This window comes from Triticum dicoccoides, chromosome 2A, assembly GCF_002162155.2.
Source record: "Triticum dicoccoides isolate Atlit2015 ecotype Zavitan chromosome 2A, WEW_v2.0, whole genome shotgun sequence".
NCBI lineage: Eukaryota > Viridiplantae > Streptophyta > Magnoliopsida > Poales > Poaceae > Triticum > Triticum dicoccoides.
In genome coordinates this window covers 70,141,588-70,207,232 of record NC_041382.1, presented here as the reverse complement: position 1 = coordinate 70,207,232, position 65,645 = coordinate 70,141,588, and the positions used below count along the sequence as shown (strand labels likewise).

The 65,645-nt window shown below is 44.8% G+C and overlaps 2 protein-coding genes, 1 long non-coding RNA gene and 1 pseudogene across 5 annotated transcripts; 1 reads left to right on the top strand and 3 right to left on the bottom strand.

The window, feature by feature from the left end:
- Positions 1-7,021: 7,021 nt before the first annotated feature.
- LOC119353333 lies at positions 7,022-9,190 on the bottom strand. Its single transcript, XM_037619931.1, is given in 2 exon segments — positions 7,022-8,362; positions 8,364-9,190. Coding segments are annotated over 2 exon segments (1,908 nt in total). The 5' UTR covers positions 9,102-9,190; the 3' UTR covers positions 7,022-7,192.
- Positions 9,191-10,633: 1,443 nt separating this feature from the next.
- LOC119353332 lies at positions 10,634-16,926 on the bottom strand. Its single transcript, XR_005170394.1, has 2 exons — positions 16,781-16,926; positions 10,634-14,899 (listed from the first exon to the last, which is right to left on the bottom strand). It is a non-coding gene; the product is annotated as an uncharacterized LOC119353332 (long non-coding RNA).
- An 11,983-nt stretch (positions 16,927-28,909) lies between these two features.
- On the top strand, positions 28,910-33,410 carry LOC119353331 (fructokinase-like 2, chloroplastic). 3 transcript variants are annotated; one of them, XM_037619929.1, is made up of 7 exons: positions 28,910-29,010; positions 29,230-29,272; positions 29,463-29,568; positions 30,007-30,305; positions 30,421-31,067; positions 31,623-32,091; positions 32,826-33,410. In XM_037619929.1, the coding sequence occupies exons 3-7, from the start codon at positions 29,510-29,512 to the stop codon at positions 33,086-33,088; spliced, it is 1,737 nt and encodes a 578-aa protein (XP_037475826.1). In that variant the 5' UTR covers positions 28,910-29,010; positions 29,230-29,272; positions 29,463-29,509; the 3' UTR covers positions 33,089-33,410. The 3 variants fall into 3 exon arrangements, with proteins under 3 accessions (XP_037475826.1, XP_037475825.1, XP_037475827.1); XM_037619928.1 differs by having other exon boundaries at positions 29,458-29,568; XM_037619930.1 differs by lacking the exon at positions 32,826-33,410 and adding an exon at positions 32,532-32,689 and having other exon boundaries at positions 29,458-29,568.
- A 377-nt stretch (positions 33,411-33,787) lies between these two features.
- On the bottom strand, positions 33,788-36,043 carry LOC119353330 (annotated as a pseudogene).
- Positions 36,044-65,645: the final 29,602 nt, after the last annotated feature.

Here is a 65,645-nt window from a genome sequence, read left to right as displayed (position 1 = left end):
CCTACTCCCAGAGGGAGTAGGACTCTCCTGCGCCCTCCTCCTTGGCCGGCCAGCCCTCCCCCTTGGATCCTTTATATACGGGGGCAGGGGGCACCTCTAGACACACAAGTTGATCCTTGAGATCGTTCCATAGCCGTGTGCGGTGCCCCCTGCCACCATATTCCACCTCGATCATATCGTTGTAGTGCTTAGGCGAAGCCCTGCGTCGGTAGTACATCAAGATCGTCACCACGCCGTCGTGCTGACGGAACTCTTCCCCGACGCTTTGCTGGATCGGAGCCCGAGGATCGTCATCGAGCTGAACGTGTGCTAAGAACTCGGAGGTGCCGGAGTAACGGTGCTTGGATCGGTCGGATCGGGAAGACGTATGACTACTTCCTCTACGTTGTGTGATCGCTTCCACAGTCGGTCTGTGTGGGTACGTAGACAACACTCTCCCCTCTCATTGTTGTGCATCACCATGATCTTGCGTGTGCGTAGGAATTTTTTTGAAATTACTACGTTCCTCATCAGTGGCATCCGAGCCTAGGTTTTATGGTTTGATGTTATATGCACGAGTAGAACACAAGTGAGTTGTGGGCGATATAAGTCATACTGCCTACCAGCATGTCATACTTTGGTTCGGCGGTATTGTTGGACGAGACGACCCGGACCAACATTACGCGTACGCTTACGCGAGACCGGTTCTCCCGACGTGTTTTGCACATAGGTGGCTTGCGGGCGACTGTCTCTCCAACTTTAGTTGAACCAAGTGTGGCTACGCCCGGTCCTTGCGAAGGTTAAAACGGAGTCTATTTGACAAACTATCGTTGTGGTTTTGATGCGTAGGTGAGATTGGTTCTTGCTTAAGCCCGTAGCAGCCACGTAAAACTTGCAACAACAAAGTAGAGGACGTCTAACTTGTTTTTGCAGGGCATGTTGTGATGTGATATGGTCAAGGCATGACGATGAATTTTATTGTATGAGATGATCATGTTTTGTAACCGAGTTATCGGCAACTGGCAGGAGCCATATGGTTGTCGCTTTATTGTATGCAATGCAATCGTGATGTAATGCTTTACTTTATCACTAAGCGGTAGCGATAGTCGTGGAAGCATAAGATTGGCGAGATGACAACGATGCTACGATGGAGATCAAGGTGTCGCGCCGGTGACGATGGTGATCATGACGGTGCTTCGGAGATGGAGATCACAAGCACAAGATGATGATGGTCATATCATATCACTTATATTGATTGCATGTGATGTTTATCTTTTTATGCATCTTATCTTGCTTTGATTGACAGTAGCATTATAAGATGATCTCTCACTGAATTATCAAGAAGTGTTCTCCCTGAGTATGCACCGTTGCCAAAGTTCGTCGTGCCCAGACACCACGTGATGATCGGGTGTGATAAGCTCTGCGTCCATCTACAACGGGTGCAAGCTAGTTTTTGCACACGCAGAATACTCAGGTTAAACTTGACGAGCCTAGCATATGCAGATATGGCCTCGGAACACGGAGACCGAAAGGTCGAGCGTGAATCATATAGTAGATATGATCAACATAACGATGTTCACCATTGAAAACTATTCCATCTCACGTGATGATCGGTTATGGTTTAGTTGATTTGGATCACGTGATCACTTAGAGGATTAGAGGGATGTCTATCTAAGTGGGAGTTCTTAAGTAATATGATTAATTGAACTTTAATTTATCATGAACTAAGTCCTGGTAGTATTAGCATATCTATGTTTTAGATCAATAGCTCGCGTTGTTGCTTTCATATGTTTATTTTGATATGTTCCTAGAGAAAATTGTGTTGAAAGATGTTAGTAGCAATGATGCGGATTGGATCCGTGATCTGAGGTTTATCCTCATTGCTGCACAGAAGAATTATGTCCTTGATGCACAGCTAAGTGACAGACCTATTGCAGGAGCAGATGCAGACGTTATGAATGTTTGGCTAGCTCAATATGATGACTACTTGATAGTTTAAGTGCACCATGCTTAACGGCTTAGAATCGGGACTTCAAAGACGTTTTGAACGTCATGGACCATATGAGATGTTCCAGGAGTTGAATTAATATTTCAAGCAAATACCCGAGTTGAGAGATATGAAGTCTCTCCGACAAGTTCTATAGCTAAAAGATGGAGGAGAATCGCTCAACTAGTGAGCATGTGCTCAGATTGTCTGGATACTACAATCGCTTGAATCAAGTGGGAGTTAATCTTCTAGATAAGATAGTGATTGACAGAATTCTCTAGTCACCATCACCAAGTTAGTAGAACTTCGTGATGAACTATAATATGCAAGGGATAACGGAAACAACTCCCAAGCTCTTCGTGATGCTGAAATCAACGAAGGTAGAAATCAAGAAAAAAAACATCAAGTGTTGATGGTTGACAAGATCACTAGTTTCAAGAAAAGGGCAGAGGGAAGAAGGAGAACTTCAAGAAGAACAGCAAGCAAGTTGCTGCTCAAGTGAAGAAGCCCAAGTCTGGTCCTAAGCCTAAGACTAAGTGCTTCTACTGCAAAGGGACTGATCACTGGAAGCGGAACTACCCCAAGTGATTGGCGGATAAGAAGGATGGCAAAGTGAACATAAGTATATTTGATATACATGTTATTGATGTGTACTTTACTAGTGTTTATAGCAAACCCTCAGTATTTGATACTAGTTCAGTTGCTAAGATTAGTAACTCGAAACGGGAGTTGCAGAATAAATAGAGACTAGTTAAGGGTGAAGTGACGATGTGTGTTGGAAGTGGTTCCAAGATTGATATGATCATCATCGCACACTCCCTATAATTTCAGGATTAGTGTTGAACCTAAATAAGTGTTATTTGGTGTTTGCGTTGAGCATGAATATGATTTGATCATATTTTTTGTAATACGGTTGTTCATTTAAGTAAGAGAATAAATTGTTGTTCTGTTTACATGAATAAAACCTTATATGGTTACACACCCAATGAAAATAGTTCGTTGGATCTCGATCGTAGTGATACACATAATCATAATATTGAAACCAAAAGATGCAAAGTTAATGATGATAGTGCAACTTATTTGTGGCACTACCGTTTAGGTCATATTGGTATAAAAGCGCATGAAGAAACTCCATACTGATGGGCTTTTAGAATCACTTGATTATGAATCAGTTGATGCTTGCGAACCATGCCTCATGGGCAAGATGACTAAGACTCCGTTCTCTGGAGCGAGCAACTGACTTATTGGAAATAATACATACTGATGTATGCGGTCCGATGAGTGTTAAGGCTCACGGCAAGTATCGTTATTTTCTGAACTTCGCAGATGATTTGAGCAGATATGGGTATATCTACTTGATGGAACATAAGTCTGAAACATTTGAAAAGTTCTAAGAATTTCAGAGTGAAGTGGAAAATCATCGTGACAAGAAAATAAAATTTTTACGATCTGATCGCGGAGACAAATATTTGAGTTACGAGTTTGGTCTTTAGTTAAAAACAAATGTGAAATAGTTTCACTACTCATGCCACCTGGAACACCACAATGTAATGGTGTGTCCGAACGTCATAACCGTACTTTATTGGATATAGTGCAATCTATGATGTCTCTTACTGACCTACCACTATCGTTTTGGGTTATGCATTAGAGACAGCTACATTCACGTTAAAAGGGCACCATCAAAATCCGTTGAGACGACACCTTATGAATTGTGGTTTGGCAAGAAACCAAAGTTGTCGTTTCTGAAAGTTTGGGGCTGCGATGCTTATGTGAAAAAACTTCAACCTGATAAGCTCGAACCCAAATCGGAGAAATGTGTCTTCATAAGATATCCAAAGGAAACTATTGGATACACCTTCTATCACAGATCCGAAGGCAAGACTTTTGTTGCTAAATTCGAAAACTTTCTGGAGAAGGAGTTTCTCTCGAAATAAATGTGAGTGGGAGGAAAGTAGAACTTGATGAGGTAACTGTACCTGCTCCCTTATTGGAAAGTAGTACATCACAGAAAATTGTTTCAGTGACACCTATACCAGTTAGTGAGGAAGCTAATGATGATGATCATGAAACTTCAGATCAAGATACTACTGAACCTCGTAGGTCAACCAGAGTGAGATCCACACCAGAGTGGTACGATAATCCTATTCTGGAGGTCATGTTACTTGACCATGACGAACCTACGAACTATGAGGAAGCGATGATGAGCCCAGATTCCGATAAATGGCTTGAGGCCATGAAATCTGAGATATGATCCATGTACGAGAACAAAGTATGAACTTTGGTTGACTTGTCCGGTGCTCAGCAAGCAATTGAGAATAAATGGATCTTCAAGAGGAAGACGGACGCTGATAATAGTGTTACTATCTACAAAGCTAGAATTGTCGCAAAACGTTTTCGACAAGTTCAAAGTATTGACTACGATGAGAGTTTCTCACTTGTATCTATGCTTAAGTATGTCCGAATCATGTTAGTAATTGCCGCGTTTTATGAAATCTGGCAAATGGATAAACAAAACTGCATTCCTTAATGGATTTATTAAAGAAGAGTTGTATATGATGCAACCAGAAGGTTTTGTCAATCCGAAAGGTGCTAACAAAATGTGCAAACTCCAGCGATCCATCTATGGACTGGTGCAAGCATCTCGGAGTTGGAATATACGCTTTGATGAGTTGATCAAAGCATATAGTTTTATACAGACTTGCGGTGAAGCCTGTATTTACAAGAAAGTGAGTGGGAGCACTATAGCATTTCTGATAAGTATATGTGAATGACATATTGTTGATCGGAAATAATGTAGAATTATTCTGTAAAGCATAAAGGAGTGTTTGAAATGAGTTTTTTCATGCACAACAAACATTTATTAAAGTTTGCCACAAAAAAATCAGAATTTTTTGAAATGTTTTTCTACTTTATTTATTTAACTGTTCGCACCAGGAGCATTTGAGCCCAGGTGTTGAAACTCCACTTCCAAAGCATCGAAAGGTTGTTAAATCCAAAAGCATCTACTATCTGCAACTCTAGCATCAAATGCCCTCCTAAGGATGACGGTAAAAATCTTGTCGTCTACCCATTCAGTTGGTTCATACCTTGCTGGAATACACTCTACCTTCCGAGTTTCGACACTACCATCAGTACAAGAATATCATTGACAATGCAGTTACTCTCCAGCAACAGGAAAAAGTGCGAGGAAATGACACTTGACAGATACTCCCTCCGTCCCAAAATAACTGTCGAAGATTCAGTACAACTTTAGTACAAAGCTGTATTCAGTCAGCAACACATATTTTGGGATGGAGGGAGTATAACATAAGGCTACGCAATTAGTGTAAGCTGAAAGAATACAGCAAAGTTTCAATTCATGTACTGTATAGATAAGTACAATCCATGGAAGGAAAAAAAATACAATCTATCCACACAGGCTCAAGATACTACAGGTATGTATACTACTTGCTACGGCCAAAGTAAAGGTAAGAATGCCTTAGAGTGAGGCCTCCCTATCAGTCTCTTTCTACAAACATTACAGGAAAAAAGAATAAGAGTATGATGGGAATAAACATGTCGAACCTTCAAAAATCACCAAAAATGTAGATACGTACAAATTGGAGATTGTAATTTCCTAGTTATTCGCACCTAAAAGACCTGCAAATATTCATCAGATATGCTGCCATATTTTTAAGTATATAAATAATTGGCACTTGAGCATGACGAAAACTGAAGAATAACTGCAGGTGATAATTACAGGAAATCAATATTATGAGCTAGCATTCAGCTAACACACGTGCAGTATAAGATTTCAGCTAAACGGAACCTATGAACCAGGAAGGAACCCATGCAGCAATGGAGATGAATTAACCCGAATGATGTGGGCATGCAGATAGAAATTCCTGAAATTTGGAGAGCATGGTGTGTACTTCATGATTCAAAAATAAGAGCCTTGCAAGTTTAAACTGCACAAAACAGATATCTAGCAGAGGACCCTTCCTAATTGATTCTGCTAAATATTACCAACAGCATAGCAGCCCGCCAGAGTGATAGAATATCATACTCCCTCCGACCCATATTAGTCGTCGCTAAAATGGATGTATTAGACATATTTCAGTGCTAGATACATCCGTTTGAGTGACAACTGACATGGGACGGAGGGAGTATTTGAGTTGGCACCACTGAATTGGTAAATTTTATTTTGAGCATACAATAAGTATAAGATAAGCACATCATCGTTGCTTAATGTCGATCATCCAAGGGAACCTAGAAAACCAGGCATCATACTGATACAATACAGAATTGATGAACTAAAATTTCGAAAAGGAATGTTTTTGTATAGATTGATTTCTTCCCCTTGCAGCTACGTAAGTATTTTCCCCCTTCATGCTTTTGAACCCAGGGGCAAAACCACTACCCAAAGACAGGGGATTTGTCAGATTCATACCCTTGGAGATCCCTATGAGCGAGAAATGGATTCGAGTTCAACCATCCTGATTACCATGTTTCCAGAAATAAAGTGTGTACTTGACTTGAATCTTTTCCCAGCATAGATGTGGATGTCTAATGTCTTACAGAAATGTGCTATCCTTATAGGACAACCTATGTGGAGGATGAAAAGAGTAACCTGTGTGTCATACAAGAATAAAAAGGTCAATGGTGCATCAAAGGAACACAAGGGGCAAAGCAATCACCTGCGAGCAATTACTCCATCACTCTTTTGGTTAAAGAACAGAAACTATGTTTGAATCTGTATAATAAAATACCATAACCAGATTCTCCGTGAACAATTTAGTTCACCTATCAACAGGAAGTAAAAAACCAAATATGTATTGTGCAGTTGGAAGGTAATGAGAAAAGGGATATACATTAAACATCTAGTCACCAAATTTGCAAGTTTCAACTTGAAAGCAAACAAATCATTTTCAATGCCAACTTGCAAAAGATTGTGTAGAGGCCAGGGGAGATCCTCTCCTTATTCTAGAAAACTAGACTGAAAAGGTAATGACAGCTTTCAATAGTGAATGAATTACTAAAGGTCAGTTCATCCATAATGAGCATTGAGCAGTACTATGAAACTTGCAAAAGATTGTGCAGCCTTGATGAATAATCACAACTCGAAAACATGGTTTAAATTCCAGCCTCACAAAACATATACGTACAAATATGAAATTCACACCCTGTTGTAGAAGCAAACTGAAAAGGGGGTAAAGTAAACAGCTACAGTACAAAGAAGGTACCAACTCAGATGCAACGGTAGCTCCCGCTGGAGAAAGTGTGGCCAACTTCGTTAAATTGGGCAGTGCTATTGATGGCTGGGCAGAGCTTGATGCCCGACAAAGTGAATGGCCCTTGGTAAGCAAACTTCACCATTCCAACAACCTCCAGTTCGCCATCTTTAGAGTCTTGATCCACAGGCATCCGTGCTCTCAACCGTCCAGCGGGGCCTTTCAGAGGAATGTCTGAGATGTGCCACCTGAGTTCCCTCTCAGCCCGGTTCAACACAGCCTTGGGCGAAACATTAAGCAGAGTTGGATCCACAGGAAGCTTAACAATGAATGTAACATTGCTCAGTGGCTGCGGCAACATCGGGTTCGACGCATAGTGTATCATCAGTGAGAGCAATGTACCACTGTGGCGCTTTACAAGACGCAACCTCAGGGGGAGAGGTGAGTGCTTGGGCAGGAAGCTGTATTTCATGATGGGGATAGGTTCCTCCTTCGATGGTGTCTTCACATGGAACAGGCCGTTCTCGAGGCTGCTCAACACGGTACTCTGCAAGGCAGCCCTCTTCATTCCAGAAGCACCCTCAAGCCGGAATGAGAACTCTGTCTCCCTCCCTGCTGCCTTCTTTGGTGGTAAGGTCCGCAAAATGATTGTACCCTTCAGACCAACCCGTGCAAGAACAGACTCGTTGAATTCAGCATTGATCTCCTCAACGATGCACAACTCAGGCACGGTCATCTCTTTGCTCGGGGTTACCAAGCTGTCAAGTGGCGAACCAGAAGGCGCATTTGGTGCCTGCCCACCACTCATGGCTAGAATCTCAAGACCAGTGAGGGTCTTGTCCTTGTGATCCTTCTTGGTTGTGGTAACAAACTCAGAAGCATCAAGCCCACCCCCAAATGGCGCATTGAAGCCCTCAAATGCCTCAGCCAGTGAAGCTTCCTCATTGCCAAACTCAATTCCACCGTAGTCACCCTCAAATCCCTCAACCCCAATGAATGTTGGTTTAGTGGCCTCGGCTGGCGGCAAAGTGGTGACCTCCAACCCAGCAAGCGCAGCAGCAGGATCAGCAACCACAAGGGCAGTCTCCTTGTTCTTCTTGAAGGCACCAACCAACGCCTCCTCTGGCTTGCTAGCAACCATGTCGCTGGCTGCAAAGGGGTCCTTCTCAACCGGGGCGCCTCCTCAGGCGCGGCTCATCCCCAGTAGCCGCAGCGGTCGCAGGCGCGAGGCTGGAAGCAGAGAACTCATCGCCAGCAGATAGGGTCTCCTGGGGGAGCTCGAAGGAGGCGGTGGCGAAGCCGTCGCGGGCGGCGTGGCGGTCCTGCGCGAGGTGCTCGACGACGGGCCAGGAGTCGGCGCCGCGGGCGCGGGCCTCGGCGTCGGGGGAGGAGTTGACCATGCGGGCGAGGTTGTCGCCATGGATGGTGGCGAGGATCTGGGAGAGACGCACGGACCCCACGCCGTGGAGGACGAGGTCGAGCGCGAGGTAGACCTCGGGGTACTTGCGGTGGACCTTCTCGGGGGTGGCGTCGACGCCGCGGCAGGCGGCGACGAGGACGGAGACGGCCTGGTTGACGGCGTCGGCGACGGCGAAGGCGTGGACGGCGGGGGCGGCGTGGTCGGAGGCGGTGGTGACGCCGAGCACGTAGATGGAGTTGACGAGGCGGTACACCACGCGGTACTGCGACTCGACGCCCACCACCAGCTGCCCCGACCCGGTGGCCAGCGGGTCGTCGCCGATGGCGTCGAGGGAGGCGGAGGAGGAGGAGGGGGAGGGGTGCTGCTTGCCGCGGGCGAGGCTGAGGCGCGCGAGGCGGAAGGCGGAGACGGCGGCGAGGGGGCGCGAGACCGGGAACCAGGAGCGCGTCTGGAGCAGGATGTCCGGGCCGTTCACCGGCTGCAGGGAGATGGCGAGGCACGCCATGGCGGCCGGCGCCGGCGGCCGGATCTGGGGCGGGGGTGGTTAGGGTTCGGATCTGGGTGTGGGGGGGTGTGCGCTGGCTGTGTGAGATGAGATCCGGGAGTGGGTGCGGGGAAGGAGTAAAGGAAGGAAGGAGACGGGTGCACGGGCCGATGTGTGGACTCAGTGTAGGGACTTGAGACGCTAGGGGTCGCCTTAAACTTGCTTTTCTTTTTTCTTTTTTTAACTCTTTTGAGCATCTCTAGCAGCTCCAAACCTCCCAAATCTAAAATAAACCTTCAACTTTCAATCCCTTAAATCAGCACATCAAACTCTCTGACCCCGACCTATTTTGAACCTTGAGGGGATTTAGCGTAGTTGCTCCCGCTGCTCAGGTTTTTCTTTATTTTTTATTTATTTAAGTTTTTCTTCTGTTTTTCTCTTCATTATACTTTATTTTTATTTGTTTTTTTCTTCGTTGCACTTTCGTTTTCTGATTTTCTTCACATTATTTTATTTTTCGTTTTTATATTGTTTCTTTGCCGGTAACTGGTTTTCTGTTTTACACAAGTGTGATTATTCTCAATACCCAATGTACATTTTTAGCGCAGACATGAAATATTTTTTGACGCACTTTCGACATTTTTTAAATACTTTACGTGTATTCTTTTAAATACATGTTTTCAATACTTTTTAAATACATAGTAATATTTTTCCAAATACATGTTTTACATTTTCTTAACGAAAATAAACATTTTATAGACTACACAAACAATTTTTACATTGTTACACATTCTTAAAATTGTGTACACTTTTTTCAAACACATGTCACACATAGTCTTTTAAGGGTATGACACATTTTTCTACATCACGCAAAACATTTTTTTTTACATTGTGTACCCTTTTTTTAAATGTCACAAGCACATTTTTTATTTTTTATTTTTTGAATCACACGAAGCTTGTCCAACATCGTTTGAGATGGTTTGCGCATATTCAGCGCAGGCCTCCAGAAGCTCCAGTGCATAGCGGACGGCTAAAGCGTGCGGAGAATATCAAGAGAGGGCGGGGTCGACCGATTTTGACATGGGAGGAGTCCGTTAAGAGAGACCTGAAGGATTGGAGTATCGACAAAGAGCTAGCTATGGACAGGGGTGCGTGGAAGCTTGCTATCCATGTGCCAGAGCCATGAGTTGGTTGCGAGATCTTATGGGTTTCACCTCTAGCCTACCCCAACTTGTTTGGGACTAAAGGCTTTGTTGTTGTTGTTGTACACGTATATTATTTTACATTGTACCTTTTTTTTAAATGCCACATACATTTATCTAAACTCATGATATTTTTTAGATGTCACAAACATTTTCTTTACACATTTGGTCAGGTTTCAAAATTTGTTGCCAGTTTTGAAATGCCACTCTCTTTTCATTCACACACACACAGACACATAACATTTTCATTACTCTCGTCAAAGTGGAATCAGACACGAGTTCAGATTGCGCACACATGCACAGACTATCTAAGGAAAAGATATGCACATTCTCCAATCTGCAAAGAAAATATGTCCACATTACTGCATGATGCTTTTCATTTCGTAGTTAATAAAAGGGGAAAAGGTGTACAGGCTAGGGAGATGGGGGAATACAACTACAACTAACTAGAGAGTGGCAAAAAAGAAGCAGAGAGCTACAGATGCAGAGATGAGCATTACATTTACATGGGCGAACTCAGTCACTCTACTCACACAACTGAATTCAGACGGTCGGTCGAGCATGCTAGTATTCTTCAAGCTTGAGCCAGCCCCAACGATCGAGTCAGTTTCTCTGCCAAATGGATTGCATTGATCATGATGCATGCCTCCGCCTCGCTCATATATATGCTCGAGCTTGCCCGCTCGCTGCAGCCAGCAGCAAGCAGCAAAAATGGCATCCCCTGTTTGCTTGATCATGCGCAATGCAGCCCCACCCGGCAAGCTGACTAGCTGCGTGGGTCGACATTGATTTCGGCCGGCCCTTTCCACTTGTCATTGCAAAAAATTCCCGCCACTCAGAGATATGCTTTGCTTTGTTTCCCTCCGTCCACCACAACCACGTGAAACAGACGGCCTTCAGTTTACTATCTTCAGGCATGGCAAAAATGTTTGAAAGCAGCTGACGCCACATCTTCTTCACCTCCTTGCAACTCTGGTAGCCTGTGGCACACAACACAGCTCGATCGTGTCCAACTCCACGCCAATTTGTTCAACATTCCTCGGCATAGGGTGGCTGTTGTGGGCACAAGAAATGGTCTACTTTCCCCGGGGACCGCACCTTCCAGAGATCGATCGGTCCACACTTTCCGGTCTTCCAGCACACCCTCAGAGCACTCGCCAAGGGGATCCATGGTTGCTCTGGCGCCGCTGCAACTCACAATAAATCCTGTAGGGTGTAGGCTGATTGAACCGAGAAGCAACCCTTGCTGTCAAACTGCCAAGCTATGAAATCCTCGTGCTGCTGCCTGCTGGTATATTGGAATCTTCAGGATCACCTCCGCTTCCTCATGGTTGAAAGTCTGTCTGACAAGTTGGGTATCCACGCATGATACAGAGGGTCAATCAGCTCAGACACACGCGTCAGCAGCGTATTACCTCTGCGCGATCTCGGAAAACCAACTGCACCGGTAGGGAGCCAGGAATCCTCCCAAATCCAGATCTGCTCGCCGCTACCGACTCGCCAAACCATGCCCTCCTTGATCACAGCCACCCTTGCAGATACTGCGCCATATATAGTTAATTCCCGGTGAGGCCGTAGCTGATGAGAGATCACCGTCGAGGTAGTACTTGGCACGCAGCACCCGGGCACACAACGAGTCAGGTGCTTGGAGCAGCCGCCAAACTCGCCGTGCTAACATCACGATGTTGAACACATGGAGGTCCCTGAACCCGAGGCCACCCTGTTCTTTCAGAAGTGTCCCTGAACCCGAGGCCACTCAGTATTTGTCTGCCTTGAAGAGTTAGCCTAGGCAGGAGAAGAAGAGTTTGTATCTGGAGATGATTTTTCATATCATATAGTAGCCGTGCAGTTAGATCTTCAAGTTGCAATCCAGAGCCAGCAAATACTGTTGCAGAGTAGTTATGTGGACATGGCTTGAACATATGTAGATCTTCATTTCCATTTCACCGTGTCTTGTTCTCCCGGGGTTAAGTTGACCCTCTAAATCATGGTGTCGCATGACTCTTTGACTGACCAGTGGACTTGGCTTCTCCTCTTCCATAAAAGATATTCGGTTCTGTCATTATTTGCGCCACTGGTTTCTTTTTAGTGCTGAATATGCTTCATAAGTTCTGCACATGCACTTTCAGATCATCTATCCTTCACCAGAACTTAACTGTATGAAGCCCTATCGTTGTCAATATCACGGAGCCCTATAGCATCACCGGAACCAAGCAGAGTGTCCTTATTTGTGTGTAGCTCCACTTGGCTTTTGTCTCGATGAGGACGGTGACAATGGCACCATCTTTTTGGATGGATCAGATAAACAGTATACTGTCTCATGAAGACGGTGAGAGATGAACTTCTTGGACAAGGGCAGCTAACTAATCAGCTGAAAGTACGAAGAGCAGCAGTAGAGATAACGGTTCTATTGAAAATCCCACTAGGTGAGGCAAGCAATCCAGTCGGTCCATTTCAGTCGAGAAGCGTCCTCCGACAGCAGCTCAAGTAACAAACACGGTAGACAGAATCAAATGCTTTTGTGATAGCTTCAAGAACATGGCTGGGATTATACTGCAGATATCATGCTACTGGATATGAACTGAAATATTGTGCTATCATACATGAATTAAGATACTGTGCTGCAGAGAGAACAGAAAAAAGAGAGGTCACGGATCATGATTAGCTCATAGAAGGAAACTGTTATCGAGTGCAACAGACAAGCAGTTGACAAATGACAGAGCAGTGTTCATATAGAAGATGCAACAGAATAGTTATCTTTCCTGGAAGACAGTATGCACAGACAAGATGGCATTCGATAGTACACCACAGAATGACAAATATAACGGAGCAGCAAAGGCAGTGGTAAAATTTTGTCAAAAACATGTGCCATGGTAATATTGAGCAATAGAGGGGATGAGAAAAGAAGAAAACTAGAAATCTTAGAAAGTACTGAGAAGTGAGAACCAAAATGATCAAGTGCTCTACACTAAAAGTACTGGCAAATAATATAAAGGAAATAAGATGGAATGTATTTCGAAAAATAGTAAAAAATTGTGTCAACATCAGTGCATATCATAGTTATTAGCAGCAGGAGAAGTTTTTGGTTAGCAAGTTTGTTTCATAGGCAGGAATAAGAATAAAACGAATAATGCTACAAAGGTAGGAACGCTCCAGAAAAATAAGTAATCCAGGGAGGAACTTACAAAATGTCAACAAAGTGTACATTTATGTTAACTGAATCCTCTTAGTGGCCCGGTAGACAAGCAGTGATAAGATCAAAAACTGTTTTACTGACACCATTGACATATGCAACATCATTTGTTTGCCATACAACAATTATTGGAATAGATTAGTGCATATGCTAAAAATATGGTGGATCAAATATCCCAACAAACTGACAGAAACAACACTAGAAATGAAACTAAAATAAAATCAAACATGTGAGTTTTATCAAATGGCATACATAGATGGAAATCTTCAACTGCCATCAGAAGTAAGGTTACTTTACAGATTACATCGATAATATATCATTGCCATACCTTTGCTATGCTCAGTTACTGGGCAGATTAATATGTCAGATCCAACAATCGAGGAAATCCGGAAATAAAGAATGCTGCTATCATCATAAGTTCTAGATTCAGGCAAATTCACCAATATTCAGACAATTACTGCTGCTGTTAGAGCGAGAACGCCTCTGTAATTAATGTCAAATTATCCAGAATCAAATTGCAATCATTCTAAGATTTCAGCAACAACCCTTGTATCAGGTACTCCAGGCCTCAATTGGCTAAAAAGACTAAGCAGACACCATCAGGTTAAAACAATTGTTGTAGCATCATACTCCGCAACTGATGGAGCTCAATTTTTAACGGCATAGCTATATTAACATAAATAGGTGTATTCATTCTTGTCAGCTACAGTATCATCCCAACAAGTTCCAAAAGCTCATCATAAGTCTGCATACCAAAGGCAAGAACAAACTGTGCTCTGCCTTTATGAATAAGCAAGCAATAGGATGACCAATTTGTAAAATGATCAAAAAACTCCTTAATGCTTCCTGGGGGAGAATTATATGCAGACATTCTGCTCAGCATGTACTGACGAAATCCCGGAAATCTAAGAGTCTCTGAGAAGGTAACACAACTCGTCACCAATGGACCTTTGATGAGCGACCCGGGATAACCTGCTAATTCTTTGTAAGCCTGAAAGAGAGCTTGAATCCCTAAATGGATGTTGTTGAAGTCGGGCACGTAACTTGTTATAGTTGCCAGAAAAAGTAAGAGGTGTCACATTAGTTCTTCGGAGAACATTCTGCATATCCTCATAATTATCGCTAAAGATATACCAATTAGCATTTCTACGAAACCCAATGCAATAAAGAGTGTCAAAACTAAAAAGTAACCTAACAGGGCCAAAATTATCCTGAACCCAACTGATCGGAGCAAGCAATTCAATCACATAGAATCCCGCGCCTTTCGGCAAAGTCTGAACCTGTTCAATAAGGCCATTTCCTTCAATGTGAAGGTTTTGCCAAATTTGTATGATATGATTGATAATAGTGTCGAGCAAATTGTCATAATTTTGGGCCATAATCTCAGGGTCCTCGTCTAATTGTAGCTGAAATACCGGACAATGCTGCAAGAAAATCACATGCTATAAGAGAAAAATAACACCTTGTACTTGGTTCTTAGATATTTAAATTGATAGGAGAGCATTTGAACTAAACTTGATAAATGTAAGTACTAAATTAAAAATTATGAATGCTATTCTCATAATATACTAGAGCAAATTAAACAAAGAGTTTGGTTGGGCTCAAGCATTAGGTATTGTTGGATACTAACTGGGCTTCCTGTGCCACATCTCCTGGCCTATGTGGCCCATGTGGCTCATCTGTCTAGTGGTCAACAGAATTAATAACCTGAGGGAGGGGCTCTCCCATGTAACCCTGGACATTACAACAACTAGTTGTTGTCTCTTAGGTTAGCCACTCCTTTCTTCTTTTCTACATGGTATCAAAGAGGCTGGTCGATCTGCTGTAGGTGGCATCAAATCCAAATGATGTTGAAGGCAGTGATGTATGTGGCAGCAGATCCAAAGGAGGTTCAAGGCAGAGTGTAGGTCGCAGCAGATCCAAGGAGATTGAAGGCACTGTTGCTTATGGTAGAGTTTGTGTTGCTGTGAGTGGAGATGGCGCAGGACCTGGCCAAGGTGCTCGACAGGTTGGCCAATGGGTCACTCTCTTCTGATACTTCTGGGGAGTATTGGATACTAATTGATTACATCAATATCAACTATGTGATTACAAGGCAGCAGGTTGCTGATACCTATCATTCCCATCTTGAGGGGGAGTATTGGATATTAACTCGGCTTCAGCATGTGCTACATTTCCTAGCTCATGTGGCCCATCTGTCTAATGGTGGATACTCCCTCTGTTCCTAAATATTTGTCTTTCTAGAGATTTCAACAAGTGACTGCTTAAGGAGCAAAATGAGTGAATCTACGTTTTAAAATATGTCTATATACATCCGTATCCAGTAGTCCATTTGAAATCTCTAAAAAGACAAATATTTAGGAACGGAGGGAGTAGAAAATATAACCTAGGGGAGCTGTTGTCTCTTAGGTTAGCACCTCTTTCTTTCTTTCTACAGGTATCTAGGGGTGGAGCCACAATATGATGTGTGTACAGATGTACACCCACAATATGATGTTTGTGTACAGATATATCTACGGCATGGGTGGAGCCATAGTATGATATCTAGGGCATGGCTGAGACACTGCTGCAAAAGCCTTGTCTGACCAATATACTACTGTCACAATTTCTTCTAATCAGGAACAAGCTATTGATCAAGTTCATCAGCAGGGAAATAGCTATGTTCTTCCTGTCCAAGGGCACACTCAGATCTGATCTCCTTATTTCAGGAGCAAAAATTTATTCTGATGCTGCTTTTAAATGTGCAAAGGCTCCATGATTACCACATGGCACAACAGCAAAAAAGAGTGGAAGTGTTTCTCAGTTTTTTGCAGGATCAAGCAGAAGTGAACGTGCAAATTCAAGCATCTACCCAGAACACCATCTCGCCACTTCAAGCGGAAGCTCTTGCTTTGCTTTTGGCAGATCAAGTCACTCATAAGCTTTAAATCACTAGGCATACTTTTCTTACTAATTGCCTCTCTTTGGCAAAGGCAATGGCAGCAAGAAGTGTATTGGCTGATTCCACCCCTTGGACCATCAGAAATTCTCTAGTTGATTTTTTTCCCTTTCAAATGATCTCCAAGCACAGGTGTATCACATATCAAGAGAGATCAATGGTCTTTATCACAATGTGGCTCATCAGGTTCTTAGAAGTTCACCTGAACCTGACATTAGTAGTTTTGCTATGCCCTATTGTGTATCTCCTCTCTAATTTCAATTTCAGGGGCTATGTAATTCACTAAGATGTTACTGAGCTGAATGGAATATTTGGCTCTTCGTGCGACTTTCTCTGTTAAGAAAAAGGAAATGGCTGAGACACGTACCTCCCATGGAGGTTCGGGTTGAGGCGGTGGCACTGGAGGCTCGTGTCCCCGACCACGACCTCGCCCTCGGCCTCGGCCGCGGCCACGTCGGGGCGGCATCGGAAGGAAGCCGGCAAGGCGGCGGCGGGGACGGGAAGAGGGCGTCGGCGGCGAGGACGGGAAGAGGGCGTCGGCGGCGGGGGCCCGAAGAGGGCGTCGGCGGCGGGGGCCCGAAGAGGGCGTCGGCGGCGGGGGCCCGAAGAGGGCGTCGGCGGCGGGTACCGGAAGAGGGCGTCGGCGGCGGGGACGGAAGAGAGCGTCGGCGGCGGGGAACGGAAGAGGGCGTCGGCGGCGGGGAACGGAAGAGGGCGTCGGCGGCGGTAGATCACGGGGAAGAACACGACAGCGAGGGTTTTGCAAGGAGGATTTTGCGAGGCTGCAGTTGCTTATCTATCCTCCGTTGGTTACCGCATCGAGATGCGTGCGTCGAGAGGAGGCAACGAAAGAAAAATCGGAATACGTTTTCAAAGCGGCCCACGGCCTCTCGGGCTCTTGTTCATGATATGTGGCCGATGGGAATATCCCCTTAAATGTGCAGAACTGAACAAATGTCCTCCCCCCTCGAAAAAAAAGAGAGAAAAGAACAAATGTCCTCCAGGATGGTTTTGCAACTTATTTAGGCCATGTTCGTTTAATCCTCTCGCCACGGGGATTGAAGGGGATTGGGGAGGTTTGAGGGAGATTTTGACTTGCAAGGGATTTAATCCCCTTCAATCTCTTTCAAACCTCTTCAAACCCTGTCAAACCGAACAAGGCCTTAGGTGGTTTTGAATTAATTGATGTTGACTGTAGGCGTGTTCTCTTTCTTTCTGTTGCGATCGTCCTCTTTCTCCTCTTCGCCTCCTCTGCCTGCCCTCCTCGCCACGTCCTTCGTCGTTGTTGTACCACTCCTTCGCTATCCCCCTTCACGGTTGTGCCCCTGTTCTCGACGGCGCCATGTGTGCAGGTGTGTCGCCGCCTCCTTCTTCCTGCTCTCCCCTCTCTCTTTAGTGCTCTTTTGGGTGGTTTAAAGGTGGGTTTTCAGGGTTTAGATAGTGCTACATTTGGGTAGGCTTTGGGCAAATATTGTTGATGATCGAGTTGAAGGAAATATGCCCTAGAGGCAATAATAAAATTATTATTTATTTCCTTATTTCATAATAAATGTTTATTATTCATGCTAGAATTGTATTTACCGGAAACATAATACATGTGTGAATATATAGACAAACAAAGTGTCACTAGTATGCCTCTACTTGACTAGCTCGTTAATCAAAGATGATTATGTTTCCTAACCATGAACAATGAGTTGTTATTTAATTAACGAGGTCACATCATTAGTTGAATGATCTGATTGACATGACCCATTCCATTAGCTTAGCACCCAATCGTTTAGTATGTTGCTATTGCTTTCTTCATAACTTATACATGTTCCTATGACTATGAGATTATGCAACTCCCGTTTACCGGAGGAACACTTTGGGTACTACCAAACGTCACAACGTAACTGGGTGATTATAAAGGAGTACTACAGGTGTCTCCAATGGTCGATGTTGGGTTGGCGTATTTCGAGATTAGGATTTGTCACTCCGATTGTCGGAGAGGTATCTCTGGGCCCTCTCGGTAATACACATCACATAAGCCTTGCAAGCATTACAACTAATATGTTAGTTGTGAGATGATGTATTACGGAACGAGTAAAGAGACTTGCCGGTAACGAGATTGAACTAGGTATTGGATACCGACGATCGAATCTCGGGCAAGTAACATACCGATGACAAAGGGAACAACGTATGTTGTTATGTGGTCTGACCGATAAAGATCTTCGTAGAATATGTAGGAGCCAATATGGGCATCCAGGTCCCGCTATTGGTTATTGACCAGAGACGTGTCTCGGTCATGTCTACATTGTTCTCGAACCCGTAGGGTCCGCACGCTTAAGGTTACGATGACAGTTATATTATGAGTTTATGCATTTTGATGTACCGAAGGTTGTTCGGAGTCCCGGATGTGATCACGGACATGACGAGGAGTCTCGAAATGGTCGAGACGTAAAGATTGATATATTGGAAGCCTATATTTGGATATCGGAAGTGTTCCGGGTGAAATCGGGATTTTACCGGAATACCGGGAGGGTTACCGGAACCCCCCGGGAGCTATTTGGGCCATAGTGGGCCTTAGTGGAAAAGAGAAGGGGCTGCCCTAGATGGGCTGCGCGCCCCCCCTTCCCCTAGTCCTATTAGGACTAGGAGAGGTGGCCGGTGAAGGAAATATGCCCTAGAGACAATAATAAAGTTATTATTTATTTCCTTATTTCATGATAAATGTTTATTATTCATGCTAGAATTGTATTAACCGGAAACATAATACATGTGTGAATACATAGACAAACAAAGTGTCACTAGTATGCCTCTACTTGACTAGCTCGTTAATCAAAGATGGTTATGTTTCCTAACCATGAACAATGAGTTGTTATTTGATTAACGAGGTCACATCATTAGTAGAATGATCTGATTGACATGACCCATTCCATTAGCTTAGCACCCGATCGTTTAGTATGTTGCTATTGCTTTCTTCATGACTTATACATGTTCCTATGACTATGAGATTATGCAACTCCCGTTTACCGGAGGAACACTTTGGGTACTACCAAGCGTCACAACGTAACTGGGTGATTATAAAGGAGTACTACAGGTGTCTCCAATGGTCGATGTTGGGTTGGCGTATTTCGAGATTAGGATTTGTCACTCCGATTGTCGGAGAGGTATCTCTGGGCCCTCTCGGTAATACACATCACATAAGCCTTGCAAGCATTACAACTAATATGTTAGCTGTGAGATGATGTATTACGGAACGAGTAAAGAGACTTGCCGGTAACGAGATTGAACTAGGTATTGGATACCGACGATCGAATCTCGGGCAAGTAACATACCGATGACAAAGGGAACAACGTATGTTGTTATGCGGTCTGACCGATAAAGATCTTCGTAGAATATGTAGGAGCCAATATGGGCATCCAGGTCCCGCTATTGGTTATTGACCGGAGACGTGTCTCGATCATGTCTACATTGTTCTCGAACCCGTAGGGTCCGCACGCTTAAGGTTACGATGACAGTTATATCATGAGTTTACATGTTTTGATGTACCGAAGGAGTTCGGAGTCCCGGATGAGATCGGGGACATGACGAGGAGTCTCGAAATGGTCGAGACGTAAAGATTCATATATTGGATGATATGGTTAGGCCAAGGGGTCAAGCCCATGAGGCTTTAGGTCGGTGCAAAAGGAGTTTTGTGGAGGCCAGGGGGCCAAACGCCGGAGATCCTGGCGTCTGGCCCTGGGCCAGACGCCGAGGCCCATGGCGTCTGGGCCAGACGCCAAGGATTGTGGCGTTTGGTCCTGGAGTCCGAGTGGGACTCTTGCCTTTCGGGCAAAACCGATTTTGAGGAGGCTTTTGCTCCAAGTTTCGACCCCGGGGCTCAACATATAAATAGAGGGGCAGGGCTAGCACCAAAGGGACAACAAGTTGATCCACGTGATCTATCCCTTAGCCGTGTGCGGCGCCCCCAGCCACCATATTCCTCGATAATACTGTAGCGGAGTTTAGGCGAAGCCCTGCTGCTGTAGTTCATCAAGATCGTCACCACGCCGTCGTGCTGACGGAACTCTTCCCCGACACTTTGCTGGATCGGAGTCCGGGGATCGTCATCGAGCTGAACGTGTGCTCGAACACGGAGGTGCCGTAGTTTCGGTGCTTGATCGGTTGGATCGAGAAGACGTACGACTACTTCCTCTACGTCGTGTCATCGCTTCCGCAGTCGGTCTGCGTTGGGTACGTAGACAATACTCTCCCCTCGTTGCTATGCATCACATGATCTTGCGTGTGCGTAGGAAAATTTTGAAATTACTACGAAACCCAACAGTGGTATCAGAGCCTAGGTTATTTATGTTGATGTTATATGCACGAGTAGAACACAAGTGAGTTGTGGACGATACAAGTCATACTGCCTACCAGCATGTCATACTTTGGTTCGGCGGTATTGTTGGACGAGACGACCCGGACCAACCTTACGCGTACGCTTACGCGAGACCGGTTCCCTCGACGTGCTTTGCACATAGATGGCTTGCGGGCATCTGTCTCTCCAACTTTAGTTGAACCGAGTGTGGCTACGCCCGGTCCTTGCGAAGGTTAAAACGGAGTCTATTTGACAAACTATCGTTGTGGTTTTGATGCGTAGGTGAGATTGGTTCTTACTTAAGCCCGTAGCAGCCACGTAAAACATGCAACAAGAAAATAGAGGACGTCTAACTTGTTTTTGCAGGGCATGTTGTGATGTGATATGGTCAAGGCATGATGCTGAATTTTATTGTATGAGATGATCATGTTTTGTAACCAAGTTATCGGCAACTGGCAGGAGCCATATGGTTGTCGCTTTATTGTATGCAATGCAATCGCGATGTAATGCTTTACTTTATCACTAAGCGGTAGCGATAGTCGTGGAAGCATAAGATTGGCGAGACGACAACGATGCTACGATGGAGATCAAGGTGTCGCGCCGGTGACGATGGTGATCATGACGGTGCTTCGGAGATGGAGATCACAAGCACAAGATGATGATGGCCATATCATATCACTTATATTGATTGCATGTGATGTTTATCTTTTTATGCATCTTATCTTGCTTTGATTGACGGTAGCATTATAAGATGATCTCTCACTAAATTATCAAGAAGTGTTCTCCCTGAGTATGCACCGTTGCGAAAGTTCTTCGTGCTGAGACACCACGTGATGATCGGGTGTGATAGGCTCTACATTCAAATACAACGGGTGCAAAACAGTTGCGCACGCAGAATACTCAGGTTAAACTTGACGAGCCTAGCATATGCAGATATGGCCTCGGAACACGGAGACCGAAAGGTCGAGCGTGAATCATATAGTAGATATGATCAACATAATGATGTTCACCGATGAAACTACTCCATCTCACGTGATGATCGGACATGGTTTAGTTGATTTGGATCACGTGATCACTTAGAGGATTAGAGGGATGTCTATCTAAGTGGGAGTTCTTTAATAATATGATTAATTGAACTTAAAATTTATCATGAACTTAGTCCCTGATAGTATCTTGCTTGTTTATGTTGATTGTAGATAGATGGCTCGTGCTGTTGTTCCGTTAAATTTTAATGCGTTCCTTGAGAAAGCAAAGTTAAAAGATGATGGTAGCAATTACACGGACTGGGTCCGTAACTTGAGGATTATCCTCATTGCTGCACAGAAGAATTACGTCCTGGAAGCACCGCTGGGTGCCAGGCCTGCTGCTGGAGCAACGCCAGATGTTATGAACGTCTGGCAGAGCAAAGCTGATGACTACTCGATAGTTCAGTGTGCCATGCTTTACGGCTTAGAATCGGGACTTCAACGACGTTTTGAACGTCATGGAGCATATGAGATGTTCCAGGAGTTGAAGTTAATATTTCAAGCAAATGCCCGGATTGAGAGATATGAAGTCTCCAATAAGTTCTATAGCTGCAAGATGGAAGAGAACAGTTCTGTCAGTGAGCATATACTCAAAATGTCTGGGTATAATAATCACTTGATTCAATTGGGAGTTAATCTTCCAGATGATTGCGTCATTGACAGAATTCTCCAATCACTGCCACAGGAGTCTCGAAATGGTCGAGACGTAAAGATTGATATATTGGAAGCCTATGTTTGGAAATCGGAAGTGTTCCGGGTGAAATCGGGATTTTACCGGGTTACCGGGAGGTTACCGGAACCCCCCGGGAGCCATATGGGCCATCATGGGCCTTAGTGGAAAGGAGAAAGGGGCAGCCCAAGGTGGCTGCGCCTCTTTCCCCTCCCCTAGTCCTATTAGGACTAGGAGAAGGTGGCCGGCCCCCCTCTCTCCCTTCCCCTCCGAGGAATCCTAGTTGGACTAGGATTGGGGGGAGGAATCCTACTCCCAGAGGGAGTAGGACTCTCCTGCGCCTCCCTCTTTGGCCGGCCAGCCTCCCCTCCTCTCCTCCTTTATATACGGAGGCAGGGGCACCTCTAAACACACAAGTTGACACAAGTTGATCCACGTGATCGATTCCTTAGCCATGTGCGGTGCCCCCTGCCACCATATTCCTCGATAATACTGTAGCGGAGTTTAGGCGAAGCCCTGCTGCTGTAGTTCATCAAGATCGTCACCACGCCGTCGTGCTGACGAAACTCTTCCCCGACACTTTGCTGGATCGGAGTCCGGGGATCGTCATCGAGCTGAACGTGTGCTCGAACTCGGAGGTGCCGTAGTTTCGGTGCTTGATCGGTTGGATCGTGAAGACGTACGACTACTTCCTCTACGTCGTGTCATTGCTTCCGCAGTCGGTCTGCGTTGGGTACGTAGACAACACTCTCCTCTCGTTGCTATGCATCACATGATCCTGTGTGCGCGTAGGAAAATTTTTGAAATTACTACGAAACCCAACAGTGGCATCCGAGCCTAGGTTAATGATGTTGATGTTATATGCATGAGTAGAACACAAGTGAGTTGTGGACGATACAAGTCATACTGCCTACCAGCATGTCATATTTTGGTTCAGCGGTATTGTTGGACGAGACGACCCGGACCAACCTTACGCGTACGCTTACGCGAGACCGGTTCCCTCGACGTGCTTTGCACAGAGATGGCTTGCGGGCGACTGCCTCTCCAACTTTAGTTGAACCAAGTATGGCTACGCCCGGTCCTTGCGAAGGTTAAAACGGAGTCTATTTGACAAACTATCGTTGTGGTTTTGATGCGTAGGTGAGATTGGTTCTTACTTAAGCCCGTAGCAGCCACGTAAAACATGCAACAACAAAGTAGAGGACGTCTAACTTGTTTTTGCAGGGCATGTTGTGATGTGATATGGTCAAGGCATGATGCTGAATTTAATTGTATGAGATGATCATGTTTTGTAACCAAGTTATCGGCAACTGGCAGGAGCCATATGGTTGTCGCTTTATTGTATGCAATGCAATCGCGATGTAATGCTTTACTTTATTACTACGGTAGTGATAGTCGTGGAAGCATAAGATTGGCAAGACGACAACGATGCTACGATGGAGATCAAGGTGTCGCGCCGGTGACGATGGTGATCATGACGGTGCTTCGGAGATGGAGATCACAAGCACAAGATGATGATGGCCATATCATATCACTTATATTGATTGCATGTGATGTTTATCTTTTTATGCATCTTATCTTGCTTTGATTGACGGTAGCATTATAAGATGATCTCTCACTAAATTATCAAGAAGTGTTCTCCCTGAGTATGCACCGTTGCGAAAGTTCTTCGTGCTGAGACACCACGTGATGATCGGGTGTGATAGGCTCTACGTTCAAATACAACGGGTGCAAAACAGTTGCGCACGCAGAATACTCAGGTTAAACTTGACGAGCCTAGCATATGCAGATATGGCCTCGGAACACGGAGACCAAAAGGTCGAGCGTGAATCATATAGTAGATATGATCAACATAGTGATGTTCACCATTGAAACTACTCCATCTCACGTGATGATTGGACATGGTTTAGTTGATTTGGATCACGTGATCACTTAGAGGATTAGAGGGATGTCTGTCTAAGTGGGAGTTCTTAAGTAATATGATTAATTGAACTTAAATTTATCATGAACTTAGTCCTGGTAGTATTTTGCAAATTATAGATCAATAGCTCGCGTTGTTGCTTCCCTGTGTTTATTTTGATATGTTCCTAGAGAAAATTATGTTGAAAGATGTTAGTAGCAATGATGCGAATTGGATCCGTGATCTGAGGATTATCCTCATTGCTGCACAGAAGAATTATGTCCTTGATGCACCGCTAGGTGACAGACCTATTGCAGGAGCAGATGCAAACGTTATGAACGTTTAGCTAGCTCAATATGATGACTACTTGATAGTTTAAGTGCACCATGCTTAACGGCTTAGAATCGGGACTTCAAAGACGTTTTGAACGTCATGGACCATATGAGATGTTCCAGGAGTTGAAGTTAATATTTCAAGCAAATACACGAGTTGTGAGATATGAAGTCTCCAACAAGTTCTATAGCTAAAAGATGGAGGAGAATCGCTCAACTAGTGAGCATGTGCTCAGATTGTCTGGGTACTACAATCGCTTGAATCAAGTGGGAGTTAATCTTCCAGATAAGATAGTGATTGACAGAATTCTCTAGTCACCATCACCAAGTTAGTAGAACTTCGTGATGAACTATAATATGCAAGGGATAACGGAAACAACTCCCAAGCTCTTCGTGATGATGAAATCAATGAAGGTAGAAATCAAGAAAAACATCAAGTGTTGATGGTTGATAAGACCACTAGTTTCAAGAAAAGGGCAAAGGGAAGAAGGGGAACTTCAAGAAGAACGGCAAGCAAGTTGCTGCTCAAGTAAAGAAGCCCAAGTCTGGTCCTAAGCCTGAGACTAAGTGCTTCTACTGCAAAGGGACTGGTCACCGGAAACGGAATCACCCCAAGTGATTGGCGGATAAGAAGGATGGCAAAGTGAACATAAGTATATTTGATATACATGTTATTGATGTGTACTTTACTAGTGTTTATAGCAAACCCTAAGTATTTGATACTAGTTCAGTTGCTAAGATTAGTAACTCGAAACGGGAGTTGCAGAATAAACAGAGACTAGTTAAGGGTGAAGTGACGATGTGTGTTGGAAGTGGTTCCAAGATTGATATGATCATCATCGCACACTCCCTATAATTTCGGGATTAGTGTTGAAACTAAATAAGTGTTATTTGGTGAGCATGAATATGATTTGATCATGTTTATTGTAATACGGTTATTCGTTTAAGTAAAAGAATAAATTGTTGTTCTGTTTACATGAATAAAACTTTATATGGTTACACACCCAATGAAAATAGTTCATTGGATCTCGATCTTAGTGATACACATATTCATAATATTGAAACCAAAAGATGTAAAGTTAATAATGATAGTGCAACTTATTTATGGCACTGCCATTTAGGTCATATTGGTGTAAAGCGCATGAAGAAACTCCATGCTGATGGGATTTTGGAATCACTTGATTATGAATCACTTGATGCTTGCGAACCATGCCTTATGGGCAAGATGACTAAAACGCCGTTCTCCGGAACAATGAAGCAAGCAACAGATTTGTTGGAAATCATACATACCGATGTATGTGGTCCGATGAAAGGCTTACAGTAGGTATCATTATTTTCTGACCTTCACAAGATGATTTGAGCAGATATGGGGATATCTACTTGATGAAACATAAGTCTGAAATAATTGAAAGGTTCAAAGAATTTCAGAGTGAAGTGGAAAAATCATCGTAACAAGAAAAATAAAGTTTCTGCGATGTGATCACGGAGACGAATATTTGAGTTAAGAGTTTGGTCTTCAATTAAAACAATGTGGAATAGTTTCATAGCTCACGCCACCTGGAACACCACAATGTTATGGTGTGTCCGAACGTCGTAACCGCGCTTTATTGGATATGGTGCGATCTATGATGTCTTTTATTGATTTACCATTGTCGTTTTGGGGTTATGCATTAGAGACAGCTGCATTCACGTTAAAAGGGCACCATCTAAATCCGTTGAGACGACACTATATGAACTGTGGTTTAGCAAGAAACCCAAGTTGTCGTTTCTTAAAGTTTGGGGCTGCGATGCTTATGTGAAAAAGTTTCATCTTGATAAGCTCGAACCCAAATCGGAGAAGTGCGTCTTCATAGAATACCCAAAGGAAATTGTTGGGTACACCTTCTATCACAGATCCGGAGGCAAGATATTCGTTGCTAAAAATGGATCCTTTCTGGAGAAGGAGTTTCTCTCGAAAGAAGTGAGTGGGAGGAAAGTAGAACTTGATGAGGTAACTGTACCTGTTCCCTTATTGGAAAGTAGTTCATCACAGAAATCAGTTCCTGTGACAAATACACCAATTAGTGAGGAAGCTAATGATATTGATCATAAAACTTCAGATCAAGTTACTACAGAACCTCGTAGGTCTTCCAGAGTAAGATCTGCACCAGAGTGGTGTAGTAATCATGTTCTGGAAGTCATGTTACTAGACCATGATGAACCTACGAACTATGAGGAAGCGATGATGAGCCCAGATTCCGCGAGATGGCTTGAGGCCATAAAATCTGAGATATGATCCATGTATGACAACAAAGTATGGACTTTGATTGACGGAAGAGGGCGTCGGCGGCGGTAGATCACGGGGAAGAACACGACAGCGAGGGTTTTGCAAGGAGGATTTTGCGAGGCTGCAGTTGCTTATCTATCCTCCGTTGGTTACCACAACTCACAGATAGGTTCTTTGACAATTTCTGAATAAGAAAAACATATCAATTAATAAAAAGCCTCGCACATACTCTTGCAAATATATTTCTATTAAGTATAGATTTCTACACTATCAAAAGACACAGTACTACGCATTTGTACTAATTAAGCATGAATTCTACTAATAAGTATATATGGATTATCTACACTATTAATAGTTCCTTGGATTCTACACTAATAAGCATGTGATCAGACTTTACACTAAAGCATATCATCGACTAGATTCCACAAAGCATGTCATTGGACTCTACACTAAGCATATCATCGGATAATTTGCATTTGTAAAGTATAACAATAAAGCATATATATATATATCATCAAATTACTACAGTCAGTATAACATACCATTTCATGCCGATCGACCATAGTACTTGTCAGGCGGGTCACGAATGGCACCCCGACAAAGTCTTCACGTGGCGGAATTATGTCCCATAGGTTGCACACCTCCTCCTCGCCCAGGCTCATTCTTTGAGCTATGATGGCTTCATGAAGTGGGTTCTCATCATCTTCATCGAGTGGGTCCTCATTATCTTCATCATCTTCGTCATCTTCATCATCTTCGTCATCTTCATCATCTTCCACCAGGTTGATATAAATGACAGCCAACTTGGGTCTTTCTTCTCTGAAGGAGAAGCTGATCAACTCACCACCAGTAAGACGCATGCGGGCGAGGAAACGGGCCCATCCACCACCTCCAATCTGCGACATATTGCGTCCTTTCTCGACCTCCATAGTGTATGGCCCCCAGGAGTCTCAAATGTCACAGTGTCTCCTGTCAGTTTGTTGAATTTCAACCTCACATTGCATGGGACGATCTGTGTAAAAAAAGCAAAATGACATAATGCAGTAATGCCAACACTAAAAATAAAATAGTTGTTACATTTCATCTAATTTCTTACCGCCGCATGACGAAAACTCGGCTGGAAGTAGATGCCGAACAGGTTGCCAGTTGCAAGGCTGCTGGTGCACATTGACTTGCACAGTCGACATGGTGGTGGTGGTGGCACCATTTTCCTAAAGCAATATGAGCAAAGGATTAACGATCCACTTCACAGGAAAGAAAAACAGTAGCACGTGATATTTTTGGTTCTTCCGCGAGAAGCAATTTGATGGACAATCATAATCCTAAGATCTAATAACATATTAGATGACAAGGTACCACCTACCAAAGCATTTCGGTGGCACCTATTGCCGAAAAAACTTTTCACAAATATCTACCAAATCAGGGTACCACCTACCAAGATATTTCATCTAATTTGGCCCCTATTGCCTAAAATAATTGATTAAGAAAACAAGTAGCAAATTTAACTAAATTGGCACCTGCATTTTGCCAAAGAATAACTTATTACAGAAAAACAAAAGCATCTAGCTATTCATGTACAGAAAAAATAACAATAAAATGATGGATACTAAATCAACTAGCCTACTAAATCAACTAAATCAACTAGCCTACTAAATCAACTAGCATACTCAATCAACTAAATCAAAATGTTCTAAATCAACTAAATCAACTAGCCTACTAAATCAAAATATAGCAGGAAGGAGGGGTTGTGGATGGAGGAGGGAGGAGGGAGAAGGAGGGGCGACTCGAGGCCAACAACAGGAAGTTGATGCACAAAAACCGTTTCTCCTTTGGACTGGCGTATTCTTGCGTAATGCGGTTTTAGCAGGAGTAAGCGCATTCCCGTGAGAATACGCTTCCTGCGCAGTGTTACGGCTCCGCACCTTATCCTCAGAGCGAGGGCAGGCGTGTAATTTTCAGCACCAAATCCCCGCGCTTCTTTCTCACCGAGCTGCTCACAGGGGAGAGAGCTCCACACCGGACGGCGGCGGCGGAGGAACCTCCTCGGCGACGGCAGGCGGCGCTGGTCAGTCCATTATCCTCTCCATGCTCTCACTTCTCCCCCTCTCCCCTCCATGTGCGGCGTCCTTCCCTTCCCATGGCGCCCCGACCCCTTCTCGTCTCCCACGGCGCCCCGTTCCGCCCTCCCTCTCCGCTCCGCCGCGGCGCCCCTCTGGCCCTCCTCTGCTCCAACCCCTCAGCACGAACAGGGTCTCAGACTCTAACCTTTTCTCTCCTTTTCCAGGTTCATTCGATTTCACTGCAGCAGCAAACCAAGCCAAGAGAAGGTAACGCCAGTACCATGCGTTCTTTTCTCCATTTCCGCCATGAATTCTCCGTGTGTAGGTGCAGCCCGAGTGCTGCCACTATGAGTTATTAGTTCCCTGTGTTAACCTGTTCCTGTGCAGGGTGTATCCTGTTCCTGTTCCTGTGCATTGCGACACCCATTACTGACATCCAAGCATTTCTTCAGTGCAGTGAGGATTCTTTGCTCAAACAGCGAATTATCCATCTAGCATCTATCCATGGCGTCTCTTCTTCTCCCTCCTCAGTTCGCTTGCTCCCTGCCATATTACTGCATCAGGTGATCCCTCACTTCCCCGCTGTACTCCCCGCTGCATCTCTTCATCAGGGAAGGAGGTGTTTTTCCTTCTGACGAATCTGAATATGTCGCCATGGAAGTGGCGAGTTGTGGAAACATGATTACGTGAACATTGCAGATTTCTTTCAATCTTGTCTTGCATATATGGTGCTTCACTGGGAGACTGGGATTGCTGCCAACTTGTCTGCTGCATTTTCGGTTTATATTTTCATTCTCATGGTCAGCTTGTTAATCTTAGAAAAAGTAAGACGTTAACATCATCCACAAGTGTGATGTGTCATTCACCGACGATATCTTACCAACGCTGCCTAATCTGAAAAGGCTCAATTGGGTCCGTGTGACCAACATATTCATCTGTTTTAAATGATAACTACTTTATCCCTTTAACCATGAACATTGTCTAATTTGGTCACTCATCAGGGGTCAATTACATTATAAGCCCACCATCTGGGGAAAGAATATGACGAAGACTAAAATGGGGTTGCTTCACCGGAACGTGAGTTTCGTGTCAAAGAAGAGTTCTCAAGATGTAGAGGAAGGCTCAAGTGGTGAAGACAGTGATGCTGAAACCCCAAAGACCAAGAAAAAACCTGCGAAACGTGGAAGAAAGAAAGCCACCGTAGATGCATCAGAAGGGGAAACACAAGAAGCCCAAAGTGATACTGAAGATGCGTCCCCTGAAGAGCCTAAGATAGTTAAAAAGAGAGGTCGAAAGAAAGGTAACGTGCATATATTGCAGTCAAGAGTGCACTTCTTATTGTATATTGGTCAATGGGCTTTATGATTTTGGTAGATCACATCCCTTAGCAATTCAACTTCTCTCCTGTGTCGCAGCTGCTACTACTGCATCCTCTCCGGAGGAGGCTGACAAGCCAAAAGAACCAAAGAAGAGAGGCAGAAGAAAAGTTAAGGTGGCTGAACAATTAAGTGACGATGAAGGGGAAGATCAGAGCAAAGATCTGATGCCCTCTACTGAAATGGAAGTTCACAGCTCAGCCAATGATCTTGAAAGTAAAGTAGAGGCATTGTTATCACAAGATATTGAAGAGGTTGACAAATTAGTGCCTCTTGTCTGCTGCTTTGGACCAGCTAAGTACTCATTTATTCCTTCTGGAAGACCTGCTAAAAGGTTGGTGGATCGTGAGATTCATAGTAGAATGAAGGATATGTTTTGGTCTCCTGATGAATTTGTGAGGGCACCGGGAGGGTCGTCATCCAATGTTGCCCTTGCTCTAGCAGCTCTTGGAGGCCGGGTTGTGTTCATGGGAAAATTAGGCGATGATGAGTATGGTCAAAGTATGCTGTATCACTTAAATGTCAACGGAGTTCAAACTAGAGCAGTTAGTTTGGATCCTTCAGCGCCAACTGCCATGTCCTTAATGAAGGTGACCAGCAGAGGTAGCTTGAACACAAGCTGTGTTAAACCATGTGCAGAGGATTGTTTTCTGCAATCTGATATCAACCCAGATGTTCTAAAAGAGGTAAAGACAAGCCCATCAAAATAAATTTCCAATGACACCATATCCTACATTCTTGTTACTACTCCCTCTTATATTTCTTTACGGAGGGAGTACTTAATATGGTAATTTCTGATTGATGCTTAGTTAATGATCATAAAAATAGTCTCTATGTAATTCACCCGAGGAAGACTTTGTACCTTTATTTTTTAGACAGAAGATGCAGAAATATTTCCAGTTTGTTGCTTTTCAGCAGAGACTTTTGCTATGTTTTTTTATATGACTTGATGAAAATTAGAATTGCATAAAAAGTTAAAAACCTATGTAATAGTGAAGTGCTGACTGTCGCTCCATATACTGAAAACCAAACAGTGAGCACCTAATTGTTTTCCCCCAAATTAAAAGAGCATATCAAAAATTTATAGGGAATAACTAGTTCAAACTTCAGAGGCTAAAGGTCTCTGTGTAATATCCACTCTGATTTTAGGTAAATCAAGTAGTTATTATTTGTTTATTTTTAAAGTGGACGGATGCAGTATGTCTTAACAGAGATATGACCTTCTTATGCTTTTAATGCAGGCTAAGATGTTTTACTATAATTCGTCAGCTTTGCTAGAGCCGACTACACGGACATCATTGTTAAAAGCAATCGAGGTCTCCAAGAAATTTAGCGGGATAACATTCTTTGATCTTAATCTTCCAATGCCACTATGGTCATCTAGTAAGGAGACCAAATCACTCATCAAGGAGGCGTGGGAAGCTGCTGATATCATCGAAGTCACGAAGCAGGAACTTGAGTTCCTCTGTGGTATTAAACCATCTGAGAATTCTGACACAAAAGACGAGAAATCTGAATTCGCACACTACAGCCCAGAAGTTGTTATGAAGTTATGGCATGGCAATCTGAAGGTCCTCTTTGTGACCAACGGGACCTCGAAGATACACTACTACACAGAAAAACACAATGGCTCGGTTCGTGGGACGGAAGATGCGCCGATTACTCCTTTCACCAGTGAAATGTCACAGTCAGGAGACACCATTGCTGCAGGTACCAAATATGATACATTTTTTTCTCTTGACTTGTGCAGAATATGGCACTAATTTCACATCATCGAGAATACATTAGAAATTGTTAGCACAATACTCGATACTTCCTATTTTTACTGTGTGGATAGGGTATGCATTGCTCATTTGTTATAGCACTATTTTTTTTGTCTTTATAAATCTGGATATCAACATGGGAAAGTAGTGGCTGCACCCACTTTCGGTGCACCCACGGTGCACCCATGCAAGAAAACATATCAAAACATTTAAAAAAAATCTGAAACTTCGTGAAAATGATCATCAACAAATATTATGAGGGCTTGCAAAGTTTGGTGGTCAAATAACATTCGAGAAGCGCTCTATAAAAAAGACAAAATTGCAAAATCTGCTCAAACAGTGCACGTACATTTTGACTAATTTTCAGTGATTTTGTCTTTTTTGTAGAGAGCTCCTCGAATGTTATTTGACCACCAAATTTTGCAAGCCCCCATAACATTTGTTGATGATCATTTTCACGAAGTTTCAGATTTTTTCGAAATGTTTTGATATGTTTTCTTGCGTGGGTGCACCGTGGGTGCACCGAAAGTGGGTGTAGAAGAACCACTCTCTATCAACATATGGTTGCTGACATGATTAATGATGATTCATCTTTTATGTGTTTTTGTAATACTCCTGATGTTTGAGTGAACTAAATACAGTTGAGGTGACAAGATGTGTATATTGCCTTTTTTGTTTCAGCCCTGATGAATATGCTGTCGATCAACCCTCACCTGGTGAGGGACAAGGTCTACCTGCACAAGACAGCGAAGCACGCCATCAAATGCGGCGTCATTGATCAGTGGCTGGCCGCGCGGGAGCGGGGATTCCTTCCCAGAGGGATAGCAGAACCAAGCAGCGAACATGAGGAAGCAAGATTCATCACGGAGAGGGAATACCGTACCATCCCCGACGCCATGCAACCCGCGAACCCATCGGGCAGCGAGCTCGCGCATGTCGAGTGAACGGAAGAATGTGTAGGAAGGAAGCCGACATCTGTGCACTATGCAGTGTTTACGTGCTCTTAGTGGGAGCTGGTGTTGAGAAGGATTAGCTTAAACCTGCAGTTTCTAGCCTAGGTTTGTTACAGTGTTCAGGAAGGTTAGTTTTAGACCTGCAGCTGAGGTTAGTATGTTTTTCTTTTTCAGATAGAAGAAACACTAGTAGGACGTTGATGAGGTCTGAGGTTTCCATGGTAGCTGCTGCTGCCCCTGTACTAGTGTTGAAAGCCCTGTGGGTTCATTGTCCTAATACTAATAATATCATATGAAATGCATGTGTCGATCAGGTGCCTGCTGTTCAAATCAAAGTTTGTGCTAGCTTAGTTGTTGTTGGTTGTGTTATGCCTAACTTGGCAAGTATTTGTCAACTGGAACGTCGGAAATGTTATTGCAAAGCTCTTATCTGTTATCTATCATTCAGGCCTGTCACCTCCGCATTCCTTTCATATATGATGATGATCATTCCAAAATCCCAAACCATTACTCGCGTCAAAGTGGAATCGAGACAAGTTCAGTTTGCACACACATGTACATATATACGTACTATATAACAACAGAATATGCACATTCTGGTGTTATCTATCCTGCATATTCTGCAATGCATTGTGTGCCAGAGCTGTGCGTTGAAAGAACGGAACTACATACACCACATTTTCAAGACCCGAGTGCTGAAACAAAATCAAAGTGATGCACACACACTTTTGTCTGTTCGTCCTACTTCATAGCCTACTTCATAGCTCATGCCGGATAATTCTTACCTCACTCAGTAGTAACGAACAGAGTGGTAACAAAGAAACAGTGATAATTAAGCTTCCACCAAAAGCATAGACATACTTAGTACTCCCTCCGTCTCATAATATAAGACGTTTTTTGACACTGCATTATGGATGGAGGGAGTACAACATATACAGCGCACACACATCTTTGGATATAGCATGTTCAACCAGGAACACACGGAATCAACGAGGCACAATGGACCAGGTGACCTTCACCAGCACACAATGGACCAAGTGACCTTCACCAGCATCTTATAGTTGCCGCAAGTGATTTTCTCTTCATCATAGTTGCCGCGCTTTGGAGTAAACTCAACGGTGCCAACACCACTGGTAGCAGCAGCAACGGTCAACAGGAGCGTCTCATCAATAGAGACACTGACCACACGGCGCGCTGTTTGCAGGATCCCACCCTCACCAGCTGTTAGCATCCCAGCAAGTTCGCTATCATGTAGCACAATGTCACATGGAAAGCTGCTAGTGCGAGCGACGATTTTCCCATGGAAATCAACAGGTCCCTCGAGGATCCTCGCCTCAACGGTGCCCTCCACCGCATTCCTTACAAACGTGTAGTTCAAATCCAATGTGCTGTGCATGCTGACAAGTTTTTCGGTTTGAACCTGGTATTTCGGTGGATATGAGAGTCTTTTGATGCCATTAATCTCCATTAAGCCTTTGCTAACTCTCTCGTCCTTCACCTTTCTACCATTCACATCCTTGACCTTCAGATCAACTTCAAAGATTATTGAATCACATATCATCAGTCCCCTCTTCGGGCCAGTCAAAACCAACACATCATTCTGCAAAGGAAGTTTGATTAAACACGGTGTTTATTTAGCTCTGTTTCAATGATAAAAGAAGGTTATCAGAATAGATTAATTGCAGTAGCATCCCGATTACTGCTAGAATTAATTGTAGTATTGGTGGTATTTAAAATCAACACTAATTGTATTGGGACTAGTCTTCTTAGATAGTACTTGGTAAAATGTGAACAATTAATATAGCCGTCTACCAGGTTCATTATTAAAATAGGAGTAATATACAAAACATAAAACCATCTTTTTTCTGAAAAATACATATCAAAGAATGAATGGTGTTCCTGCATGAATAAATTCGTATAACATGATGCAAACCACAAGCAGCAACGAAGAGTTATTCACTTGACGAGTAACATGGTTGTGTGCTTCTGTGGCCACGAGGAATGAGGAAACAAGTGCATATATGTCGCAATTACACTTGGGGTAAAACTGGGGAAAAAAAGCTGTTGGATTTACCAATCGGGGTTAGAAACAATAATACCTTGGAGCTGATGTTCTGGCAATCGTCCTTGGCACGCTGGAATAAATAGATGCGTTGGCGATCAAGACTGTCCCTGGCCATGATGGTGCCGTAGACATTGAGCGGGTATCCATAGTCGGAGGAAGAGATCCTGACCGAGACAATATTTGCCGAGTTTCAGAACAGGAACCCCCCCTCTGGGAAGACCCTGTTAGTATTGTGCATCGCACCAACAGGTGCTGCCAAAAGAAGAGGAAGAATAAATTATGAATGAGGAACGAGGAATGAATCAAACTAGTCCTCAAAATTAGTTGTCCATCTACTCAGCAGTATCTACTAGCAGAGCTAGCACTAGTCAGTTAGGCAAAACATCATATAGCAATGGAGCATCATTCATATTCAGTTAGGGTTAGGCAAAACATGGACTATGTATGCACATATAAGGGGCGATTTGCATTTAAATTCAGATCAGACACACAGCTAGAAATAGGTTGCCAAACTAAAAAACAAAACTACCCACTGTCGAAAGATGGGAAGGGAAAAGGGGGCGTACACTCCATGTCGAGGTCGAGCGTGGAGTGCTGGAAGCGGGTGTAGACGTAATCGCCTTCCTTGGGGTCGTAGTCGCTGAACCTTGGGTCCAGAGGGTTCGCCCCCTTGTCTTCCTGCTCTTCCTGCTGCTGCTGCTGCTTCTTCCGAGCCCGCGCTCTCGCCCTCCCCTCCTCTCTCGCCGTGGAAGAGGAATAAGAAGAACCGCCGCCGCCGCCGCCGCCGGCCATGGAAGGAGGAATCGAGCTAGGGCTTGGGGCTCCCAGAGGATTGGATCGACTTCTTTTTTTTTTTCTGGGAAAAAGGATTGGGTCTAGTGTGGAAGTGGGGAGCGACCCGACCCGACCCCGGGCGCCCCTATTTGCCGCGTGAGGCGCCCCCAGTCGCGACACCGCCGCGCACCCTATTGGGCGGCCCATGAGCGGGCGGGGCGCTCCCTGTTTTCATTTTCGTTCTTATTAATTTTCCTTTTTTAATTTTCTGTTTTTGTTTTATTCTAAGTTAAAAAAATTCGGGACTAAAACAAGTTATAAAACTTTCAAAAATTACGAATTGTTATAAACAGTTATTGAAATCAAAAAATGTTCACAATTTAAAAAAAATGAACATATTTTAATTTTAACAAAAAACTATTTTTGATGATCACATTTTTATGAGAATATTTTACTAAATGATGAACAATCTTCTATATTTGATGAACAAAATTTTAATTCAATGAACATTTTTTGAGCTTGATGAACAAATTTTGTATTAAAGATCATTTTTTTTTAAAAACGATGAACACATTTTGAATTTTATGAACCTTTTTTGAAAATATAATTAAAAAATTTAAATTCAATGAACAAACTTTCCATTTGATGAACATTTTTTGAAAACAGTGAACAAAAGTTGAATTTGATGAACATTTTACTAGATCAATGAACAAATTTTGATTTTTTATGAAGAAAAAATTAAAGTTGATGAACATTTTTTGAATTGTTGCACTTTTTTACATGGTTGAACATTTTTTGAATTCGATGAACAAGAGAATAATTTGAACAGAAGAAATGCAAAAAAGTGATAAAGTAAAGAAGAAGAAAATAGAAAAAGAAAAAGGAAAATATAAAAGAAAAAGAAAAAGGGAACCTAAAAGGAAAAAAGAAAGAAAAAAGAAAGAAAAAAAGAAAACAAAGAAAAAAATAGAAAACAAAAAAGAAAAAAAAAAAAGAAAAACCGGTAGAAAAAACGTAAAAAACAAAAAAAATGGGAAGGTTGTAGATACCTTCCCAAAACCGGTGGGGATTAAACCGCAAATGGGCCAATAGGTGCATACGCCGGATCGGGGGCTCTAGGGGTGCGCGCTACATCACTCCAGCGCGACCTACGTAGGAGCTCCCTCAACCCCTCCCCCCCATATATCGCCGCTCCACATCGGTTGTGAGCGAGCACTACTAGGGAAAACCTTATAGGTAGAGGTTTAACAATAGCGCGAGTCAGAGGCACACGCTACTGCTACTTTACAGTAGTGCGGGTCAAGGTACACGCTACTGCTGTCTATTTAACAGTAGCACGTGAGTGCCAAACATCGCTGATGCTAAGTGGTCCCCACCATACTCACCAGGCTACGTACAGTAGCAGCGCAGCTTAAAAGACACACGCTACTGCTAAATAGATATCATTAGCGCAGGGTATAGACCCGCCGCTGCAACTACGGTTGCACTGTGCCACCTGATGGGCCCTACTTAGCAGCAGCGTGGGCCACAGACCCCGCGCTACTGCTACTGCACTTAGCAGTAGCGCCGGACATGAACTCGCGCTGCTACTAAAGTGCAACAGCCACCTCCCCCCTCCTCTCTCCCTCACTTGCTTCCCCCCATTACTACTAGCTAGCTTTGTTCTCTTTTCCTTCTCATATCTCTCTCCTTTATTGCCCCCTCCACCATCTCCATTAATGCACCCCTTTCTCTTTTCCTCATTTTTCTCTCCTCCCTCCATTCGTTAGAGCCATCTCCTTTTCCAACTAGCAAGATCTACCCATTTAATGAAGGGACTTATCTACCTCCCCAACTAGATCTATCCATTTAATGAAGTAAAGCCATCTTGGTCCACTTTCGATCCCTAGAGGTGTGTAGCGACACCGACCTCATCACCGTGCTCGATCTCTCTCGAGATAGGTGAGTAAAAAATTGTGCTTTGCAAGAATGGAAATGTGTGTGTGTGTGTGTGTGTGCACGCACGCGATATGATAGAAATTGTGCATGTGGCATGAGTTGGCACCTATATGTGTATTTGCCGAATTGTGCGTGACATGAGAGTTGCCTATGTTTCGCCGAAATGTCAATTTATTTCCGTTTCAGAAAATTTCGGGCAAACTCTATATGTCCTAATTTTTAGGGAAGGTCATACAGAATTTTTGTATGACTTTGATGCATGCATGCATGCGTTTTTATAATCCTTCTGCTTATTATACCGAGCATGCGATCATGAAGGTCAGTGGAACGATGGTCGAAAGATGGTTGCGATCTGCAGTGCACGACATGTATGAAAATAACTGGAAGGAGATTTTATGTCCGTGTCGAAGATGCAAAGGAGGAGTCTGGCTCGACCCCTTTAACGAAGGCCGTTTGAAGGCGCACCTGCTCATGACTAGTTTCATGGATGGCTATATTCGGTGGATAAGTGATGATGATGAGGACGCCGATGGGGCAGCCAATGACGACATGGGGCTAGACAAAGAGATGACCAATTATGGCGGCGGAGAAGAGGCCGGACATGGCGGCGGAGAAGAGGCCAGACATGGTGGCGGAGAAGAGGCCAGACATGAAAAAGAAGACACAGACAAGCTGCAGCCTTCGTCGCTACTAAGTTCAATCGTGCTTCGCAGAAAATGACTAGCGACAGAGCTGCTTCTAGAGAGGAAGCTGCTACCTCTTGAGCTTGCGTTGGATTTCCCCGAAGACGAGAGGATGATGCAGCAGAGTAGCATAAGTATTTCCCTCAGTTTTTGAGAACCAAGGTATCAATCCAGTAGGAGGCTATGCGCGAGTCCCTCGTACCTACACAAAACAATAGCTCAACGCAACCAACGCGATTAGGGGTTGTCAATCCCTTCTCGGTCACTTACGAAAGTGAGATCTGATAGATAATATTTTTGGTATTTTTGACATAAAGATGCAAAGTAAAATAAAAGGCAAAGTAAAAAGCAAAGCAATAATAAAGTGATGGAAGATTAATATGATGAGAATAGACCTGGGGGCCATAGATTTCACTAGTGGCTTCTCTCAAGAGCATAAGTATTTCTACGGTGGGTGAACGAATTACTGTTGAGAAATTGACAGAATTGAGCATAGTTATGAGAGTATGTAGGTAAGATCATGTATATAGGCATCACGTCCGAGACAAGTAGACCGACTCCTGCCTGCATCTACTACTATTACTCCACTCATCGACCGCTATCCAGCATGCATCTAGAGTATTAAGTTAATAAAAACAGAGTAATGCCTTAAGCAAGATGACATGATGTAGAGGGATAAATTCATGCAATATGATAAAAACCCCATCTTGTTATCCTCTATGACAACAATACAATACGTGCCTTGCTGCCCCTTCTGTCACTGGGAAAGGACACCGCAAGATTGAACCCAAAGCTAAGCACTTCTCCCATTGCAAGAACTACCAATCTAGTTGGCCAAACCAAACGGATAATTCGAAGAGACTTGCAAAGATAACCAATCATACATAAAAGAATTCAGAGAAGATTCAAATATTGCTCATAGATAATCTTGATCATAAACCGACAATTCATCGGTCTCAACAAACACACCGCAAAAGAAGATTACATCGAATAGATCTCCACGGGATAGGGGGAGAACATTGTATTGAGATCAAAAAAGAGAGAAGAAGCCATCTAGCTACTAACTATGGACCCGAAGGTCTGAGGTAAACTACTCACACTTCATCGGAAGGGCTATGATGATGATGTAGAAGCCCTCCATGGTGGATTCCCCTTCCTGCGGAGCTCCAAAATAGGCCCCAAGATGGGATCTCGTTGATACAGAAAGTTGCGGCGGTGGAATTAGGTTTTTGGCTCCGTATCTGGTCGTTCGGGGGTACGTAGGTATATATAGGAGGAAGAGGTACGTCGGTGGAGCTTTGGGGGGCCCACGAGGCAGGGGAGCGCGCCCTGGGGGGGGGGGGCGCTCTCCACCCTCGTGATCGCCTCCTGGCTTTCGTGGCGTAGGGTCCAAGTCTCCTGGATCATATTCGGTGAGAAAATCACGTTCCCAAAGGTTTCATTCCGTTTGGACTCCGTTTGATATTCTGTTTCTTCGAAACACTGAAATAGGCAAAAATCAACAATTCTGGGCTGGACCTCCGGTTAATAGGTTAGTCCCAAAAGTAATATAAAAGTGGAAAATAAAGCCCAATATAGTCCAAAACAGTAGATAATATAGAATGGAGCAATCAAAAATTATAGATACGTTGGAGACGTATCAGGCATCCCCAAGCTTAATTCCTGCTCGTCCTCGAGTAGGTAAATGATAAAAAAGATAATTTTTGATGCGGAGTGCTACTTGGCATAATTTCAATGTAATTATTCTTAATTGTGGTATGAATATTCAGATTAGAAAGATTCAAGACAAAAGTTCATATTGACATAAAAATAATAATACTTCAAGCATACTAACAAAGCAATTATGTCTTCTCAAAATAACATGGCTAAAGAAAGCTATCCCTACAAAATCATATAGTCTGGCTATGCTCTATCTTGATCACACTAAATATTTAAATCATGCACAACCCCGGTTTCAGCCAAGCAATTGTTTCACACTTTAGAATTTTCAAACCTTTTCAATCTTCATGCAATACATGAGCGTGAGCCATGGATATAGCACTATAGGTGGAATAGAATGGTGGTTGTGGAGAAGACAAAAAGGGAGAAGATAGTCTCACATCAACTAGGCATATCAACGGGCTATGGAGATGCCCATCAATAGATATCAATGTGAGTGAGTAGGGATTGCCATGCAACGGATGCACTAGAGCTATAAGTATATGAAAGCTCAACAAAAGAAACTAAGTGGGTGTGCATCCAACTCGCTTGCTCACGAAGACCTAGGGCAATTTGAGGAAGCCCATCATTGGAATATACAAGCCAAGTTCTATAATGAAAGATTCCCACTAGTATATGAAAGTGACAAAATGAGAGACTCTCTATCATGAAGATCATGGTGCTACTTTGAAGCACAAGTGTGGTAAAAGGATAGTAACATTGTCCCTTCTCTCTTTTTCTCTCATTTCTTTTATTTGGGCCTTTTCTTCTTTTTTTATGGCCTCTTTTTTTTCGTCCGGAGCCTCATCCCGACTTGTGGGGGAATCATAGTCTCCATCATCCTTTCCTCACTTGGGACAATGCTCTAAAAATGAAGATCATCAGACTTCTATTTACTTTACAACTCAACAATTACAACTCAATACTTAGAACAAATATGACTCTATGTGTATGCCTCCGGCGGTGTACCGGGATATGCAATGATTCATGAGTGACATGTATGAAAGAATTATGAATGGTGGCTTTGCCACAAATACTATGTCAACGATCATGCTAGCAATATGACAATGATGGAACGTGTCATAATAAACGGAACGGTGGAAAGTTGCATGGCAATATATCTCGGAATGGCTATGGAAATGCCATGATAGGTAGGTATGGTGGCTGTTTTGAGGGAGGTATATGGTGGGTGTATGATACCGGCGAAAGGTGCGCGGTATTAGAGAGGCTAGCGATGGTGGAAGGAAGAAAAGTGCGTATAATCCATGGACTCAACATTAGTCATAAAGAACTCATAGACTTATTGCAAAAATCTAGAAGTCATCAAAGCAAAGTATTACGCGCATGCTCCTAGGGGAAGGGTTGGTAGGAGTTAACCATCGCGCGATCCCGACCTCCACACATAAGGAAGACAATCAATAAATATATCGTGCTCCAACTTCATCACAGAGCGGTTCACCATACGTGCATGCTACGGGAATCACAAACTTTAACACAAGTATTTCTCAAATTCACAACTACTCAACTAGCATGACTCTAATATTACTAACTCCGTATCTCAAAACAATTATCAAGCGTCAAACTTTTCTTAGTATTCAACGCACTCAAAAGAAAGTTTTACAAATCTTGCATACCAAGCATATTAAGATTTTTAGGCAAATTACCATGCTATTAAGACTCTCAAAATAATCTAAGTGAAGCATGAGAGATCAATAATTTCTTTAAAACAAATCCACCACCGTGCTCTAAAAGATATAAGTGAAGCACTAGAGCAAAAACTACAACGCTCAACAGATATAAGTGAAGCACATAGAGCAAAATTATAAGGCTCAAAAGATATAAGTGAAGCACATAAAGTATTCTAACAAATTCCAATTCATGTATGGCTCTCTCAAAAGGTGTGTAAAGCAAAGATGATTGTGGTAAACTAACAAGCAAAGACTCAAATGATACAAGACGCTCCAAGCAAAACACATATCATGTGGTGAATAAAAATATAGCTCCAAGTAAAGTTACCGATGGAAGTAGACGAAAGAGGGGATGCCTTCCGGGGCATCCCCAAGCTTTGAATTTTTGGTGTCCTTGGATTATCTTGGGGGTGCCATGGGCATCCCCAAGCTTAGGCTCTTGCCACTCCTTGTTCCATAATCCATCAAAAGATTTCACTCAAAACTTGAAAACTTCACAACACAAAACTCAATAGAAATCTCATGAGCTCCGTTAGCGAAAGAAAACAAAACACCACTTCAAGGTACTGTAATGAACTCATTCTTTATTTATATTGCTGTTAAACCTACTGTATTCCAACTTCTTTATGGATTATAAACTATTTTACTAGCCATAGATTCATCAAAATAAGCAAACAACACACGAAAAACAGAATTTGTCAAAAACAGAACAGTCTGTAGTAATCTGTAACTAACGCAAACTTCTGGAACGTGAAAAATTCAGCCAAAATAGGAAGTTCTAGATAATTTGTTTATTGATCTACATAAAAAAGAATCAACTAAAAAGAACGTTCCTGTGATTTATTAAAATTATTCTCGTGCACGCAAAGTTTCTGTTTTCTGCAGCAGAATCAAATTACTATTACCGTAGGTTATCCTAGCGGTTTTACTTGGCACAAATACTAATTAAAACACAAAAACAAATCTAACCAGAGGGTAGACAAATTATTTATTCCTAAACAGAAGCAAAAAGCAAAAAACTAAAATAAAATTGGGTTGCCTCCCAACAAGCGCAATCGTTTAACGCCCCTAGCTAGGCATAAAAGCAAGGATAGATCTAGGTATTGCCATATTTGGTCTTAGGGAAGAAGAGAGCAAACTTGCTATCTATGGAATTAATCCTTCAATTTTGACAAAGTACATGGCCATTGATGGTAGAAGAAAGATTAAGTATGCTGCGGAAATTGGCATCTAAGCTAGCTTTTATCTCTTTGATAGATTTGTTTTGGTAGGAAAGCAAAAGAGATGTGATTTCAACTTTCTCATTAATGGGGTGCCCAAATATAGTTTTCATCTTTTCATAGGTGTCTATGGGGTCCCCTTCAAGAAAACCCTCTTCAAAAATAGAATCCAAGACTTGTTTGAACGAAACAGGCAACCCAACATAAAAGCTTTTTAAGTAAACCTCAATTTGATATTGAGGTACATAGCTAGCACAGATCCTTAAAAGCCTATCCCAAGCATCTTTCAAAGATTCATCAAGTAAATAACGAAATATTCCAGAATCTTCTTCATCAAAATTGCTAAGGTTTTCATTGATAATTCCAGCAGGTTTTTCCATAGCATTTTTGTTTATGGGATTAGATAAGATAGAAGCGTTGTCTAAAGCACTAGAAATTGGGAGAGCTCCCCTAATTCTTTTTTATTCCGACATGGCGAGAGAAAAAGCGAACGGAAAGAGGCGAACGGAAAAGAGAGGGCGAATAAAACGGCAAGGGTGAAGTGGGGGAGAGGAAAACGAGAGGCAAATGGAAAATAATGTAATGCGAGAGATAGGGATTGTGATGGGTACTTGGTATGTTGACTTTTGCGAAGACCTCCCTAGGAACGGCGCCAGAAATTCTTCTTGCTACCTCTTGAGCTTGCGTTGGATTTCCCCGAAGAGGAGAGGATGATGCAGCAGAGTAGCGTAAGTGTTTCCCTCAGTTTTTGAGAACCAAGGTATCAATCCAGTAGGAGGCTACGCGCGAGTCCCTCGTACCTACACAAAACAATAGCTCAACGCAACCAACGCGATTAGGGGTTGTCAATCCCTTCTCGGTCACTTATGAAAGTGAGATCTGATAGATAATATTTTTGGTATTTTTGATATAATGATGCAAAGTAAAATAAAAGGCAAAGTAAAAAAGCAAAGCAATAATAAAGTGATGGAAGATTAATATGATGAGAATAGACCCGGGGGCCATAGATTTCACTAGTGGCTTCTCTCAAGAGCATAAGTATTTCTACGGTGGGTGAACGAATTACTGTTGAGCAATTGACAGAATTGAGCATAGTTATGAGAGTATCTAGGTGTCGGTGTCAAAACCGGCGGATCTCGGGTAGGGGGTCCCGAACTGTGCGTCTAGGCGGATGGTAACAGGAGACAAGGGACACAATGTTTTACCCAGGTTCGGGCCCTCTTGACGGAGGTAAAACCCTATGTCCTGCTTGATTAATATTGATGATATGGGTAGTACAAGAGTAGATCTACCACGAGATCAAGGAGGCTAAACCCTAGAAGCTAGCCTATGGTATGATTGTTGTGTGTTGTCCTACGGACTAAAACCCTCCAGTTTATATAGACACCGAAGAGGGTTAGGGTTACACAAAGTCGGTTACAGTGGTAGGAGATCTAAATATCCGCATCGCCAAGTTTGCCTTCCACGCCAAGGAAAGTCCCATCCTGACACGGGACAACGTCTTCAATCTTGTATCTTCATAGTCCAGGAGTCCGACCGAAGGTATAGTCTGGCCATCCGGACACCCCCTAATCCAGGACTCCCTCAGTAGCCCCCGAACCAGGCTTCAATGACGATGAGTCCGGCGCGCAGATTGTCTTCGGCATTGCAAGGTGGGTTCCCTTCCAGATTCCGTGTACCAGTTGAATAATGTCCTGTTTTTTGTAAATGCAACGCTCCTTGGCTTCTACGCCCAATAATGGCCGCCTTCCACGTGTCAAACGAATACGAAAAGTCCGGGTGTTTTTACATTCACACCCCTAGCCGCGTAAATGAGCCGCCTATTTAAAGGGATGGGGATTTAGATCCAAACCACACCTTCTCCCTTCCGCGAGTAGTCATCAGAGCGCATCCAGCAAAAGGTCCATTCCAGCATGGCCAGCCGTCGCAACTCCTCCTCTCGCCCTTCCAGTCCTAAGGCTGGAGACTGGGAGAGGTGCTCCATCCCGCATAGCAAGCTAGTATCGCTTCAGACCAAGGGATTCCTCCCTCCGGCCTATATGGTCCCGGTCCGAGCCGGACTCGCCACTTATAATGGCGGAGAGCGCCCCCAATCCTTCCAAAGGAGAGCGGGTATGCCTCGTCCCTTATCTAATAAGAGGACTTGGATTTCCAATTCATCCGTTTCTCCGGGGGCTTCTGGAGTTCTATGGCCTCCAGCTGCACAACCTCACGCCTGCCTCTATATTGCATATCGCGGGTTTAGTTGCCCTTTGCGAGCTATTCTTGGGTGTCGAGGCTCATTTCACGCTGTGGAAGAGGCTATTCTGCCTGGTGCCCCATTCTCAGGAGGGGTCAATATATCAAGTGGGTGGAGCCGAAGTGTGGCGCATCGCCGGGACCGGATATCTGTCCGGAACCCCAAAGAAGGCGTCCGAGGACTGGCCTTCGGAATGGTTCTATATAGAGGATGTCCCGCTGCCGGATCCTGTTCGGATCGGCCTTCCTGAGTTCAACAGTGCTCCCCTGAAGAATCGCCTAAGCTGGCGTCCACGGAGCTCTTAGAGAGAAAGTGACAGGGACGTCCTTTACCTGATGGGCCGGATAAAACTATTGGCTCATTCCGGATTAACCATGATCGGAGTCATGGCCGTATGTATCATGCGGGGGGTGCAGCCGCTTCAGTATAGAAGCCACCCCATGTGGGACTTCAACGGGGAGGATGACGCCACCCGTCACGGCCGTAAGGGGCCGGACTCGGCTGCCGCTCTGATAAAGATCTTGTCCGCTTTGTACAAGGGAGAAGAGGAGGAATTCCTCCGTGTCAACCCTCAGGGTGGATTTTCCATGTACAATCCTCCGAGTTGGGTAAGTGGGCAATTTTACTTGCCCATCCGTCCATTATTAATTATATAGTCTAATGACTTCAACGCAGGAACTACGCCAGGAAGTAAAGGAAATAAACAGCCCTCCTCCGAAGCTCGGGGATCCAGAACGGTCCCTCGATCCGGCCTCCGAAGAGGATCCAGACTTATCTGTGGAGCTGATTGACGGGGTGTTTTATCAACTGAGTAAGGACGATGCCTTGGTGGCCATTACGACCGATTACCCAGGGTTAATCCCGGCCTCCCAGGTAACTGAGACCGGAGTCCCATCACCTCGAAAGGGGATCCGCCCTTGCGTGTTTTTAGTTTCCTGACAACAACCGTGTTTTGCAGGGGAGGTTCCTGAGGCGGGAGGCCGAGCCTACGGCGACTAGCCAACGAGGGGCTGCGGGGCCCCGTGGGATAAAAAAGAAATGTAGTCCGGACTGAGGCGCCGGCGCAAAGGTATAGCGCGCCTTCTTATTCCCATGTGTTATTCCTTTAAGGCATGTTAACACTCGTGCTCTTGTACAGGACAAAGAGACCTCGCCGGACTATATCCGGAGAGGCTGCCAATCGCGCCTCCACCAGCCAAGCTCCACGGCCCGGACCGGAGGCGGAGGCGAACACGAGGCGCGCACCGGATGCTCCTCCGACAAAGGATGCGGACAGGCTGTCCGCGGCAAATTCCGAGGTGGAGAGTGCCATGAACCACAGGCGTTGCCGGACAGTTCTTCGCGATGCTTGTTTCTCCCAAGAGGCATTGGACGCCTTCAATTCGGGAGATGCGTATCTCCGTGCCGCTCAAGATCGTCTAGCCAGAGCCAAGGAGCAATATGTAAAAGACATACGAGTAAGAAATTTTAATGGTTATATATATCAGTAGCCCCCGAGACATGAAACAGTTAGAATAACTGATTTAAGGATCATGTAATACGCAGGTTCTTTCAGAGAAGAATAACCAAGTGTCCCAGGAGCTAAAAGAGTGCAAAGCCCAACTTGAGGCCGCACTAGCCGCGACAGGGGAGCCCAAGGAGACCCCCTCTGGTAATATATGCTTCAAAAAGATAAGTATTATCCGGCGCATGTGCGAATCTAACAAATAAAATTGCAGATGGCGCCGGACTAGATCCGGAAAGGCAACAACTCCTGCGCCAGCTAGAGGCTGGTGAGAGCATGCTGACAAAGGTGAGGCGGGAGAAGAATGATCTTCAGGATGCCAACACCAAGCTGGACGTTGAACTAAAAGATGTTCGTGCCCAGCTGTCGGACTCCGTTAAGGAGAATCAGCGGCTTCGACGCGGCATATTTAGTAAGTGCTTGAATGAACCTTTGAAAAAAAAAGAGTTCGGCGAGGAAGTCTAATAACAAAGTAATGTCTGTAGGTATGCTAACAGGTCGTCCTGCAGAGGAGATGCCCAGTTCTATGGGTGACCTTCTTCCCGAGCTCTCGCAACTGCACGAGCGAGTTCGGCAGGCGATGCAAGGCGTCGCCAAGCCTTATGGCCTTCCTTCTCCATGCCTGAGAGCCTTGGAGAGCTTGCAGAGAAGCTGAAGGGAGCGCGGCAGCGCTTCTGATTGTGGAAGATATCGGCCTGCCGTCAAGGCGCAAGGGAGGCCTGGGCCATGGTGAATACGCGGTACACAAAGGCTGACCCAAACCACATGGCCGAGGTCGGACCTGTGGGGCCCGATGGGAAGGAGATCCCTGTAAGCTTAGTGTACGGCCAAGTAGAATTGGCTGCAAAGTATTCCCAGCAGGACTGTAAGCTAGACAGCCTGTTAGATGGTATTGAAGAGGAATACGATCACTCATAATGACTATTAATTTTAATTGACATGTGTAATGCCTTCTAGCCGGATTGTAGATCGTTTGTCATGGCCGACCTTTTCGCTTCGACCTCGGGACCTGACGGTCCGGAGTGTGTCCGAATACCCTTGCGGTTATGGAAGAACCGGGGTATGCATGGAGACCAGGCGTAGGGGTCATTAGTGCTTTAACAGACAAGTGCCCAACTAGTTATGTTATATTACATGGTTAGTAAGAAACATCTTCCAGGGAGAATAGTTCCGTTAGGGGTTCCTTTCCCTGGGAGGCATGCCCTAAAGTGCACGTCCGGACTGCGAAAAAAGATGCAGGAAAAAACATCTGGGGGCAAATAAATAAGTAAAAAGATCATCTTTAGTTCACCGACCGAATATTCCCTTAAGAACGCTAGCTTTCGGCTTCACCCAGTCTGAGGTACACATCCGGCTGACCCGGCAGTAACAATTGCAGAGGTGCTCCCTTTACCACCTAGCCGAACAATCGGGAACGTAGGGGTAAGCACAGGAGCCAGGCAACCCAGCTTGGCCAAAACTTAAGTCATATCGATGCATATAGTGGTGAATAAAAGGTACATGCGGAAGTGTGACACATGTGTTGGGCATGAAGCCCGTATAAATAAGCTTATGTGTTAAAGAAGCCCCCAGGTTTAATGAAGGTAGGTAGCACGTCACTTGATGAGCCTTTAAGGGCTATAAGAGAAAAGAGGGGAAGGAGAGAAATGTGAGACAGAAAATGTAAAAAATGGACAGAGGAAGGAGACAAACGCAGAGTCCGGCGCTAGGCATAGAATCTTCGGAGATGGGCGGCGTTCCATGGGTTCGGCTTGAGTCGGTTGTCCGACGCATCTCGCAGGCGGTACGCTCCACCAGTCAGGACTTGGTCAATTATGAAGGGACCTTCCCATTTGGGCTTAAGTTTGTCCTTTTTCTTGTCCGGCAGGCGTAGAACTAATTCGCCAACGTTGTAATTTTTGGCCCGTACTTCTCTGCTTTGATATCTTCGAGCCTGCTGTTGATAAAATGCGGAAGAGGCTTTTGCCACGTCACGCTCCTCCTCCAAGGCGTCCAAGCCGTCCTGCCGATCGAGCTCGGATTCTCTTTCTTCGTACATGCGCACTCGAGGTGAGTCATGAATTATATTGCAGGGCAAAACTGCCTCTGCGCCGTACACCATAAAGAATGTTGTGTATCCGGTGGTGCGATTCGGCGTGGTCCGCAGCCCCTAGAGTGTTGGGGAACGTAGTAATTTCAAAAATTTCCTACGCACACGCAAGATCATGGTGATGCATAGCAACGAGGGGAGAGTATGATCTACGTACCCTTGTAGATCGCAACGGAAGCGTTGACACAACGTAGAGAAAGTAGTCGTACGTCTTCTTCCCGATCCAACCGATCCAAGCACCATTACTCCGGCACCTCCGAGTTCTTAGCACACGTACAGCTCGATGACGATCCCCGGGCTCCGATCCAGCAAAGCGTCGGGGAAGAGTTCCGTTAGCACGACGGCGTGGTGACGATCTTGATGTTTTACCGTCGCAGGGCTTCGCCTAAGCACCGCTACAATATGATCGAGGTGGAATATGGTGGCAGGGGCACCGCACACGGCTAAGGAACGATCTCAAGGATCAACTTGTGTGTCTAGAGGTGCCCCTTGCCTCTGTATATAAAGGAGCCAAGGGGGAGGGGTGCGGCCAGCCCTATGGAGGCGCAGGAGGAGTCCTACTCCTACCGGGAGTAGGACTCCCCCTCCCAATCCTATTCCAAATAGGATTCCCGGGGGGGAAAGAGAGAGAGAGAGGTGGCCGGCCACCTCTCCTAGTCCTAATAGGACTAGGGGAAGGGGGGAGGCGCACAGCCCACTATGGGAAGCCCCTTTCACCTTTCCACTAAAGCCCAATAAGGCCCATATGACTCCCGGGGGGTTCCGGTAACCTCCCGGTAATCCGGTAAAATCCCGATTTCACCCGGAACACTTCCGATGTCCAAACATAGGCTTCCAATATATCAATATTTATGTCTCGACCATTTCGAGACTCCTCGTCATGTCCGTGATCACATCCGGGACTCCGAACAACCTTCGGTACATCAAAATGCATAAACTCATAATAACTGTCATCGCAACGTTTAAGCGTGCGGACCCTATGGTTCGAGAACAATGTAGACATGACCGAGACACGTCTCCGGTCAATAACCAATAGCGGGACCTGGATGCCCATATTGGCTCCTACATATTCTACGAAGATCTTTATCGGTCAGACCGCATAACAACATACGTTGTTCCCTTTGTCATCGGTATGTTACTTGCCCGAGATTCGATCGTCGGTATCCAATACCTAGTTCAATCTCGTTACTGGCAAGTCTCTTTACTCGTTCCGTAATACATCATCTCACAACTAACATATTAGTTGCAGTGCTTGCAAGGCTTATGTGATGTGCATTACCGAGAGGGCCCAGAGATACCTCTCCGACAATCGGAGTGACAAATCCTAATCTCGAAATACGCCAACCCAACATCTACCTTTGGAGACACCTGTAGTACTCCTTTATAATCACCCAGTTACGTTGTGACGTTTGGTAGCACCCAAAGTGTTCCTCCGGCAAATGGGAGTTGCATAATATCATAGTCATAGGAACACGTATAAGTCATGAAGAAAGCAATAGCAACATACTAAACGATCGGGTGCTAAGCTAATGGAATGGGTCATGTCAATCAGATCATTCAACTAATGATGTGACCTTGTTAATCAAATAACAACTCTTTGTTCATGGTTAGGAAACATAACCATCTTTGATTAACGAGCTAGTCAAGTAGAGGCATACTAGTGACACTCTGTTTGTCTATGTATTCACACATGTATTATGTTTCCGGTTAATACAATTCTAGCATGAATAATAAACATTTATCATGATATAAGGAAATAAATAATAACTTTATTATTGCCTCTAGGGCATATTTCCTTCAGTCTCCCACTTGCACTAGAGTCAATAATCTAGATCACATCACCATGTGATTAACATCGATAGTTCACATCATCATGTGATTAACACCCATAGTTCACATCGCCATGTGACCAACACCCAAAGGGTTTACTAGATTCGGTAATCTAGTTCACATCGCTATGTGATTAACACCCAAAGAGTACTAAGGTGTGATCATGTTTTTCTTGTGAGAGATTCTTAGTCAACGGTCTTTCACATTCAGATCTGTTATGTATTTTGCAATTTTCTATGTCTACAATGCTCTGCACGGAGCTACTCTAGCTAATTGCTCCCACTTTCAATATGTATCTAGATCGAGACTTAGAGTCATCCAGATCAGTGTCAAAACTTGCATCGACGTAACCCTTTACGGCGAATCTTTTTGTCACCTCCATAATCGAGAAACATATCCTTATTCCAGTAAGGATAATTTTGACCGCTGTCCATTGATCTACTCCTAGATCACTATTGTACTCCCTTACTTAACATAGGGTATACAATAGATCTGGTGCACAGCATGACCTACTTTATAGAACCTACGGCCAAGGCATAGGGAATGACTTTCATTCTCTTTCTATCTTCTACCGTGGTCGGGCTTTGAGTCTTACTCAACTTCACACCTTGTAATACAGGCAAGACCTCTTTCTTTGACTGCTCCATTTTGAACTACTCCAAAATCTTGTCAAGGTATGTACTCATTGAAAAAAACTTATCAAGCGTCTTGATCTGTCTCTATAGATCTTTAAGCTCAATATGTAAGCAGCTTTACCAAAGTCTTTCTTTGAAAAACTCCTTTCAAACACTCCTTTATGCTTTATAGAATAATTCTGCATTATTTCCGATCAACAATATGTCATTCACATATACTTATCAGAACTGTTGTAGTGCTCCCACTCACTTTCTTGTAAATACAGGCTTCACTGCAAGTCTGTATAAAACTATATGCTTTGATCAACTTATCAAAACGTATATTCCAACTCCGAGATTCTTGCACCAGTCCATAGATGGATCGCTGGAGCTTGCATATTTTGTTAGCACCTTTAGGATTGACAAAACCTTCTGGTTGTATCATATACAACTCTTCTTTAATAAATCTATTAAGGAATGCAGTTTTTTTATCCATATGCCAGATTTCATAAAATGCGGCAATTGCTAACATGATTCGGACAGACTTAAGCATAGATACGAGTGAGAAACTCTCATCGTAGTCAACACCTTGAACTTGTCGAAAACCTTTTGCGAAAATTCTAGCTTTGTAGATAGTAACACTACTATCAGCGTCCGTCTTCCTCTTGTAGATCCATTTATTCTCAATTGCTTGCCGATCTTCGGGCAAGTCAACCAAAGTCCAAACTTTGTTCTCATACATGGATCATATCTCAGATTTCATGGCCTCAAACCATTTCGCGGAATCTGGGCTCATCATCGTTTCTTCATAGTTCGCAAGTTCGTCATGGTCTAGTAACATGACTTCCAGAATAGGATTACCGTACCACGCTAGTGCGGATCTCACTCTGGTTTACCTACGAGATTCGGTAGTAACTTGATCTGAAGTTACATGATCATCATCATTAGCTTCCTCACTAATTGGTGTAGTAGTCACAAGAACAGATTTTTGTGATGAACTACTTTCCAATAAGGGAGAAGGTACAATTACCTTATCAAGTTTTCTACTTTCCTTCACTCACTTCTTTCAAGAGAATCTCCTTCTCTAGAAAGTATCCATTCTCAGCAACGAATGTCTTGCCTTTGGATCTGTGATAGAAGGTGTACCAACTGTTTCGTTTGGGTATCCTATGAAGATGCACTTCTCTGATTTGGGTTTTGAGCTTATCAGGTTGAAACTTTTTCACATAAGCATTGCAACCTCAAACTTTTAAGAAACGACAACTTTGGTTTCTTGCCAAACCATAGTTCATAAGGCATCGTCTCAACGGATTTAGATGGTGCCCTATTTAATGTGAATGCAGCTGTCTCTAATGCATAACCCCAAAACGATAGTGGTAGATCGGTAAGATACATCATAGATTGCACTATATCCAATAAAGTACGGTTATGACGTTCGGACACACCATTATGCTGTGGTGTTTCAGGTGGCGTGAGTAGTGAAACTATTTCACATTGTTTTAACTGAAGACCAAACTCGTAACTCAAATATTTTACCTCTGCGATCATATCGTAGAAACTTTTATTTTCTTGTCACGATGATTTTCCACTTCACTCTAAAATTCTTTGAACTGTTCAAATGTTTCAGACTTATGTTTCATCAAGTAGATATCCCCATATCTGCTCAAATCATCTTGTGAAGGTCAGAAAATAATGATACCTGCTCTAAGCCTCAATATTCATCGGACCACATACATCAGTATGTATGATTTCCAACAAATCTGTTGCTTGCTTCATTGTTCCAGAGAACGGTGTTTTATTCATCTTGCCCATAAGGCATGGTTCGCAAGCATCAAGTGATTCATAATCAAGTGATTCCAAAATCCCATCAACATGGAGTTTCTTCATGCGCTTTACACCAATATGACCTAAACGACAGTGCCACAAATAAGTTGCACTATCATTATTAACTTCACATCTTTTGGTTTCAATATTATGAATATGTGTATCACTAAGATCGAGATCCAATGAACTATTTTCATTGGGTGTGTAACCATATAAGGTTTTATTCATGTAAACAGAACAACAATTTATTCTTTTACTTAAATGAATAACCGTATTACAATAAACATGATCAAATCATATTCATGCTCAACGCAAACACCAAATAACACCTATTTAGGTTCAACACTAATCCCGAAATTATAGGGAGTGTGCGATGATGATCATATCAATCTTGGAACCACTTCCAACACACATCGTCACTTCACCCTTAACTAGTCTCTGTTTATTCTGCAACTCCCGTTTCGAGTTACTAATCTTAGCAACTGAACTAGTATCAAATACTCAGGGTTTGCTATAAACACTAGTAAAGTACACATCAATAACATGTATATCAAATATACTTATGTTCACTTTGCCATCCTTCTTATCCGCCAATCACTTGGGGTGGTTCCGCTTCCAGTGACCAGTCCCTTTGCAGTAGTAGCACTTAGTCTCAGGCTTAGGACCAGACTTGGGATTCTTCACTTGAGCAGCAACTTGCTTGCCGTTCTTCTTGAAGTTCCCCTTCTTCCCTTTGCCCTTTTCTTGAAACTAGTGGTCTTGTCAACCATCAACACTTGATGTTTTTTCTTGATTTCTGCCTTCGTTGATTTCAGCATCACGAAGAGCTTGGGAGTTGTTTCCGTTATCCCTTGCATATTATAGTTCATCATGAAGTTCTACTAACTTGGTGATGGTGACTAGAGATTTCTGTCAATCACTATCTTATCTGGAAGATTAACTCCCACTTGATTCAAGCGATTGTAGTACTCAGACAATCTGAGCACATGCTCACTAGTTGAGCGATTCTCCTCCATCTTTTAGCTATAGAACTTGTTGGAGACTTCACATCTCTCAACTCGGGTATTTGCTTGAAATATTAACTTCAACTCCTGGAACATCTCATATGCTCCATGACGTTCAAAAACGTCTTTGAAGTCCCGATTCTAAGCCATTAAGCATGGTGCACTAAACTATCAAGTAGTCATCATATTGAGCTAGCCAAACGTTCATAACGTCTGCATCTGCTCCTGCAATAGGTCCGTCACCTAGCGGTGCATCAAGGACATAATTCTTTTGTGCAGCAATGAGGATAAACCTCAGATCACGGATCCAATCCGCATCATTGCTACCAACATCTTTCAATACAATTTTCTCTAGGAACATATCAAAATAAACACAGGGAAGCAACAATGTGAGCTATTGATCTACAACATAATTTGCAAAATACTACCAGGACTAAGTTCATGATAAATTTAAGTTCAATTTAATCATATTACTTAAGAACTCCCACTTAAATAGACATCCCTCTAATCCTCTAAGTGATCACGTGATCCAAATCAACTAAACCATGTCCGATCATCACGTGAGATGGAGCAGTTTCATTGGTGAACATCACTATGTTGATCATATCTACTATATGATTCACGCTCGACCTTTCGGTCTCCGTGTTCCGAGGCCATATCTGCATATGCTAGGCTCGTCAAGTATAACCTGAGTATTCCGTGTGTGCAACTGTTTTGCACCCGTTGTATTTGAACGTAGAGCCTATCACACCCGATCATCACGTGGTGTCTCAGCACGAAGAACTTTCGCAACGGTGCATACTCAGGGAGAACACTTCTTGATAATTAGTGAGAGATCATCTTAAAATGCTACCGTCAAACTAAGCAAAATAAGATGTATAAAAGATAAACATCATATGCAATCAAAATATGTGACATGATATGGCCATCATCATCTTGCTTCTTTGATCTCCATCTCCAAAGTACTGTCATGATCTATATCGTCACCGGGATGACACCATGATCTCCATCATCTTGATCTATATCAATGTGTCGTCACGTGGTCGTCTTGCCAATAATTGCTCTTGCAACTATTGCTATCGCATAACGATAAAGTAAAGCAATTATTGGACGCTTGCATCTCATGCAATAGAGAGACGACCATAAGGCGTTTGCCAGTTGCCGATAACTTCCACAAAACATGATCATCTCATACAACAACTTATATCTCATCACGTCTTGACCATATCACATCACAACATGCCCTGCAAAAACAAGTTAGACGTCCTCTACTTTGTTGTTGCAAGTTTTACGTGGCTGCTACGGGCTTAAGCAAGAACCAATCTCACCTACGCATCAAAACCACAACGATAGTTTGTCAAATAGACTCCGTTTTAACCTTCGCAAGGACCGGGCATAGTCACACTCGGTTCAACTAAAGTTTGAGAAACAATCACCCGCAAGTCACCTTTGTGCAATGCACGTCGAGGAAACCGGTCTCGCGTAAGCGTACGCGTAATGTCGGTCCAGGCCGCTTCATCCAACAATACCGCCGAACCAAAGTATGACATGCTGGTAGGCAGTATGACTTATATCGCCCACAACTCACTTGTGTTCTACTCGTGCATATAACATCAAACCATAAAACCTAGGCTCGGATGCCACTGTTGGGGAACGTAGTAATTTCAAAAATTTCCTACGCACACGCTAGATCATGGTGATGCATAGCAACGAGGGGAGAGTATGATCTACGTACCCTTGTAGATCGCAACGGAAGCGTTGACACAACATAGAGGAAGTAGTCGTACGTCTTCTTCCCGATCCAACCGATCCAAGCACCGTTACTCCGGCACCTCCGAGTTCTTAGCACACGTACAGCTCGATGACGATCCCCGGGCTCCGATCCAGCAAAGCGTCGGGGAAGAGTTCTGTCAGCACGACGGCGTGGTGACGATCTTGATGTTCTACCGTCGCAGGGCTTCGCCTAAGCACCGCTACAATATGATCGAGGTGGAATATGGTGGCAGGGGGCACCGCACACGACTAAGGAACGATCTCAAGGATCAACTTGTGTGTCTAGAGGTGCCCCTTGCCTCCGTATATAAAGGAGCCAAGGGGGAGGGGTGCGGCCAGCCCTATGGAGGCGCAGGAGGAGTCCTACTCCTACCGGGAGTAGGACTCCCCCTCCCAATCCTATTCCAAATAGGATTCCCAAGGGGGAAAGAGAGAGAGAGGTGGTCGGCCACCTCTCCTAGTCCTAATAGGACTAGGGGAAGGGGGGAGGCGCACAGCCCACTATGGGCAGCCCCTTTCACCTTTCCACTAAAGCCCAATAAGGCCCATATGACTCCCGGGGGGTTCCGGTAACCTCCCGGTAATCCGGTAAAATCCCGATTTCACCCGGAACACTTCCGATGTCCAAACATAGGCTTCCAATATATCAATCTTTATGTCTCGACCATTTCGAGACTCCTCGTCATGTCCGTGATCACATCCGGGACTCCGAACAACCTTCGGTACATCAAAATGCATAAACTCATAATAACTGTCATTGCAACGTTTAAGCGTGCGGACCCTACAGTTCGAGAATAATGTAGACATGACCGAGACACGTCTCCGGTCAATAACCAATAGCGGGACCTGGATGCCCATATTGGCTCCTACATATTCTACGAAGATCTTTATCGGTCAGACCGCATAACAACATACGTTGTTCCCTTTGTCATCGGTATGTTACTTGCCCGAGATTCGATCGTCGGTATCCAATACCTAGTTCAATCTCATTACTGGCAAGTCTCTTTACTCGTTCCGTAATACATCATCTCACAACTAACATATTAGTTGCAATGCTTGCAAGGCTTATGTGATGTGCATTACCGAGAGGGCCCAGATATACCTCTCCGACAATCGGAGTGACAAATCCTAATCTCGAAATACGCCAACCCAACATCTACCTTTGGAGACACCTGTAGTACTCCTTTATAATCACCCAATTACGTTGTGACGTTTGGTAGCACCCAAAGTGTTCCTCCGGCAAACGGGAGTTGCATAATTTCATAGTCATAGGAACATGTATAAGTCATGAAGAAAGCAATAGCAACATACTAAACGATCGGGTGCTAAGCTAATGGAATGGGTCATGTCAATCAGATCATTCAACTAATGATGTGACCTCGTTAATCAAATAACAACTCTTTGTTCATGGTTAGGAAACATAACCATCTTTGATTAACGAGCTAGTCAAGTAGAGGCATACTAGTGACACTCTGTTTGTCTATGTATTCACACATGTATTATGTTTCCGGTTAATACAATTCTAGCATGAATAATAAACATTTATCATGATATAAGGAAATAAATAATAACTTTATTATTTCCTCTAGGGCATATTTCCTTCACAGAGTACGGAGTCGAGTTCCTCTACCCAGTGCGTTTTAGATTCCTTGAGGGACCGCACTAATCTGGTTTTGATGCCGCTCATGATAAGACCGTTTGCACGTTCGACCTGGCCGTTAGTTTGTGGGTGATAGACGGAAGCATAATCGAGCTTGATGCCCATGCTTTTGCACCAGAGTTTTACCTCGTCGGCCGTAAAGTTCGTGCCGTTATCAGTGATGATGCTGTGGGTGACGCCGTAACGGTGTATGACCCCGGATATAAAGTCTATCACCGGTCCGAATTCGGCCGTCTTAATAGGCTTGGCTTCTATCCATTTGGTGAACTTATCCACCATGACCAGTAAGTATTTTTTCTTGTGGGTTCCGCCTTTAAGGTGTCCAACCATGTCAAGCCCCCAGACCGCGAAAGGCCAAGTGATGGGGATAGTTTGGAGGGCGGTGGGTGGCATATGGCTTTGGTTTGCAAAAAGCTGGCAACCGAGGCATCGTTGGACCAAGTCCTGAGCGTCTGCCCGGGCCGTCGGTCAATAAAAGCCTGTACGGAAAGCCTTGCTTACAAGGGACCGAGCTGTAGTGTGATGACCACCGAGTCCGGCGTGGATTTTAGCCAGCAAGTTCCGCCCTTCCTCTTCGGAGATGCACCTTTGAAGGACTCCGGTAGTGCTTTTCTTATAAAGCTCTCCCTCATGGACTTTATAGGCTTTAGATCGCCGCACTATGCAGCGTGCCTCATTTTGGTCCTCTGGGAGTTCCTGCCTAGTAAGGTAGGCTAGGAATGGTTCTGTCCACGGGGTGATGACGGCCATTAATACGTGGGCTAAAGTTGTAATTTCATTGGCAGAGCCTCCGATTATGTCAGATTGTTCGGTGTCGGACAATGCGGTTGGGTCCGGGCTGTTATTACCAGGTTCCCCTTCCCATACTACGGATGGCTTGAACAACCTTTCCAAGAATATGTTGGGGGGGGGGGGGACTACATCGCGTTTTGCGCCGATGCGTGCCACGACATCTGCCGCCTGATTGTTTTCTCGGGCTATATGGTGAAACTCAAGCCCTTCGAACTGAACTGACAGTTTTAAGACGGCGTTGCGGTAAGCTGCCATTTTTGGATCCTTGGCATCGAAGTCTCCATTTATTTGGGATATTGCAAGGTTCGAATCCCTGCGCACCTCTAGGCGTTGAATGCCCATGGATATTGCCATTCGGAGACCATGTAGAAGGGCCTCATATTCGGCTGCATTGTTGGAGTCTATGTACATAATCTGGAGTACATATTGAACTGTGTCTCCTGTGGGGGATGTCAAGACGACGCCAGCCCCTAGTACGGCCAACATTTTGGAGCCGTCGAAATGCATGATCCAGTTTGAATATGTGCCGTAGTCTTTAGGGAGTTCGGCCTCCGTCCATTCTGCGACGAAGTCGGCCAAAACTTGCGACTTGATAGCTTGCCGTGGCTTATAAGTTATGTCGAACGGGATGAGCTCGATGGCCCATTTTGCAATCCGGCCCGTTGTGTCGCGGTTGTTTATAGTATCGTTGAGTGGTACTTTCGATGCTACTGTTATCGAACACTCTTGAAAGTAGTGTCGTAGCTTCCGGGATGCCATGAATACCGCGTATGCAATTTTTTGATAATGCGGGTACCGTGATTTGCATGGAGTGAGGACAGTGGACACGTAGTAGACCGGCTTTTGAAGGGGGAATTTGTGTCCGTCCGTTTCCCGTTCGACAATGAGCACTGCGCTGGCAACCTGGTGGGTTGCTGCAATGTATAATAGCATTGGTTCGCTGATGTTTGGCGCGGCCAGGACTGGGTTTGTTGCCAATATGGATTTTATTTCATCGAGTGATGGGGTTATGTACCTAGGGTAGGGTCATGGACCTGATCTAAGTACCTTACCCAAGGACACCCTTAGAAGAGGTCGCCTTCCAGTCGACCAACGAGGGACACACTCAACTGACTTGAAGGACTCGACCACGAAGACCCACTCGACCACCAGAAGGTCAAGAGGCACTCTGCACTGCAACGGCCTGTAATCAAGTAGACTTTATGATAGTAAAGGCACTTTATGTGGGGCGTTACCAGTAACGCCCCAGACTTAACTCACCTTAAACCCTCTCCTACGTGGGCTGGCTGGGGTCCTGGCGCACTCTATATAAGCCACCCCCCTCCACAGGCAGAAGGGTTCGGCACCTTGTAATTCATATATTCATAATCCACTCGACCGCCTCCGGGCTCCGAGACGTAGGGCTGTTACTTCCTCCGAGAAGGGCCTGAACTCGTACATCCTTTGTGCTTACAACCTCTCCATAGCTAGGACCTTGCCTCTCCATACCTACCCCCACTCTACTGTCAGGCTTAGAACCACGACAGTTGGCGCCCACCGTGGGGCGGGTGTTTTAGCGATTTTGTGGAGAAGTTGCGATTCTTCCGAGTTCTTTCATCATGGTGTCTGCTGGAGCTTTGGTCGGGGGTCCAGAGATCCGTCTCGGCACTCTCACCTTCTTCGCCGACGACTCCGCGTGGCTCCATGATGCTCCGCTCGACGTTGATGCGCTCCCCGTCCGCGGTGCGACGCATTTTCGTGCATATGTCCGCGGCGTTCTGCTGCGGCAACTGTCGACCCAGTATCGGTCGGCCCCTCCATCGTCCACCCTCCCGGTATCCCGCCAGCGCAAGCGCTCGGGTCGGTCGAGGCTTCAGCGATGGGTGAGGCACGCGGTGGCTCGCCAATCGGCCACCACCCAAGTTGCGGCAATCAAGCCCGACGAACCTCTCTACGGCTTGTTCGATCTGTCGACTGGCTCCGTAGAGACTGCATCCGAGTGCGGTGGCAGTGATCCAGCGGCGGAAATCTTGATGGTCGACGGGCCCCACAGTCCCCCTGGCTTCGCCCGTGGTGGTGGAGCAGGTGACGGCGGCGACCCTACACGAGGCTACGAAGAGTACCAGCCCGAGCCACTCGACTCTCTGCAAAGAGAGGAACTTCGCCGCAGGAACGAGGATCCCCTGCGTATTCCCATCGCAGGAGAAACCCCCGAGGCTCGTGCCTTGGAGGAGGCGTGTCTGGCCAATTTGGCCGAGCGCACTCGACTGGAGAACCTTCAGCGAGCTCTCAACGAGCGCGCGCGGCAACGAGTTCCCGACAACAGTCGACGTCAACTCTTCCCGCCGACTCAGGTATATCGAACCCCAATTCAGAATTTAGCAGCTGCGACCCGTATAGCAGAGTCCATCCAGCCTTCGCAGTCGGAAGCTGGCAGAGGTTTGCTGCAGATCAGGGATCTGCTCCGGGCAGCAGGAGATCAAAATTCAGCCGTGTCTCAGTCGCGCAACAGAATTCACAGTCGATCCGTCACTGTGAATACGGTTCAGTCGGCTCATAGCCCCAGATCGCCTCCGCGGCGTGAAGGGCGCGAGAATCGACGAGATCAATATGGCGACAGACTCGACCGAGATGATAGGCGTCGAGTGCCCTATTCCCCTCTGAGGGGTGGGTCTTACGCTCCTCGGCAGCCAGATGATAGGCGTCAGTACAGTACATGGCGTAGGGTTCCAGTCGACCCCAGAGAACCAGGCTTCGACGCGCGATCCATTATCGTGCAAGGGTTGGTTGACCGGAACAGAGCCCATCGAGGTGGACTCGACAGAGATGTACCCACAAGAAGTCGAGTGCATGTTTCTGGTCCTGAATGTTTCAGCAGAGCTATCAGAGCCGCAGTTATCCCTCCCAATTTCAGGTTGGCAACAGGAGTCAGCAAGTTCACTGGTGAGTCTAAGCCTGAAACTTGGCTTGAAGACTACCGAGTGGCAGTTCAGATTGGTGGTGGGAACGACGAGGTGACCATGAAGCATTTGCCCCTCATGTTGGAAGGTTCTGCCAGGGCATGGTTGACTCAGTTACCTCCTAGCAGCATTTACACTTGGGAAGACCTGTCCCGAGTGTTCGTCAGGACGTTTGAAGGAACTTGCAAGCGACCAGCTGGATTGACAGAGTTGCAAGTCTGCGTGCAGAAAACTAATGAGACTCTCAGAGAGTATATTCAGAGGTGGATCACTTTGCACCACACTGTGGAGAATGTGTCCGATCATCAGGCAGTCTGCGCCTTCAAAGACGGCGTCAAGAACAGAGAACTGAGTTTGAAGTTTGGTCGAACCGGTGACATGACCTTGAGTCGGATGATGGAGATTGCTACCAAGTACGCCAACGGCGAAGAAGAAGACCGACTCCGAAGCGGCAAGCACAAGCCGAGTCAGTCGGAAAAAGGAAACACCAGTCGGAAACAGAAGCGGAAGGCTGAACCGGCAGCTCCTGGAGAGGCTCTGGCCGTGACTCAAGGAAAGTTTAAGGGGAAACCAAAAGGATCCTGGAACCCCAAGAAGGTAAAGGATAAAGAAGGGAACGACGTGATGGATATGCCATGTCACATTCACACGAAGAAAGACGAAGAGGGGAATATCATTTACCCGAAGCACACCACTCGCCAATGTCGACTCCTGATCCAGCAGTTTCATGGAAAACAGTCTAAGGACAAGGAGAAGGAGTCAGACAAGGCCGAAGACAAGGAGGACAGTGAGGAAGGATATCCGCATATCAACTCCACTCTGATGATCTTTGCAGATGTGGAAAGCAGGAGTCGACTGAAAGTCATTAACCGAGAGGTGAACATGGTTGCCCCAGCGAAAGCAAATTATCTGAAATGGTCTCAAACACCCATCACATTCGACCAATCTGATCACCCGACTCATATTGCCACCCCTGGGAGGCAAGCTTTGGTGGTCGATCCAGTTGTCGAAGGCACTCGACTGACAAAGGTGCTGATGGATGGTGGAAGCGGGCTGAATTTGTTATATGCAGACACACTGAAAGGAATGGGCATTCCGATGTCCCGACTGAGCACTAGTAACATGAGCCTTTATGGGGTTATTCCAGGAAAGAAAGCCGAGTCACTCGGCCAAATAGCCCTGGACGTGGTGTTTGGTGATTCGAAGCATTTTCACAAAGAAAAGTTGACGTTTGAGGTCGTGGATTTTCAGAGTGCATATCATGCCATTTTGGGGAGACCAGCTTACGCACGGTTCATGGCTCGACCATGTTACGTGTACCTCAAATTGAAGATGCCCGGCCCCAAAGGAGTGATCACTGTCACCGGTGATAGGAAAAAGGCAGAAGAGTGCTTTCAGAAGGGCTCCAAGATTGCTGATTCCTAGGTGACAGCGGTCGAGTTCGAGGAATACAAGCAAAACGCAGATCCGAGTGACTTGCTGCGATCAAAGAAACCCGCCACAAAGTCTGCATTCCAGTCGTCCGGTGAGACAAAGCCTGTCCACATTCACCCGACCGACCCCGATGCAGCTCCGACCCGCATCTCTACAACACTCGACCCAAAATAGGAAGAAGCGCTCATCCAGTTCCTCCGTGAGAACTGGGACATTTTTGCATGGAAGCCCGCTGACATGCCAGGTGTTCCCAGGGGACTGGCTGAGCATCGCCTAAGAGTCGACTCATCTGCAAAACCAGTCAAAGAGCATCTTCGGCGGTCCGCCGTCCAGAAGAGAAAAACCATTGGCGAAGAAGTGGCTCGACTGTTGGCGGCAGGATTTATCCGAGAGATATACCACTCCGAGTGGCTCGCTAATGTCGTCATGGTCCCCAAGAAAGACAAGTCGCTCCGAATGTGCATTGATTTCAAGCACATCAACCGGGCCTGCCCGAAAGATCATTTTCCTCTCCCTCGCATAGATCAAATTGTTGACTCGACCGCGGGATGCGAGAGGCTATCCTTTTTAGATGCCTACTCCGGGTACCACCAGATCCGTCTGTACGGACCCGATGAGGTAAAAACAGCTTTCATCACTCCATTCGGGTGCTTCTGCTATATCACCATGCCATTTGGCCTCAAGAATGCCGGAGCCACATTTATGCGAATGATTCAGAAGTGTCTACTCACTCAAATCAGTCGGAATGTGGAAGCATATATGGATGATATTGTTGTCAAATCACGAAAAGGTTCCGACCTGCTCGTTGATCTCGCTGAAACATTTGCCAACCTCAGAAGATATGATATCAAGCTCAATCCATCAAAGTGCACATTTGGAGTTCCTGGTGGCAAGTTACTCGGTTTTCTCGTTTCCGAACGGGGAATCGACGCTAACCCAGAAAAGATTGGCACTATTCTCCGAATGAAACGCCCTGTGCGAGTGCACAATGTCCAGAAGCTTACTGGATGTTTGGCCGCATTAAGTCGATTCATCTCACGACTCGGTGAAAAGGCATTGCCTCTTTACCGACTGATGAAGAAGACAGACAAGTTCGAGTGGACTCCAGAAGCTGATGCAGCGTTTGCCGAGCTCAAAACTCTGCTCTCCACCCAGCCGGTGCTTGCTGCTCCAATCAGCAAAGAGCCTCTGTTGCTCTATATCGCAGCCACAGGACAAGTCGTCAGTACTGTGCTAACGGTCGAGCGGGAAGAAGAAGGAAAAGCTCTCAAAGTTCAGCGCCCAGTGTATTATTTGTCTGAAGTCTTGACTCCATCCAAGCAGAGATATCCTCATTATCAGAAGCTTGTGTATGGAATATACATGACCACAAAGAAGGTTGCTCATTATTTCTCTGATCATTCCATCACAGTCGTCAGCGACGCTCCACTATCAGAGATTTTGCACAACAGAGATGCAACTGGTCGAGTGGCCAAATGGGCGATTGAACTTCTTCCCCTTGATATCAAGTTTGAGGCAAAGAAAGCCATTAAGTCCCAGGCAATAGCAGATTTCCTTGCCGAGTGGATTGAACAGCAACAGCCGACTGAAGTTCACTCGGAGCATTGGACCATGTTTTTTGATGGCTCTAAGATGTTGAATGGTTCCGGTGCTGGGGTTGTCCTGGTTTCCCCCAGAGGAGATAAGCTCAGATATGTGCTCCAGATTCACTTTGATTCCTCCAACAATGAGGCAGAATATGAGGCCCTCTTATATAGGTTGCGCATGGCCATTTCACTCGGCGTCCGTCGCCTGATGGTCTATGGCGACTCGGATTTAGTGGTCAATCAGGTGATGAAAGAGTGGGACGTGAGAAGCCCAGCCATGACTGGATACTGCAGTGCAGTGAGGAAGCTGGAAAAGAAGTTCGAGGGGTTGGAGCTCCATCATATACCCCGACTGAAAAATCAAGCAGCCGATGATCTAGCAAAGATAGGTTCCAAGAGAGAAGCCATTCCGAGTGGTGTGTTCTTGGAGCATATACACACTCCGTCAGTCAAAGAAGATCCTTTCACCGAAGAAACTCCACAGCCCAAGAGTGCCACAGATCCGACTGAAGTTGAAGTCCCAGCGGTGGTCGACTTGATCATGGAGGTTTTGGTGGTCATTCCCGACTGGACAGTTCCGTATGTCGCATATATCCTGAGAAAAGAGCTTCCGGAGGATGAGGAAGAGGCTCGACAAATCGTCCGTCGATCTAAGGCCTTTACCGTAATCAAAGGACAATTATACAGAGAAAGCGCGACTGGAGTCGGTCAGAAGTGCATAACACCGGAAGAAGGTCGACTCATCCTCAATGATATTCACTCGGGGACCTGTGGTCATCATGCGTCCTCTCGGACCATCGTGGCCAAAGCATACCGAGCCGGATTTTACTGGCCAAAGGCGAATGAAATGGCAAAAGAGATAGTGGATAAGTGCGAGGGATGTCAGTTCTACTCGAATATGTCGCACAAGCCTGCGTCAGCTCTTAAGACCATCCCACTCGTCTGGCCTTTCGCGGTATGGGGACTGGACATGGTCGGTCCTTTGAGAACAGGACGAAGTGGTTTCACGCATGTACTGGTGGCAGTCGACAAGTTCACCAAGTGGATCGAGGCTAAACCAATCAAGAGCCTTGACACCGGTACTGCTGTTAGCTTCATCAGGGAACTAATATTCAGATATGGAGTTCCGCACAGCATCATTACGGATAATGGGTCGAACTTTGACTCAGAGGAATTAAGAGATTTCTGCAACTC

Coding starts and splice junctions, on each gene's coding strand:
- LOC119353331 (XM_037619929.1), top strand. CDS start 29,510: ATGGCGTCTCTTCTTCTCCCTCCTCAGTTCGCTTGCTCCCTGCCATAT. Junction 30,306..30,420: donor AAAGAGAGGTCGAAAGAAAG/GTAACGTGCATA, acceptor CCTGTGTCGCAG/CTGCTACTACTGCATCCTCT. Junction 32,092..32,825: donor AGGAGACACCATTGCTGCAG/GTACCAAATATG, acceptor TTTTTGTTTCAG/CCCTGATGAATATGCTGTCG.